A 72,089-nucleotide genomic window follows, 5' to 3' on the forward strand; every position below is an offset into this window, starting at 1 on the left:
CAAGCAGCCATATACTGCACTGATGAACACATTCCTGTCACTAGATCAAGGACGGAATTTTTATAGCCACACCATGCAATGTCACTGCAATATTATTGTACTAAAACAGATGTTTTAGTACAATAATACTAGGAATGTACTATATAATATGTTAGCAATTTGAAGCAATTTGGACATGTTTACAATAGGATCAAAAAATTATAAGATTCTTACTGTTCTGTTACTCAAATATAAATATCAGGCACCAGAACAATGTAATATAGACCAGGTAAGCTGCATGTCCATCTTTTTGGTAGTTTGAAAATGGCAAACTTGACGTGCAACAGGATGTAACATCCTTGCAGAAGATTCATTCTGTTCTGGTTCCACAAGACGTCATAACAGACCCTTGACAGTTTCAGCTGATGTTCATTTTGGAGAAAAATGAGCCTGAACTAGTGCAGGCACTCATTACATGCGGTTGAAATTAGAGCGCAAGCATTTGATGATGGAAAAGGTTTCAGCTCACTGAATGTCTTCATGCTTTTGAAGATAGGATATGATGTGAAGATACTTATGTGTCAGGGTCATTACCAAATAATTGGCCACTATTTGTACCGAGACAAAACAAAAAACAACCCCTCCTGCAAGGGTTCAGCTATCTAATTTGGTTTGAGGTAACGAGCAGGTTTGGGCCTTTTTATTGCATAGATAGGAGACATTCTGGTTGTTTCTTGCTGAGCTGTTGATGATCCAAAAGGGCTTGGCATAATGTTGTAGAAAGTACCATCCTTTAGATGAGACAAACTGACATTTTGACTCATTATGGTCATTAAAAAATAAACAGGCTATTATGCCCGTTGTCCTGGTAAAATTCATACTAAAAACATTTCTACATGGCCACCTAATCATCCCATAGATCTGCATGGCTACACAATCTCTTAAATTATCGACTGATACGTATTTATTCCCTTGGTTGTTACTAAAAATGAGAACTGAGTTCTCAGTTAACCCATTTGGTAAATTAAGGAACAATGAAAAAATACATATTTCATTATAAGTTTGATCTTTTGCAATTATTCTCAAGTCAAGCGAGTGGATGAATCATTATAAACATTGTACACATTGTCATTGACAATGTGCAACCTTTTAAGCCTAATATTATTATATAATTTTCACAGCTTTCACAACAATTTACACAGCACAGACTGTCAGGAGTAAAGTGAATAGAAACCCTGGGTGAAAATGTACTATATTCACAAAAGATGAATCCCCTGCTTGGCAGAGTACACTAAGATAATTAGAAGGAATTGTAAGCAGTCATCCGCTGGCAGATTTGCATGAAGCACACTGCATAGCCAGCTTCATTACAATTATTTATTCCAAAAAGGCATATATGCAAGAGTGAAATCTCTTATTTGTCCTTCATTGTTTCATCTAAGTAAAAAACAGAGCAAATCACATGCTGTACAGTGACTAGTGCAGTATCATAAGAAATAACAGCAAAAGTAGTGATAAGGGAACTACTTTGAGGTATTTTGGATTACAAAACTAGAGTTATGTACATTTGTCAACCAGCATTCCTGAAAAATGTGAAAAAGATACATGTTTTTGGTGTCTACTAGGCACAGAACTCAAGAACAGCCACACTAATAGCTTATTTTAGTCTGTCAAATATACATTCAATCAGTCAATCAATCAATACTTTTAGCTGATTTCACCGGGAGGTCTTTCTGTGCATGAGATAATAGTAATGAACATGAACATGTTATAATGTCGGAAATTTTGCTTTATGATGTAATACCAAAGGACAAAATAGAATCCAGTTTCACAGTGCCGTGAAAAAGTATTTACCCCTTTCCTGAAAAAAGGAGTAAACAAAAAACACATCTTTTAAATTATTATTTCATTTATTTAATGAAAAAGTTAAAGACCCATATCGCCCATGTGAAAAAGTAATTGCCCCCTTAAACTTAACTGGTCACACCACCTTTAGCAGCAATAACCAACCAAAGCAGCAACCAAATGCTTTCTAGTCTTTCATATCGCTGTGGAGTAATTTTAGCCTACTCTTATATGCAGAATTGCTTTAATTCAGACAAATTGGTAGGTTTTGAAGTATGAACTGCTCATTTCTGGTCCACGGCATCTCTATTGGGTTCAAGTCAGGACTTTGACTAGGCCACTCCAAAACTTAAATTTAGTTTCTTTTCAGCCATTCATATGAGGAATAGCTTTTGTGTTTTTGATCGTTTTGCTGCATAACCCAATTACGCCACAGCTTCAGCACACAGCCAGACAACCTGATATTCTTCTTAAGAATTTTCTGGCACAGAGCAAAATTCACGGTTCCTTCAATAATGGCAAGTCCAGGTCCTGAGGCACCAAGGCATCCCCACACCATCATACAACCTCCACGTTTGACAGTTGGTATGATGTCTTTACTGTGAAATGCTGTATTTTCTTTACACCAGACATAATGGGATCCATGTCATCCAAAAAGTTCCACTTTTGACAGTCCATAGAACATTGTACCAAAAGGCTTGGGGATCATCCAGGTGCTTTTGTGAAAATGTGAGATGAGCATTGATATTTCTTGTGGTAAGCACTGGTTTTCACCTTGCTACTCTCCCATGAATCCCATTTTTTGACCAGTCTGTTTCTTTTTCTAGTCAGGAACACTGATCATCGCTGAGGCTAGAGAGGCCTGCAGTTCTTTGGATGTACTTTTGGGATCTTTTGAGACTTTTGGGCAAGCCGGCCACTCCTGGGAAGATTGACCACTGTTACAACGGTTTTCCATTTGGAGATAAAAGCTCTCATTGTGGTCCAATGGAGTCCCAGAGCCTTGGAAATGGCTTTCCAGACAGATATATTTCAACAACTTTTTTCTCTCAACTCTTCTGAAATTTCCTTTGATTCTGGCATAGTTTCATTGTAGAAACTTTATGGTGACTACTTCACTCTGATGTCAAGATTCAATATGAGTGAGGTTTAGACTCAACAGGGCTGGCTGCAATCCAGCCTGGCTAATATTACATTTTGTCAAAAGATCTGAAACCATTCAGTGTGCAAATATGCAATAATAGAGGAAATCAGGAAGGGGGAAAATACTTTTTCATGGCATTGTATCTGGAACAAATCGTAACACATTCTTACTGGATTAACTAACCTGTAGTAAAGAAATGGCTACTTTGAATGTTGGGAACTTAATTCTGATGTGTATTGCATTAGACATGTATGCTATACTAAAATAATTTCTATAATCGCGCACATTCAAGTTTGAATATCACGTGTTTCAATAAACAATTGAAACACCTCCCCCTCTTTGCACTTGCGCTTCCCGGTCACGTCTCCTGTCTGTTTTGGCTCCACGATGGTGAAATGACCTTCCCGTGGAGATCAGAACAGCTGAGACCCTGACCACCTTAAAACGACGACTGAAGACTCACTTCTTCAGGCTGCACCCCTACCCGTCCCCCTCCTACCGCCCTGTAGTCTCTAATTGACTATGTAATCTTAGGGTTGTAGCTAGGTAAGCTGTTTATCTTAGTTGACTTAGTTATTGAACTTGTACCTACTCAACTATTGCTTGTTCTATTTGCGTAGACTGCTTTGTTGCTGTTTTTGTGTTAATCAGATTAACCTACAGGGTCCAAGTTAAACTACGTGGTCGTTCCCTGCATTTGGAACTGTACGTCTTTCTAGGGTTTTCAACACACTTGTTCCTGGTTTTGGTTATACACTTCGTTGTACGTCGCTCTGGATAAGAGCGTCTGTTAAATGCCTGTAATGCAATGTAATGTAAACATCTGGTGGTTGGAATTCATTTTCTTGAAGAATACGTTTTTTATGTATATGGTAATGGAATTCACTTTTCTAAGTTGAGTCAAAGTAGACATTTATAAAAAGCAGTAAGCAGTCCCCCATGCAAGACATTGTGGTTAAATATGACAGTGTGGAACTAAGACTCCAGGTCTGAAAGATACCTTAAACCTGATAAACCTGAGAAATAGCTCTACTCCATTCATAAGCTGGCGCTTCTAGTGTGCAGTTGCAGAGTGACAAACTTATTAAAATTCCTTGGCTGAAATGAGTTTGCTTACTAGGCAGCACAGTTATAATATATCAAAGGTTCCTGGCTCAATAGTATTTTGGTTCCTCCTAGTGGTAACAAGGGTACATTGAAAATATTTCAATGACTTTACAAAATTCCAGTAATTGATCTACTTATTGTTCTCACTGTATTGAAAACAAATAATGAAATAGAATTGAAGAGTTTTCTATTTGTTTTGTATATTCACCTAGAGGTTATCAATATTTACATTACTTATCATCTTAGTTTCAGATACAAACCTACATTGAAAACAAGTGGATGTCTTCCACTGTACTGTATATGTGTATCTGTGTGTAAATACTCCAGTCTGCAGTCTAAGTAGAATATTAAAAACATCTGTACGTATCCAATACATGTTTTAATCTACTTTTGATTTGTTTTGTATATTCACCTTGATTGTAATCTATGTCATGGTCCTGTGTTTCTGTCTGCGTTTTCCCTGTTGGGCCGCCAGATGGCGGCACTTCTGTTTTGTGTCCTGCTCCCCCTGTGTTAATTGTATGATTGTTTCCCATTGTTCAATCATTGTTTTCAATTGTCTCGTTTTCCCTTCCCTCTCTGTGGCCTGATTGTTCATGGTGCCCTCCTGTGTCTCGTCAGCGTGTGTTCTATTTAAGTTTCCCCCTCCCTTGACTCAGGTGCTGGATCCTTTTGGTTATGTGGTAAAGTCTGGTTGTTGTGCGCCCTGTTCATGTCCCTACTCCATGTGCTCCTGTGATGTCCTGGTTTCCTAGTGTTTTTGTATTTTCTTGATTTCCTTTGTTCCTGCGTTTGTAGTTTTCCTTTGTTGTAGAAGGTTGCCCTGCGAGGCTTTTTGTTCCCTGTTGTTCCCTTTGTGTCAAGTAAAGTCTTTTTGTTCTTCATTTGGAGTTTTGCATTTTTTTCCACCCTCTGCGTTTGGGTCCTACCCCCCACGCATCGCAACACTATATTTACATACATGACTGTATAGACACAGCAATAAATGCAGCGACCTGTAACTTAAATTATAAATGTATGACAATAATAGGCAAGGAGAGTAAGCTGGGCCAATAAATAACTTAATAAATACATCAGATGACAGCAATTTGACTATATTAACATTAATTAGAAACGTTCCATTAAGCATAACCTTTATTTCTGATCCAAAGTTGTACTAATAGCCATATAAACTAAATCTTGTTCATTCTCAGTCAACATGCAGACAGCATTCAATGTTGTCACAATGCTATAGTCAGACTATGTTTCCTTAAAAAGCTATTCAAGCATAAAAATGGAGGTAAAGAACTTAAATACAGAAATTCTAATCAGAGCATTTGCAGATATTTCTGTAAATACTCTGAGGTTCATGAATGGTGTAGCTCTAGAGATAAGGCAGAGGATAATGTCATTTCAGAGGAGGAGTGAGTGGTGGGCAGTGAGCTGTGCAAACAGGATAAATCTCTGGAGGAGCGAACTTCATCTATTACAATGACTGATGAGAACGCATGCTGTGGTGAATTAACAAGCTGAACTGTTTGGATTCTGTGCGGCTCAATTTATTTACAGTGTTTAATTCAGTGTGGGCTAGCGGGATAATTTAAGAATGAAAGAGAGAATGATAGAATAGAATGAAATTTTCATACGCTGTTGGGAATTTGTCTTTGCTTATTTCACAAGCATTCAACCCACCATCTACTGTGAAACCAAATAAAAAGGTCTTCTTAAATTCTCTGTAAAACCCAACTCTGAAAATTCCGTTCTGGGATTATGGGAAAGCTTTGGCAATTGTGTAAATGGTGTTCTTTCCTTTTAGGAGGCATTGAGGAATGTGTCATTTGTCACTGTTGTTGTTAAGAGCAATCTAGTTTTGTAATCTCTTGTAGGCTGTAGTATTAATCTTTATTGTGCAAAATGCTAAGAGGACAGATTTAGGCCTACATTTCCTGTTTCTAGTTAGCACTTATCCTGAAACCTGAGGGTGGAGGTTGAAATACGAAAGAAATTAAGGACACTTGCATTAGCAATCAAACATAATTTCTATTCTGAGTTAGCCTACAACAGATTGATTATGGAGTCTGTATTCCATATAAGATTAAATGCATTCAACAATGATTTGTTGAATCATTAGGTTAACAATGTACTATAGATCTCTTTATCTTCACACTGAAGGGTAGTTCACAGAAGTATGCTTCTTATCAGACCCCCAAAGGAAAACAGATCGTTTACTGCCACACTGGAGGCCCAGGTTCGTGTCTCGGCCAATGCTCCAACCCAACCACTGAGGATGCGCAAACCAGTACATTCACAGTGCCAGTCACAAGCCCGGATAAATGAGAGGGTTGCGTCAGGAAGGGCATCCGGCATAAAACATATGCCAAATCAAATATGCAGTTTGGATGATCCACTGTGGCGACCCCTAACGTGGTGGTGGGGTGCTGACTAAAGATAAGGGTCAGCACCCAGGCAGATACAAAGGTTAACCCGGTGTGATATGCTTACAGAGATAGAGCAAGCAATCAGGATCACTGATTTGGACTGATTGTCATTATAGTGTCTTTATTTGATGACTTGGTATTTTCCTTTGATCTTTTAGCATATAGCCTAAGTGGTATTGAGGTGGACAATGTGAGGGAATTATTTGCCCCTTCTCTGCTGAATTAAATGGCTGGGGTAAAAATGTAATCTCCGTGGGGCACCTGGAAAGAATGCACTAAAACTTATGTCTCTTCAATAAAGTTTAATACAACCTCCTTCCTTTGTTCACAGAGATAGTAGCCTATATGTGTGTGGTTCTATAAACATACAAAACAATGGCATAACATTAATCACAAATTTAACATAATAATTCTGCATTAACAGAATTACTATAAACGTACGTAAAGGGAATACTACATGCATGCCATTCACGGTGTAGGCATTTAAGTAACAGTGAGCTCCAATTTTATATAGCCTATGTGTATTACACACAAGCAACATGAAGCTCAGAAACTAACCAGTACAATGGATCACAATTATTAGCTAGCAGCGCTCTCATTTTAAGATAATTATCAGGGTAACCGACAACAATGAATAAACATAACAATACGTCCTCTTTGGTTAATTACACATCGGTTAATTACCTACGCAGCCAACACGTTAAACTGCGTATGCGGCTAACACGTGTACAACCAGCAATGAGCTCCTATCAATAATTAGCATTGCTACGACTTATCAGGGAATGACGAGTAAGCGCGAATTCAAATTTTAATCATTAGTCTGGAATAGAAGGAAACTCACATATCCATGCATGCACACGGGTCTGACTGACGCTGTGCAACATTTCGCCAAGAACAGCAATATTAATTATATTCAACAATGAAGCTAAACTTCGTTTAATGAACTTTTCCCGAACTCATTAAAATGCGTAAAATGCGTCTCATACGTCTAACGCAACAGCAAATAATAACCAATTAACAGACAAGGGGCGTGACAAACAAGGTGAATTAAAGTCAACATAAAAGCATTCTTAACAAACGGAAAGGTGCAATGGTTCGGGGAGACTCATCAACATGACAATGCAAGTGCGTATTACCAGTCCTCCTTGACTCTTACCAGGTTAAAGGCCTAATGCGTTATTTTGATGTCCACTGCAAACAAAACACCAACATTCAAGTATGCAAAACAAATGCTTTATTTAGTGACACCTATCAGACAGGAAGTGCTTAAAGCTGTAATAACAACTGTCAATGTCTCTGTTTTTGGCAGTATAATAACCATATAAACAAAGTATAAAATGACAACCTCATCCCCCAAGAAAGCTAAATGCATCTGAGTCACCACAGCTGAACATGAACAGATAGCTCCTCAGGAATATCGGACCAGATTTACTGCAGACAGTAAGACAGTTTGCTTTTATCACTAATTAGTTCTTGCCAGGACAGAAAACTCAATTTCGCTTCTGGTTATTTTAATTTTTAACGGGGGATGAGACTGACAGACTAATTGCGAGCTTCAGCCAACCCTTAATAATCTCCACTATTGATAGCGCTCACTTTGAGCTTCCAATAACTTCAGTGGCAGATTTGTACATACTCTAGTAGGTGAAATTCTGAATTGTCCCATCTAATTGAAACACCACAAAAGAAAAAAAAGTATTGTAAAAGCCTATCAGGAAAAATATTAAGGTTGACTGATGCTGCAAATCCCTTTTTCAGTACATCCAAGTTTCCGTACTATATGAATGAAGAAAAGGTCTGTCAGACGCATCTTTGAACATTAAATTGACAGATTTATAAACATGTCATTAACATACAGTGCAAACAACAGCATTACCTATTCATTAATTCAGTCTCATTTACTAGAACATACTGGCTGTGTAGGACACTCGATTTCAGAATTCTCAACATCAGTGATTTTATGTCAAATACATCACTGTGAATCCCACTTGGCTTAACCAAACTTTTATAGGCTTGTTTTCCAAGCCTATAAAAAAAAAAACATGGTGGACCAACCACTTTTAATAAATACAACCGTATCTTACACTGGGAAGGGGCATACGAAAGAAAATTTGGAGTGAGCTCAACAATTAGCATCTTCATATGTACCTTCTCTAAATTCTAACTGTAATGATCACATTACAGCAAGTGTACAATTAATCAATATATCATAGTTTCCTTTTTGGAATTCAGCAGAGTAAAAGACGCTGAAAACATACAGTATCACCCTTGAGATCCACTGTAACAACAGTCCTCTGACATTGTACTTTTGAGATAACATCCCAATTAGCTTCTTTCTGTTAAGATGCTTTTTTGTTGTGCATAAACCAGCTGCAAAAAATATTCAGTATACAAAAACCTCACAAGATTAATGCATGAACTTGTACTTGTATTAAGACTGCACCAATAGCTTGTTAGCAATAGAGGTTTGTCTCTATTCTTGCAGCAAGTGTGAAACAGAAGACAGATATGAAATTGCAAACTCTTCAATCAGATTGTCACACCTACAACTAGTTCTAGCAGGAGTTCCACATACTTCTCCAGTAAAATAACTTGTAGATGAATGTTCTGCTGTGCAGCAAGAAGGCCACAACCCATCACATTTTGCAGCTGTCTTTATGAATATCACTTGCCGAAGTGACAGGATATTAAACCTCTGATGAACATGAGGATGACTTCAATCAGGAGGGTAAAATGCTCATTCAAACATCTGAAAATGCTGTCGATCTTCGGGGCCCCCTGTGAGTAGCCCTGATGACACATGCCCATGCCTGCAGAACTGGCTAATTAAGTGCAGATTAAGACAGGAACGTATTTAAATCAAAACAAATGACATGAGTGAGAGATAGCCGGCTCTAAATCTGGAGGGCACAGTGACACTTAATAGACACTTGTGATTTGGGACACCTGGAATATTGCCTTTGCAGGGCACTGAAGCCTGGAATTTCTTCTGCATCTTTAAATCAGCATTTATGTTCATTCAATATGAAATTAACCCTTTGAGAGCCAGTGCAATTACCTCAACACCAACACATCACAGGGGGGATGCTGAGATGTGGCAGCAAGTGTTCCATTTAAAATGCAATGTTGTTTTGGAAAATGACAACAAATGGCCAAACTATACCTGTTCCACAAGGGATTAATCCTGTCTGTACACCTCCCTCCTGAGAGAATTTGAAAAGGAAACCTGAATGATTTTAGGAACTGTATCTATTCACTTGTAAGACATGCTTTGGTTGTCACTGTTAAAAAAGGTACATGTACATAAATAAATAAAAAAAACCAGTGCATAACTTTAAAAGTCTTTGTATTTACAGACGAGCATGTTTCAACACTGTCATTTGAATTCCAAGTCAATTTGATTTGAAAACTAAACATGGTTTTAAAACATAGTTTTACAGCCTGAATAATGCATACAGTGTGAAATAATACGTTATAATTGAAGTTACATTTGTACGGTACATCTACTCTGCCTTCATATTTGTGCAATTGCTATAGAACAATGTAAAGAAATTAACTACACTGCTTTACAACTTCAACACAGCTGTAAATAACTGGCCACATGTACAGAACATATAAGGTTCTGTATGATTCATTATCGATATGAAAATTCTACAGGTGGTGAACAAAAAATGTAAACACTAATCTAATCACTTGAGACTGCTGAGCCACCATCCTTTTGATGAAACCATTCTCATGCCAGGTTAAACTTTGCAGTCAACTGAACCATGGAGATCTGCCTGTTTTAGCTTGGACTGCAAATGAATGCATGGACTGCAATTAATGCACATGACTAGCATATGCAATTTCATCAACGGTTGTCATCTGCTGATAATTCCTTTTATCATGGAGTTTCATGTTGACATCACCTTAGACATCGTTGCCTGTGAAGCATCAACAAGTTAAGCTGTCCTGATCAATGGAAAAGTACTGAGGTCTCTTTGCATCTATTCTAGCTATAAGTATAGGCAATTGGGCTCATCCAACATGCGGTATGTACAGTATACTGGGAATTTGTCTGTTTATTTAATGGCACCTGTGTGGTAGCCCCTGTTCTCCCTCATTTAACCAGGTGTTTAAAGGTTTTATTCACTTCCAGTATGTAATGTATATTTAAATAACCCATTAACCTATAATTTAGCTCAATATTCTGTCCAATTACTGTGTAGAAAGTCAATTAATCATGACCATTTTGTCACTCTTTACCTATATGATTCTCTGTAATTCAATTCACACCGAATAAACACTGTTAATAAAGACATTTCATGTTTTACACCCAGATTAATCAAAATTCCTCTTGTAAAAATATATACAATTTCTTAATCATGTATTTTGACATGAACAGAGCCCTTAAATTTATGCTTAGCTATACCTGGTTTAGACAAGAGTTCAACAAACATTAAATTAACCAGAAATACATTCCTTACCACTTTTCAACTATAAGGCATTACCACAATTACCAAACAATAATGAAATGCTTACATCAATCCATTCCAACCCAGCAATAGCAGAAACCACTTTGTTGTCCCATCATACCTAATTAATGTTTAAAAAAAAATGTAATCATTGTACAAGGTCATTTTCTAATCCAATTTTTTAATGTTATGAAAGACTGACTGAGAAAGCAGAGCAATTATGCAGCTATCTACTTTAAAAATGCTTTGTGATTTACTTCACAATGATTGTTAGCAGTCTCTGCAATGGGGTGTTTATTTCTTCAACAGATCAATTAAATTAGTGACGACATTGATTAGGTACAATGCATTTATATTTGTAAACATCAAATGTATTTGGTCACTCTCAGTACAGGTCATGTAACAAATATTACCAAAACTTTAGCTGATACCCCGACCAACACATTGTGAACCCAACTAGCCGAAATGTTAGCAACAGCTTATTAAATGCATACTGTAAGATAAGCCAAAGACATACCTCTAAATAAAATGCATCCACACCAGAAACTAGGACATCATTGCTATAAATTCAGTTAGACCATCCATAAACTTCTACTAAACAACAGCTACTAGTGCTAGTGGTGCCTGATAGGGACTGAGCACTGCTGCATCTGCTAGGTGTGCGCACTACAACCGCCACTGTAACATATATGCAGCAGTAGACTATGGAGCGTAGCCACCTATAGAAACAGCCATACATTCAGTAGTATATAAACTTTTCCTAATTGTTACTGGAATAATAGTAAGCTATGAATATCATGACAACACACAGGTAGACTCAGTAAACTGAGAATAAGTGCATACTTTTAAGTATATAACATAATTTTGCAATCATAGTACATCACATATTTGTCAGTCCTCTGTTACTCTCGGAGTCATAATGAAGTGTTCTTAATATTTATTTTTATTTCCTATTGCTTTTAATATCTCTATCACTTCTATCACAATTTATAGCAACCGTTCTGTACAACATGTACAGGTGGGAGGAAATTTTAAAAATGATTTAACCGTTTAATTTATGGAGGTTTCTTCCCAATATTTTTCCTCTTTATTTAAGACCTTTAACTTAGTGAAATAAAACACAGAGATGGTATACCACTATACCAGACTATTGTGGGGAAAACAATATAACCAACCATTTTGACTAGTGGGAATCACACATGTTCAAGTTATTTCATTCAGCATTGTGGGCTGACTTTCAATTTAATGTTAAAGACAGTTCATTATTATTTTGAAACCGTTATTAAACAATTTTTGTTCATTTCAAAATAAAATAAAATAAAAAGTTGTCTATACAACAAATAAGGAACCCTCCCAAATATTGCTTACATTTAAAGCTAAATGACAGCGCCATATTACTGAATCCTGCTCCTGCTATCACAGAACAACTGAGACAAAGCAACTTCCTAGTGCAAACTTTTTGGACAAATGTTACACGATCTAATACATTACACGGTGGACTTCATTAAAGTAAATACCACCTTGAATTCAAAGTTCAGTCCTATCCATTTCATGAATTAATGTTTTCTTAAACAATGCTAATAAGTTTCCATTACTGAGATCACTTCACTATTTAGGTATGTTCTAGTTATAATCAAGCCTCACCTATCCATAAGACTCTTAACTGTATATTTATGCAGTGTTCATGCTAAGTCATCCTTCATTTCATGGTGGTGGCCAAACACACATTTTACCAACACCTGCTTTATTTAAGCTACTTTTTTAGCTACTATTTTTGGCGTAGTAATTTGGCTTATGAAGAGGAAACTCCAATACTCTACTACATGCCACCACTTCCTTTCTTTTGGAACAAATATCGTACAGACCAAGTGTATGGATTGCATTGCAAACAGCGCAAATCATCATATGGACAGTTAAAACAAAATCAATACAATTAGTAAAATAGGAGCATAATAAGTTATTTGTTCAGTTACCACATTCAGCTTTCTTATTGGTGAGTTCCCACACAGTCTGTTGTCCCTTACTGAGCTCAAAGCTGCAGTGCTCTCAGACTCCACAGTCAGCTGTCCTCTCGTGAAGTTTTCTGGACAGAATGAGACACGTGGAGACGGTTGCCACCGCAATGTGGAAGGCAAGTTGCCAACTGTTCCTCAGGCCATACAGAAAGACGTTGCATAGAATGATGAGGGTCAACAGGGTGAAGGACTTCAGCTTCTTTAATGATGTGTAGAACACATACAGGTAGCACTGCATAAATGTAAAAATACAGTTAATGCAGCATGAACAAAAACATTGACTTCTAGCAAATTATGTTATGATTTACTAAAAGTGAAACTAAAAATAAACTAAAACAAAAGCAAAAAACTTCAACACTGGAGAAAATGCTTTAAGTTACAACATTCACTAAAGGACTGATTTAGTAACACCTTTAGCACATGCTAAAATTTTTAGCACACATAAGACCAAAAACATGATCAATGATTGATCATGGTCTTTGTTTTGCACCAAGCATCGGTTGTGTTATTAGTTGTGCGTGCTAAAAGGTTTTAAACCTGCTAAAGGTCTTGGTAAATCAGACCCTAAATGTACATAGGCTTAAAACATGCAGTACGTTTCTTAGTTTGAATAGTGAGAATGCTAGCTCATGTTTTTTCCTCACCAAACTGTCATACATTTTGTGCTGTCATACTATACTTAGGATATAAACTTTACACTCAGACACAAAGCAAAAATAGCGATCTGTAATGGCTTTACTGAAACAATACATTTAGAAATGTATAAGTGTATGGAAAACATAAGTGTGCAAAGGTCCTTTACCTGACAAAGACAGCACACAAATGCTAAGAGAAATGCAATGACATTCCATATCCCCTCATAATCATCCTGTAAGCAAGAGAGAGATAAAAGTGCTTAATTCTTTTTTAAAAATAACAGACATTTTAAGTAGATGGATTCAACAAGAGCAATATGGGCTGAGAAATGTTGCAGATACTGCATGTGGTATACAGAGAACCTACACACAGTCAATGAGAGGCATCTATCTAAAGTTCTCTTCCTTGGATTAATGCAGAAGTCTTGTAGCTAAACCGAAATCAAGCAATGAACCCAGTATAACAAATGTGCACAACTTAAATGTCTTGCAGTAATGTCTGAGGGGTGAGAAAACTGATCACCATTACAAAATGCTATAATAACAAACAAACCGTTTTCCTGATTTCAAATCGTACGAAAAAGGGTAACACTGCTACCTAGTGGTTTCTTTTCATCACTGACAGAAGTATCAGATTTTATCTAATTTATATCTTTAGTATCCATAAAGTATACAGGATTTTAAATGAAATAGCAGTCTGACTTGCATATGTATAAAGCAGCTGTAAAGTTTAGAGTGAGTTAAATGCAAAGCAAAAAGCAAAGCAAAAAATGGCATTGCAGTCTTCCATCATCAGAGAGGGGAAAAAGAAACAATCATAGCTAGCAAAAAACATTTTTCTCTACACTACACAGATAACTTCCAAAAGTCTTTTAGCGTAAGTCACAAAACCATGGTACTCTAGATTCAAACATATCATTAGGCACTCATTACATTTCTTAGCAGAAGTCTATTCACTCACTTGTTTGCTCGTTGTTATAAACAACTAGTCAAATGCCTACCTTGTTTGCAAACAAAACGTCATTCAAAGGATGTTACTGAGAATGGGCAAGTTTTACTAATGCAGCCAGTGTATTTCGTGCTAATCTTGCTGGGAACCGAATTATAATTAAGACCTTCTCGTCATTGAGAAATTAGCGGTATTTTCAGCAACCTTCTGGGTAGAAGACAGTCAACAATGTGTGTAAGCAAAGGTTTCCTCTCTGATCACATAAAGTATTACAAATGGGTGTGAAAATGTGTTATACTTTTTAAAACATTGTTTGAAAAATGCTTTATTTAGATTTGTTCCATTGAATCATTGTTAGTCTTTTTGTTAATCTTTATAAATGGTGTGAATAATTTTAGAGAATGCAGTGTATTTTTTGGTGATCATCTTTTTGACCCAGGTGAGATTTTTTTTTAAAGAAAAATATTTCCCCATATCTGTAGGTAAAAATCTTAGAGGAAGAAAAATATACCCAATACATATTATTGTTATTGATACATAATTGAAATATAAACAATGCATTATTGATATTGCTGTATTGTTTTGTTGTTGTTGCTATGGACACTTGAAAAAAAAACCTGGGCAAAACATCACATGGGGCATCCGTTCTGACATCACAATGCTGCACCTGAGCACACTCAGTATAAATAAACCATGTTCCAAAGTGCCACAGCACAACCAACTCTCTCATAGGAGGCTGCATTTTAAATTTACTGTAAGGATCTTACAGTTTTGTGCTTCACAATGGCCTGTAGGTGCTTTCCCATCATCATCTTGATGAGTATTTTAGTTATTCTTCAATTCTGGCCTCTAGCCACTGAAACCTTGATGCCTCCAATGGTGCCCAGACAGTGGGCCAGCACTCCTCCCGTCCACAAGGACCCATTCACTAGCCTGGGCAAGCATCTCCTGAACCTCGATGGCGGACAAACCATGGATGACAACAGCCTTCAGAAACCTAGGGACAGTCACTCCAACCCCACCTTTGGAGCTTCTGCTGATGTGCTAGCATCCCAGAGAAGATACAGATGGAGACAGAGGAAGCTGAACATGGAAGGGGAGATGCGCAGAAGGGCAAGAAGAGACTGGCAGAGGTCTGATTTTTGGAGCACCTCTGCTTACGGCCAGAGTGAATGCCTGCTGAAATGTGTGGGGCTTCTGCTGCGGATCACTATTAATACACTACTAACAGACATGTGGTAACCCTGATGAAAGCCACGGCTCAGTGGATCCCAGGATATAACCATAAGGAAGAGACAGCTGTCCTCACGTAAAAACTTGTGCTATAGCTTTAACACAATGCTACTGTCATACTGATACTAGATTGGGGTACAGCGTATTTTAGTTTTATTTCAGGCATTAGATTACATAGATTTAAAAGCAATCGCCAGAAGAAGACCAGAAACATTACACATACAAGACAGAAATGTATTATGCCCTCATTGTATTATGACAAGAAATGTGCTAGAGAGTTTTGACATCCAGCCAAAAGCTGAACCCCTGAACAAAACTACTTTCAGACGTTCTGTTTCTTATTATCCTGAAAGCAAAGAAACAGATATACATTAGCCATTGTTCATGAATAATAAAATGACTTCATTCCAATTGAATGTCCATTGTATTGATTTCACATCATACTTTTCTGTGCATAGAAGGATCAAACCATTGCTAAATGATTGAGGTTAGTCACAAGGAACTGAATTTACACTAAAAACATGTTTTTTTTTTTTTTTAGATTTATAGCTCACAATTCAATTCACATCACCTGAATTAACTTCAGGAAGTAAAAACTATTCTGAGAAATTACAGTATTTAGAGTGTAAATAAAATATGACATTAAGAAACACCCCACATCACAAATATACCACTAATAAAAAAATGATAACAAAAGCAAGTAATACTGCCAGCTTAGAAGCATTCAATCAGGTCTTTGAACTGGGGAAAATACCACAATAGTGGTACCCCTTATTTTAAGGGCCACACTACATCCATAAAACTATATTTAACATAAAAGTGATCAGCGATAATACCATCTCAGATTTATTGAAGAAGTCAAAACTGAGTAAAGGTCACAGAAGAAAATAAAAAACATTGCCCATTACTTAGTATTGCTATAAACACATAAACTCAAATATAAATAATGTGTTACTGAGTTAGTGATGCTAATATTGTTTTGTTGTTATGGAAACATGAACTGGGGACACTTCGGCCTGACCCTTGTGACATCACAATGCTGCACCTGAGTTCAAATAAACTATGTGAATGTTCCAAAAGTGTTACAACTTGCTAGTTTTAGCAAGCTATGCTGGTTTTTTTCTCTGTAATTTAAATTTTTGTTCTCCTTATTGGGCTGTAAATATTTCCCATAATGATTCTGATGGGTGTGTCAGGGGCTCAGAACTATTGGTGTTCAGACAACAGCACTGGACCCAAACAGTGGACCGGTACTCTTTCTGTAACTGAGGACCACTCCCAAGCCTGAGAGAGCTTCTACTGATCCTCAGTGGTAGACAAACCGTGGAAGACAACAGCCTTCAGAAAACTGGAGACAGTCACACCAACCCAAGATTTGAAGCCCCTGCCAATATGCTGGAGTCTCAGAGAGGATACAAAGACAGAGGTAGCTGAACATGGAGGGGGGAACACAGAAGTGCTAGGGGAGAGTGACAGACAGAGACATCTGTGCGGTGAGTATCTGTGCCTGTAGGGGAAATGGGCTGCTGCTGAGGATCACTGGGTATACCTACAGGCATTCTACATGCCACTACATGGTTCTACAGGTACACTATTTTAGTGCTATGTTTTGATTTCACATGGTACTGTGCTATGCACAGAAAACCCAAATCAGTACAGAAGGATGAGCTCTGTTATGAGGAGCCGAATTTATTATGTTTCACATTGCGACACACTTACCCAGTTCATTCTCTACAATGAAGTCTGCATAATAATTCACACCAATTTCAATGGTGTGAGTAAAAGGTCTCGTTTAATAAATAACCACTTCAAAAAAGCTTTCCCATTTTTGTGCAATATGTAACACATTAAACATATTTGACTATTGAACCAAAAGGTTCAGTTTTGGCTGTTAAAACTCTTTCAAAATGCTTACATAAACATGAAAGAGAAATAAACTGAGCAGTATTGTCTAAACTTTCAAAGAAAGAGATACCATGCTATACTCCCTAACGCAAATGCATTTAATGCTAATTCACAGTTATGTTTCAGCTACCTGTGTTTTGTGTGACATTATGTATACAGCATTGGTTTTGTTTGGATTTAACCCCCGCCCCCCCCAAAGTGCTGACCTGGAAGGTGTACTCAATGAGGTGCACCCCTCGAATGAGGTTCAGAGCTGCACACATGATGTTGAGGACAAGGGAGAGGATCCCAGGGGCTGTCACAGGCTCTAATCTCTGATTTGGGCCTATAGAACCACCAGAAAGAAAACAATTAAAAGTTGTTCCACAAAAGGCTTATGTAAATTGTGACATTCTGTTTCGCTTTTGATGGATGTTAAACTTCCAGAGGCCAAATGCTTCTGCACATCTGGCTTCTGAAAGGTTCTGCTGTCTCAAGTGCAAACTTAGTACAATTAAAACCACTCATTAGCAAATTGTGGGAGTATATCTCACAAGATCCATACTCATCTAGATTTATCACATTACTGGGCACTTCTTCATCTGTAAACTGAAACAACAGTAAATAATGCTCCACTATATAAAAAACTATTTACATTCCCATGTCACTATATTGCTCATGTACTTACATATCCTGTGCCCACACCCTCACCCTAATATTTGCCTAAAAGTCACTGGGAGCATTGGTAAAGGGTGTGGACCCATTCCATTTCCTACACCTACACGTGCTACTATGTACACTTGTCTTTTCTAGTGACATATCTAGCAACATAACTATTACTCCACAATGGCACTGGGGGAGGTAGTTACGCAAAGTCTCACCAGATCCTGCCGCGGACTCTGCGTGTCCATTGGCTGTTCCATTGCAGAACTCCATGTCCTCCAAGTTGAGCACTGGTGGAGGCTTTGTCCTCAGCTCTTCCTGAAGCTTGGCCAAACTGCTCCCCAGGGAGGGACTCCCGTTCTGACTGTAATGATGCTTCACCTTCTGAATTATGCTGTCTATCAGCGGATCATTAAACATGGCAAACAGGAACATTATCAGGGATAACAAGTTCAGTCTGAGTTCTTAATTTTACCGTGTATTTTCATATCCAAGTAAATGAAAAGTACTTTAACAGTGAGACATGCAATAAAAATAAAGGACAGTACTCTGATTATTGTAATATAGTGTATCTCTTTGCTTTTTTGTATTTGGTGGCCTTGTAAAGTCTACAGAACAGTGTATATTTAGTTTAAAAACACAACCACCATACCCCGTCTTATCCTTGTGAGCAAATTCCAGCCAGTATCTACTGTTAGCTGATATCTTGTTCAAGAGTAATTACACTCAGTTTCAGCCTGTCTCTGCCTACTAGACAATTTTTTAAAAATGCTTCCTGGGTGGGTGGAGTAGGTGTGTCCATCTCATTCGCGAAAAGTATTCTCTATGCAAATTAATTTGTATGGCATAGCTCAAATTGGCTCATGAAACTTGGATCAAACTGTCAAACTAGGTATTGCAGATCAAATATGAATCAAGATTCAGAAAATTACATGGCCTATTTCTCACCTCAAATGTTTTCAGAAACATATGTTAGTGCACTGTTTAGGTGGAATATGAGAAAGTTGAATAGGCCATAAATATTTCTCTGATTTGAAAAAGTTGGGCCAAAACCAATCTAGCCAATCAGGTGCCAGCAGTGAACCGTCATACTAACAAGTAAACAAACAAATTTATGGGCAGAAACATTTTTCCAGCTGGATATCTTGATTTACATTTATATGACGTAGTAGTACCTCCAAAGAGGTACTCTGACATCACGGTTGGGGCAGGGCTAGAGTGGAATGCAGAAAGCATTTGCAAATGTTAGATGGCAGAACCAAGACGTTTTCTACCAGCTTGTTCTGCCAAATGATATTATTTCAGAAATGTTGAAATAACAGCATAGATTTAAATGTTTCATTCTAAAGTAGGCATACAAACACATGCCTACAGCTAACAGTGATCTAGGGTGTAATTACCCTTTAAGATCCGTGTGGAACTGCAGCATACTTATTTATCTGAAGATGAGGCCCAACTGGCTGAATGAGCATAATGCATCATTTGATGTGTGCGAAGATCTATATCTGTACGTGTACATATGATTTGTGCTAAACAAAGTGCAGAGCTAGAAACTGATGAAAAATACATCAAAGATGTTCTACAAAATCCCCAAACTCAACAAAGACCAGAAAGAGGTACTAGGGAGAATACGGTATAGTTACTATTTTTTTTTTCAGCTCCATTGAGATATACTTTATCACAACCGAGATAACTTGGTCTATTTATTGCTTTATGTTTGCTTACCAAATTCCAAAAATGGATATGGCCTATTTGCCAAAGAGACCGTGGTGCTGTCAAAGCATGCTGTGAACTCCCATCTGAGATCTTCCAGAAAGCAGAAGGCCATGGCAGTGGGGAGCCTACAGGAGCAAACGGCCATATACGAGACACCATCTGAGGAGATAAAGCTAAAAAAAGGGTATTTTGTAAACAAATTAGCTAATGTTGCTTGCATCCAGTATGCTGCTTATACAGGTTATTGTATATCTCACGTATTTTCTTTAAAAAATAGAAAGCTGAGAAAGCTTCAATTTCTCACTTTTGAAGATAAACTGATATTTAAAAAAAATACTGCCCATGATGTCATTTACGATTTCATTTTGTAATGTGCATTAATATATATCGGGTTATGATATACAACTTACTATATGTTAAGCTCACGGCCCTTAACTGTCCCTCTCGGTGGGAAAAGGGCCAGTGCTTTAGATATGGTCTTTAGCTGCTGCTTGCGCTCCTGCAACTCTTTGTTATGTTCAAAGTCTGTGGAAGCAGAGAGAGGGAGCCCATCCCTGACCCGAGCAACAAAGGCGAACAGGATCAGTGACATGATCCGCGGAGGCTCTGGGAGAGACGCAGCCTGCAGGTGGAGCAAATACACACAGTCAGTGTCACTTAGAACCGCGCTAGGAAATCAATGAGAATCAGTGCAAGATAAGAGGTAAATACACTACAGCACAGAAAAGCACCAACCACAAATGGATAGAAGGTGTTAGGATATAAGGTGTTACTTCTGCCACCTATATAAAACTGACTTCCCAATGTTTGATCTGCAGCACACTGTACAGTGAAGATACAACGGTGTTGTCATTCTAAAGGTCTTTGTGTCCCATTTCATACAAACAGCAGTTGTTACATTGACATGATTTAATCTTTTAGATTTACTTGCATTAAATTAAAAGGTTAAATGTCTGGTACTATTCAATTCCATTCATATCTACTCTGACACTACTGAGCACTGCCAACGCACAGAAAGAATGCTTGCAGTTTCAGAAATATTACCACTTCTAAAACAGAGACAACTGCAAAACAGCAAAAAGTTAACAGAAATATTTCCAAATTTGTTTTGATGTGATTTTTTTTTTTGCCTTCGGTCATCACAGCACACGTAAGAGAGGGATTATATAAACATATACGCCTTGCCTACATGTAAGAAATCTTGAGCTTCGAAGACAATAGTATTTGTCATTGCCTATGGATCTGATTTTTATTAGTGCCTATGAACCCCACTTCCTGTGTCTAAAACGCGGCAAATCGGAATGGATAAGGAAATGATAAAGGCTTCGAAAGTAAGCCAAGGCTGTTTGTGTTATTAACAATAACATAAAATGCAACAACGGAGCACGTGCAGCTATGTAGTAGCACAGATGGCGTATTCGTGTCAGGTCCAATTTCTGCATAAAGCTGTGATACCGTTAGTACTCTCAGAGCTTGTAAGCACTTTGACATATTAAGAAAATGACAACATATCGTTATCGACCATGTTCAGATTCAACAAGTAGCTTGTAACTAGGAAGGAACCTGACTGGCTGCATTGTTTACAAGCTGGTAGTTGCTGCAACCTAGCTTGTATCGCTGGAATACCGAGCAACCCATTTGAAAACAAGAAGATTGCTAGCTAGCTAGGTTAAACAGCGTAAAATACAATTTATTTTCTGTTTCTACAGACAGAGTGATTCGATCGAACTTACTAACGATAGCTCTACGTAACCAGTTTGATTGAGTATAACTAACGTTAGACTACAGATGAACAGCTTTGCTGGTCAGCTAACTTAACGCTAGCTAGCCAGCTATGGTGTGGGTACGTAGATTCTCATAGTGTGCAGAAATGTTTATTGTCCCTTACCTCATCACTTTTCGAACCATCATGTTTGCGATTACGGGAGGATAAAATAGTAAATCTAGTTCAAGGACAGAAATGCACTTATATATCCAGCGCATGCTGTGATTAAATCCTAGATAGCTAGCTAGCTAGGTAATCACAAAGGTAGCTACTAGCTAGCTAGTTGTCGCACCATTACGATTTGACAGCGCAAGCTGGGCTCTGACAGTTTGTTTCACACACAACTAAGAATTATGGGATTTTGCAATGCCTTCTTCCTTCTTCCGTAAACGATTCTTAAAGAGGCAGATTAGGCATGGGTTGTTCAGAATTTTGACGCTAGTGTTACGAGCATCATCGGCTCAGTACATTCATTCCTTGATTTTTCCAGTTTTGCAGTCGCCTAAGCTAATTGATGAAATGCAGACAAAATCACGTCAACGCAAGTAGGCCTTTGATACACTTCTGCACATGATGTGGCCATTTACCGAGCCATGGTCAGTTCTACTGTTACTGCACCTGCACACTAATGTATTTTTAAGTAAATCATTTTAGCGAAATACATTGAAATTGTTCGACAAGAAACGCATCTTAGATTTCTGAAAATACTGCAACAGTACTACGAATTATTTATCTGAAGGCCAGGTTTGTTGTTTTTGTTGCTCCATTGACCAGAAACATTGACATATGGTATTTTCAATAATTGTAGGCCACCTATAGTTTTTTTTAGGCCACGTGTAGTTTTTTAAAGCTTTATGTAGAGAAAACATTAGCTATATACATTTATTGAATAACAAACCAAAGTACAAACTTAAAAAAAATTCTGCCTACAACACAAAAAGATGCCTATTACTTAAAAATGATCTTAGACACAACTTTCCTTGACATAGCCTCCTTTAGCTTTAGCTACAATTAAATTAACTATTGGAAGTTTATCCAATCATTTTGCAAAGTTGTAGGTGGAGGGGTAATTAAACTGAGTGAAATCTATCTTAAATTAAAAAATAAAAAAATAATAAAAAACCTGAGGTAGCCTAATGCCTTTATCCTGCAGTGCACGTAGCAAGAAATATGGAAAAGAAGGAGTTAGGCTTAGATGTGCAGGGCCAAGTAAACATAGTGGCAAGAAGGTTATTCCCAGTGAGAAATTACAGAGAAGCTTAAGATTTCCAGGTGCAGTGTTCAGTACACACTCAGACGGTTACATTGATGGGCAGCAATGTTAATAGGTGAAGACCAGGAAGATCAAGAGGCAGAAGACAAATATCTTGCGTTGTATAGCAAGATAAACCATCGTAAACCTGCATCATAACTACAGGATAATTCAATGTAACTAGAAATAAACCATTTCCCCAGACTTCAGTGAAACGGCAACTACGATCTACTGGTGTAAAAGCATGTGTATCTGTGAAAAAGCCCTAGGCGCCTGACCCTGTTTATCCCTTGGCCAATCCAATTAATTGTTCAGTGGTTTACCTACACCCAGTCGCTGCCAACCTGAGTCTACACGTCAACCATTTCATAATATTTTAACTGTAAAAGAAAGCAGCCACTAAAATATCTGTCACAGCAACACATTTCTTCAGTCTCTTCAAATACCAGACTACTGTCTCAGTTATTTAACGAGCTTTCGCTTTTCAGTTATACCTCCAATTTCCCGACAGCCCACTGGCGGCAGAGTGCGACGTTCAGGCTGCTAGCAAGTAGCCAAGTACCATATTATCATTCCGAATGCAGCTAGCCTACTCAGATCAAAGGTATGATGCGTATTGTTGTATTTTATTGCTGAAACTGGGATATACGGTTTTTAACATTAGTACGCAAACGGACGAAATGGATTTCAGTTCAACTGTACACTCAGTGAAAACCGAAGGACAATTTATATGATAAGAATCGAGATAGCTAACATTTCTGTTGTCTGTATGCAGGTTGTGTATGGGTGTAGCTAGCAAACCAGCTACAAAACGTGCATGTAGCTAACTGAAAACGATGTGGTGTTTCATCTGATAACTATCTTCGGAACTCAGCTATGTAAAATTGACATCAAAGTTATGAACTATCTAGACATTGTATAACTAGTGGATATGTAAAAAATACCTCGTTAGCCAGCTAGCTAGGCATATCCCTTTGCTTTCACAATTAAGACGCGTTGTGTGACTGAACGCGGATTAACTAAATGGCTACCCACTTTCTTTAAACACGATGATAGACTACATACATTTATTTGCTTCCTCGTCTTAGCCAGCCAACGTTTCACGAGTAAAACCAAAATCTAAATTCACGTCCTTAAAATTGAGAGGTGATTGAACGTTAAGTAACATTGCAGATGCAGTTCTAGTTTGTCGATGTTGGTAATCTAAATTTGCACGACGTCGAAGTAAATATTAGCTAGTTGGTCTATTTGCTTAGTCGGACTTATCGTATAACTAACTACCATCTAGCTGAAAATTCGTAAATGTGCTTACACTATTTCGGTAGTACCAGCTATTAAGTTCATGTTGGGTAGCTATTAAAATTTTACTGTTGAAGTATGATTGCGATGCCTATGAATCATCGCTAGTGCAAACTTAAAAGATGGTTCTCTTGGGAGCTAACTTCGAGCACAGGTCGTGGCTGAAATGCTGTGCTACCTCGCAGTATATCGCTAAGATTTAACTTATCTATGCAAATACGTTTCTCCACTGGTTAATTGTTTGTTCGCATAGCTAGTGTGTTTGAAATTAAAAGTCTTCGAGGCAACTTGCTAGAACCTAGGAGATATGTTTCATCTGCACTCATGAACTTACAAGCTAATGACATCTCCAACGATTGGCTGCATAATGAATTGAACTAGTAATGTTAGATAATGAACCTGAGCAAACCTGGTTAATTTAGCTAAAAGAAAATTCATGCTCATTGCGCCAGTGGCACATATTATCTACATTTAATTACTTTAGATAAATTTGTACCACCGCTGAGAATTCCTGGTGATCATTAGCAAATAACTATGTAACCCACGCTTAAGTCTGAGACTAGGGCCCAGTGCGCACTCAAAATGGTTGCTTTTACAGACCGAACCACTTGAGATATAGAAGTAGCCTATTTGTTTGCATTGTATTTTAGCTCGTGAATAAAATGTTTTCCTTTGAACATTATTGAACTGTTAAGTCTGCATGTTGCATGGAAATTAACCGAATTACTTTGTCTTGAGGGAATTGTTTGGCAATGCACATCTGCACATCTTAGAATCCTAGTTTTATAAAGCACCCAGAAACTCAAGTTGAAGTAATCTTTATGGCTAATCCTTGACTGAGTACAATTTAATTCAAAGTTCAAAGGCTTGATCATGCTGAGCTATAGCAATATGCTTGAGTGTTGGTACAGAAGTTCCCTCGGGTTTCCGTGGTGATCCTACAATGAGACTTCTTTGGCTAATCCATCAAACATGTTTGGTGATGAGCCTTTATTGTGTAACAGGAATAATTCTCAAAAGCAGTGTTCCCATGGCCATGCATTTTGAACCGGTAGTCTGTTTTTATGCTTGTGGAGTTAACAGGAAAAATTGGGTGATGTAGGCCTAGTAGGTTTTCATGCATTCCAACCGACACAATTGCAGTACTGAGGGTATCATATCTTTACCCAGAGCATTAACCTTGCCTGGTCTGAGCCCTCTGCCAGACTTACAACAGAGTTTTTGTTTTTATTTTTTTAAATCATTGCTGACCATCACCAGTAATGAGCTGAATGGCACCAATAGAGGCATGACTCCCTGGTTTTGCACCACAGTATTGTTTTGCGTAGTTTGATTTTTTAGGTAAACCGTTAGGCCTACATAGATTGCAGATGATTTGTCTGAGCATGTTGAAATTCTTTGGTCAAGGTTTCTCACTGCCATGCAGATGAGTTTGCTAGTAAGGTTGTCTAGGCCTTCAGTATTTACTGCATGTATTAACACTATGGGAGGAAAATTCTTAATCCAATTAATTTAATCATTATAGCTTATAGGCTAATTAAAGTATGTCTGGATGAATGTTTGAGTGGAACTAGCTTGTATTTGTTCTGTAATTTGGTATTTATGAGTATTCTTGTAAAAGTCCTAAAAATAGAATTTTGTGTGGAAGCCGCCCCATCATTTTCCTTTTTAAACATGTATTCAAGAATAGATTGGATTTGCCATGTTGGACCGTCCACAGTTACTAATAAGTGCTCCTACTGTGTATATGAAAGAATGTCTTTTTAACTAAACCTGTTCTCACTTACTTGAATTTTAAAGTGGCTAAAATTTGTGGTAAACACTTAGCATATGCAGAGATCTAAGGAAAACTCATGATCAGGCTGTACATAGCACTGTCACCAGCTGTGCAGGCTGGCTTGTTAATTTTATTAGTCAGCTATCATATAGGATATCCCACTGACTTCTGTTTTCTATGTTGTGCTGAGTGCTTGCACATGCTAGACTGAGAAATCATCTTTTGTTTTGGAAAAAGAATCCTACCTTGCTCTAAGCTACAAACAGTAACTTCAGAAGAAGCTGAAATGCGAAAATGTAGGTTGACCAAATAGCGAGGTCATGGGGCTCCACAGTAAAGCACCGGTGAGATTTGCAGTGCTACACATAACTCTACTCCTTTCTGTGTGCCCCACGGGAAGACTGCCGATGATTTGCTGGTGACACAAGGGGCCAGAATAGGTTGCACTTCACATAGACTTTTCCTTCACTTTTTCTTTTTATTCTGATACAAAGGGTATGTATACACAAGAACAGTGACTGACTCAACACACACAATCTGGAGTTCAGACAAAAGAAAAACCTGTGAAGTAATAAGTGTAGTCTGAACACGTGGAAATGCACCAGGCTGTTTGAGGGAAAGGAAGTTTTAAAGACCAAACAAGTGTCTAGTTGTCACAGTATCAACACACAAATGTTGAAACAAGCTTTTTAGAGTTGAACTTTCTAATTCTAAAAAAATACGAGGCTTTATGGCCTGTATTCCTATGTACCCATGCTTGCCTTTTTCTTCTGTTCAGTAGAATAATGAGGTTCATTCTTACTCTTGCTTCCTTTAACCCCTTAAACCCTGCTTAAAATCCAGAGCTTTTTGTAAGAATACCCCCTGTCTTAAACAAACACTGTTATGTCCAAAACAATGTACAGTGCAGACATGGTTCAAAGCTTGAAATAAAGAGCACATTTGTACCAAAATGGCCAAGTTCCCGGATCCTTCAGGAGTCTCACTGGGTAAACATACAGAACATATTTATTCTGAAAAACAACAAAGAAATCCAAAAATCGTTTTGTGTTGTCTTTATTCTGTAGTGATACCATGTAGGCTACTTCTGATACTGGAAACAAACCAGATAGCCTATCTTTATCCAGCCATACCCCAGGATGTCTATAACACCAGGATCAAAGTTAGGAATTCATTGAACAAAGCAGTTAAATTTCACAAGCATTATACCAAAGGTGAGCCCAGGTATTCCCAAAACCTCTCCAAATGGCACTCTTCAAATTGGAACATTGGCAATATAGTTTTTTTCCCAGCCATCTTCCACTTCCAGAAGCTACTTCTATCATGGGTGGAACCCTCTGGAACCTCACAAACCATATTCCTCTTTTTGGCTAAGCCCTGTATTTCAGTCAAAAGGTGTCCTTTTGGAGAGCTTCTGTGCACAAAACCTATTAATATCACACAGACTAACTGTCAAACTATGTGGTTTTCCCTTTTTCCGCTCTCTGACCTCAGTATGTGTGCTCAACTGTCAGGGGAAGGGGATGGAGGTAGCCCTATATTTTGCATATGCAGTCAGTGGCTGTGTGAAATGACCCAAAGCCACTTGCACTGCCCAAGACAGTGAAAGGAAGTTTTACATACAGGTGCCCATTCTTGATGCACAATATAATAATAATAATAATAATAATAATAATTAGACAAACAGTTCTCAGCACCCCTTGTTATCAAAGGGTATGCAAGCATACTTCGATGAACAAAGTCCTTTTAAACAAAAGATGGTGCATGCACAAAGCTGTACCTTGTGCGTTTTGCAAAACCATCCTGCAAGTTGCTGGTTACGCAAGAGAATATCTCAGCAATTATTTCAGAGGAAAGGAACTTGTAAACTGATTTGGAAATGTGCGGAAATGATCTTCTGGAATATGTATGCAAATAGCTTGTCGGTTATTGGATTGAATAAAGCTCTTGCAGAAAGTGGATTCTTGCTAACCCATGGGATGTTTGTTGTAAAATGTACAATCATGCATTGATTTATTTACGAAGTGCAGTAATAACAATTTCATTAGCCTATGGTTTCTTGAATTGTGTACTGCATAACTAGCTTGCTAGTTAGCACGGCTGTAAATTAAGCTGTGTGTTTTAGATTACTGATTGGTCACAAACGGAGAAACAATGACTCCAAAGCTGATCTGTAGTCTTCGTCTTGTGTAGATATCATGTTGTCTCAGTAAATATGTAGGTCAGCTTAATATTGTATTAAATGGGGATTATTCATAAAAAATGGTTGGGGGCGGTTTATGTGAAGCAAGAAAGTTCATTCTAGCTGCCTGTAATCTGTGCGTACTCCATGCATATGGACTTTTTATTTCCTCATTTCTGTTATCTTACTTGAGCTTAGTGATTTTTTTTCCATCTGTCCAGATTCTACAAATGTACACTTTCACCACATCATAATTAAAGTTCAGCTGCTGCCTCTGACATTTGACTTCAGAGCAGTAGCATGACAATATTCAGGGGTGGGGTTGGGGGAGAGAAGGCGAGTCTGGTGTTGCGTCTTTGTCAGACGAGACATTTCCCTCGTTGGTTTTGAAATGCTGTCTCACTCTCCACTGGGCAACGGCACTAACTAGCAGGAGAAATGATTTGCCGAGTGACTAAGCACTGCATGAAGCTCTGCTCGTTTGAGACTGCGGATAAAGTTAATGCAGATCGCTAATTGATTTCTCACATCTTCAGGTAGCCCTGGACCTCTCTCACAATGGGAGTTAAAGATCGCCCTCAGTGCTACTTTGATGTGGAGCTCAATCGGGAGCCAGGTAGGACATGTTTCCCGCCTTTTGTAATTTCTAGCCAGGTTGAAAATGGAGTGAACTGAGTGTTGATTGACTTCTGTTCCAGCTTTTTTCAAATTCTTACAATGAAAGTCCTTTTAATGCTACATTGTTTGTGGGTGTACATGTGCATCTATTATATTTTGTGGTATGCACTACTTGTGCATTGCTTTTCCAGAGTGTAATATCACGAATGATTGTTTTTCTTAGCTAATTGTTTAATTAACAAGAGGATTTGAAAGGGGAAGAGTAGATATCACACAAATAGAATGGATGGTAATGTCACAGTCACATCAGTTGACTTTACAACCATGCATTGGTTCTCTTGCATAATGCCACTGAGTAATTTGTCACCGTACCAAAAGAAGAAAATCAAACGTGAAAGTTTTTAAGCTGTTGTGTTCTCAAAGCAGGAGAGAAAAAAGGAATGCAGGCCAGCCTGCTGTAGTAGCAGTGACAAAGACAGAGGCATTCTACCTAAAACTGGTCTGATATGCGTGACGGGCATGCTTGCTTTATTGTGCTGAAGTGACAGAAAGAAGTGTCAGACTTTAAATCAGAAACCAAAAATTCCTTTGGAAATTCATACTAGCAGGCGTGTTCCCTGACCTGCTTTGTAAAATAAGAATTTGTTTTTTTACAATTCTCCTAAAAAGGCCATTTTCCTGAGCTGCTAAAGTTTAACATTCTCCTAAAAAGGCTGTTTTACTGAGCTGCTAAAGTTGATTTGCCTCTCCTGCCACGCTCTTTCAAAAGAACTCATGCCAACATAGCTGGCAGTTTTATTTTGTTTTCAACAAAAACGGTCTTTCTTCCTACTAGCTTGCAGAGGCTTCGTTTGTCCTTCTGAATGTTCCATTCTGTCTGTCCCGTTGTCCTGCGTCTACCAGATTAGTGCCTCATGTAAAGGGTTAGACATCTCAATGGGAATTCTTGCACGCAATTAAATTAAAAATGACAACGACGTATCGAGAAGAAAATTGATTATATCAGCTATCGTATCACCCTCCCCATCTGCGATAGTACAGCGACAGTTAGTACCGTCATATTTTTGGAAGCGTGACAGCTGTTGATATGGAAATAAAACGAGGCTAAAGCTAGTGTTGTCGAAAGGACAGATGGATCAGATGGCATGGAGAGATTCATAAGCAGAAACCACCAGTGAAGGACATAATGTCAGTACCCAGAATAAAGAAGCGTTAGTCCTGCAGTGTTTTGGGTTAAGGCCCGATAAATGTTTTAAATGGTCGAACGGCTATTTTAAGGTAATAGTGTCAGTTATTATTTATTTTTCTCTTAAGAGATTGAAATAAACGTAGCATATCTAAAGAGATTTAATGTGATTACCTTCTCTCTCCTTTTGTTTTTAGTTGGACGCATTGTCTTTCAGCTTTTTTCAGATGTTTGTCCCAAGACAAGTAAAAATTTTCTTTGCTTGTGTACGGGTAAGTATATGAAGTAAGGTGTGCTGACTAGTTATTTTATTTACTAATATTTTGCTGGCAATAACTCAAAACTGAGCATGTCTTTGTGAGCAAATGTATTCAAGCTTGTTTAAAATCCTTCACTCAGACTTCCTTAAGGAAACCAACACAAACCCCCGTGCAGCAGTTTGGTGTAAATTATTTGATGACGGTTCAGTGAAATGACGAGCAGGCATCTATTCCTTACAAATATGACCCCAGACTAACCCCCCACTCTTCCCCCCCAACACCTCCCACCACCACCGCCGACATGCTTTTCCCAGCCCGTGCTGCAGGGCTGATGTAAATCTGCAGGAGGGATCAATACACCCCTCTCATCTTTCTCCATACCTGACAGAGGGAACGCCTGGCTGGCGAGGACAGACACAAGACCAGACCCAAGCTGCTATTCTCAGCTTCCTAATGGCTCCTGCTTGTCATCCCCCGCTCACCCCTCCCCCATCCCCAGCCTCTGCTTTGGGGACCCACCACCCATTTCCATGAAACCAAAAACCCACAAGTTGCTTGAGACTGCAAAGTTTAAAAAGCTGGCCATTAGCAACCCAAGCTGTCCATCTGCACTACCTTCTGTTCTGCCTTCAGCTAGAGAACAGCATGTCCCCTTCTGCTAGCATTGCGCTGTTCCACTGTCATCTCATAAATGTGCAAAATGAGTGCTTCCCTGCCTCTGTAGGTAACTTACGGCATGTCAACAGTTCAGGGGCTTTAGCTACAGGTGCCATTTGACTTAAAAAGATTAAAAAGGCTGCCTTCACCTCTAGGTGTCAAACAGTACTGTGATACTGTGAAGCACAACAGGAAGTTATAAGATGGCCGGTCATTTTTATTTATGCTTCTGTCTTGATTATGCCTTCAGTGGCTCCCTGTGCAACAATTAGGTTATTGTAATGGAAGCAGTTAACAGTCAGGCTCTACAATAGTCTGTTCTGTTTTGCTTAATTCAAGCCTGCACCTGCACCATTTCTTACAATGATTTTTCTTGTCTGCAGGTGAGAAAGGAACTGGGAAAGTCACTGGGAAAAAATTGTGTTTCAAAGGCTCCACGTTCCACCGCGTAGTAAAGAGCTTCATGATCCAGGGAGGGGATTTCACTGAAGGTAAGCCTGTTTGAAATCTCCCTTGGATAAATTTCATCACTCAGACAACCCCGTAAAGTAGGGCAACAACACAAGCATCAGTCTGTGCAGTGGTAGAGTTTCGGTATGTCAGACAGGAATGTTTCTGATATGTACTTGTTTATATATAGCCTTGTAGTGTTTCTAAACTCCCTCTCTGTAGACAGTTTTTGGTAACTGGAAACTTGCTGCAGCTTGCACTGAATGAAAGAAATGAATAAGAACTGAAATATAGTATATACACATGTCCATGGATGAGATGTGTTTCATTGGTTGGATTTTTATTTTGTTTTAATGGAAGTCTGGAATATGGTATGCACAAAAACAAAAATATGGACACAAGCATGTGGCATGTTTGCATTTGTCACATGACTGGTGAGTGGTCTGTGGAATTGATTTCAGAGAACAGTGCTGTGGTTGTATCTTCGGCCACACACACAGGGAATATCAATGTGCCCAAGACTTTCTCTCCTGAGGGGCAAATGCACATATGCAGTGAAGTGCAGATCTACACAGTGACTTGACTTTGCTCTTTGTAGGTAATGGAAGAGGAGGGGAGTCAATATATGGTGGCTACTTTGAAGGTAAGCCGCCGAGTCAAATGGCACAGCAACATCAGATGACTACTTGAAAGTGTTTTAAATTCCCTTAGTGTATAAATAATGTAGATCTGTGTGCTTCCATCTTATCTACTTACGCATGATCCTGTTGTTGCATGGAAGGTTAGTATACGCATGGTTTTGTTATATTTTATTTTTGTGTTATTTTCACCTTTTCTCTTTTTTTTTTGTCAGTTTGATGATTACGATTTTTTTAGCAGTTTTTTTTTGTGTTTTTTCTGACTCAGCATGGAGGTTAGGCAATTTTTTAAAACTTGAAATCTCCAATCTTCCTGCCTAAAATTTTCAACATATTCTTTTATTTATAGAGAGTGTGGTCTTATGCAAAATGAGAAGGTAAGAGATGTACACAGTAACACAATGCAAATTGTTTTTCTTCCACCCACCTTATCAAGAAAACGGGTTCAAACGTCTTCCATGGTCAATATGTGGATGGATATCTAAACTGATTGAAGACTTGGAGACATTTCTTTTCCAACCCCTTCCTCTTAGAATCATTAGCTCTGTGAATTCACCTGGGGACATAGGATCAGTTTTTGTTTTCATGTACTAAAGCCTGTGTGTGTTAGCTTGGTATCTGCTAAATACCTTACAGCTCATATCTATTCTAGTCAATAAATGGATGGATGACTGGTCAGTAAAAACTAATTATTGTACTTAAGTAGAGACTTCCTTGGATTTGAAAAGTTATGGGGCATTGTTCTCTTATACTGTGTGGCTGCATGAGCTGCAACAGTCTCCCAGTGCTCTATCATAAACAATTAACCCTTTCTTTCATGTGAACTTATTGCAGCTTGAAACCTGTTGCAAATTAGAATTTAACTATATCAGTCACCAGTCAGTGTTTAAAGTGGATTTCCCTACTAATGGATTGTCAGCAAGAAAAAGAGCTTCTTGTCGATCATTCACACAGAAACAGCTTTCACTGAAATTTCTACCCTAAATCAACTGACCAGTTGGAAATTGGCAGCTTTCCTAGCATTCTTAGATTTAACTTGTTAAAATGGTTTATAAAAGTCACTTCTGACTTGTGAAAGTGACAGGAGTCTTGTAATAGCACTACCCATCTACAGGAAATGAAGGCTGTAGCAGACCTCATTGCTGTATATGTGAGGTTGCTGGCACACAGTGCACATGGTGGTTGTAGAAATGGTGCCGGATGTCCGTTTTTTAGGGCTGGTGTTAAAGTGGAGGTGGCTTGCCGCCACCGCCACTCACTCTTGATCTTCTCACCACCACTTGTGACTGGCGGCTGAAGGAATCTCACTGGCCTTTTCTCTTTCTGGACAGATGAAAACTTTATTCTCAAACACGACAGAGCCTTCCTGCTGTCAATGGCCAACCGAGGCAAAGACACAAACGGCTCCCAGTTCTTCATGTGAGTACCATTCAATTCGGTGTCAAGCATTTGAATGTGGGGAAGCACCATTCACTTGAAAGTTTGCAAAAACGTTATAATTTTTAACGCTTGTCAGATTGTGTTGTGAACGCAGTTGCCTTCTACTTCACTATAAATAAATGAGTGCCCTGTTAGATGCAACCACAGGGCACTGTACAATATGTTAGTGGAAATACATAGGTTGCATATTGCATTTCAATCTTGCATTATCATTAGTTGCAATAACTGCAGCATGTTGACATGTAGTTGAGTATATTGGTTGCACACATGCTTAAGTCAGAAGGTTGAATAACTTGATGGTGCTTCCCTGAGTGTTTTTTTTTTTCTCTTTAATTGAACTTCTGGGATTTCTGGCAAACACATACATTACGTACATCATATTTTACTGAGAAACAGGACTCTAAAATTTCATTGAAGCTGTATCGAAAGATGGGTATTTGCATTTACTTGTGCTTTAGAAGTTAAATGCCTCCATCTGTTCTTTGTGATAACCCCCAGAAAGGATTCATAACAAATGACGTGCACAAGTGTATATATCTTTAAAACTCATTTCCACTGAGGAAATCTACATTTTGCCTATGTACAGTGAAGGGGGGATTCGCCTCAACCAACAAATGAAAAATAAACTCATTGAACTCAGTATTGCTAATCCTTAAAATGTTTGGTGAGGAGAAGATGTATGGTACACCAATTTCCTTATAGAATTCCATGTGGCATGTGAAATTTGTGAGTCCTCTGTTTCTCTTTAGATTTGATAAAAAATTTTTCCAACTTGAGGAGATTTGGCTAAGTCCTCCATTTCTGTGCTGTTCATTTCTAATGCTCTGCATAAACCTCTTTGTATTTGTGATATGCGGACAATTTCCAGATGCTTACTGCTTTTTTCCCTCTTGATGTATGTATATTAAACAAGAATAAACAAAGAAACTTGGAGTCCTTTTTTGCCAACAAATGTATTACAATTTTTCTCTTGCCGTTTTTGTGTAAAATTTACAGAAACTCTCTAGCATCCTGCTCTTCCAAGGTAAAGTGTCACTCTTAAGGCTGTGCTTCTCTCTCCTGTGTATTGATGATTTCTTAGTTGCCTCTCACCATCCTTCTCCCTTTTAAAGCAGAGTGCCATTTGAATTGGTGTGTATTTTTGAGAAAGACTTGAGGACTCAAAGTGCAAAGAACAAAGGAATTTAAGCCTAAACTACACCAGCTGTTCCAAAAAACTTAAAACACTACACAAAGCTAATATATCTGCTTACCTGCTTAAGTTGATTCTTTAATAATGCCAGACCCAAATATATTTTTGCACGACTGGTGAGCAGTGGACAACTTTGCTTTACTCTTTGGTAGACCTAGGTGGGTCATACGCAGGTGGCTTTTTTATTGAATGTGAAAATTTTATGATTCGTGTTTTGGCATTTAATGTTGAGGACACATTTTAATCCAGTCTGGAACAACACATTGACACATATTACCATATACCACAAATTTTAAATTTCGATACTTAAATAAATTTGCCATAAACATGTTCCATCTGCTCCCAAACATGAACCATGTGGAAAATGAAGTCTTTGCTTTTCAAAATATACTTTTTAATCACGCAATTCTGTGTAAATGAATGATGCAAAATTATGAATTTGAAAGTTATATTTGTATTAGTAGTTTTTGTATTTCACAAGTGCTTATTCTATCCATTTTCTTCTATTTCTCTATGACTCCGTGACTTTTCATCCATTTTGCTGAAATAACCTGGGTGCGTGAATATCCCGACAACAGCACGACAAAGATGGCACCTCATCTGGATGGGTATTTTTTCCTCTTCTGTCCATTTCAGTCACTGCATATTATTCAGTTTGTGTTTTTCTGTGACCTAGTGGAAATTACATGATATTTCAATGACAGGCCGGGGTTATGTCTAGGTAATGCCTCAGTGTCACTGATCTGCAGTAATTTCCAATTTTGTATTCACCGATTCATTGTATACACACAGTGTGTACCGTTTGATATGCTTGTGTGGGAGTCTATAAGGTGCCATGCCAGTAGACTGATAGCACTGACTTTAGACTGTCCAAAACAAGTGCCCTTCTGAAACCCCCCTCTTTTTGCCTGCTGCAGAGTTCACGTGGTCTTTGGTCTGGTCATCTCCGGGTTTGAGGTGGTAAAACGGATCGAGAGTCTGAAGACCGACTCCGCGAGCAGGCCCTACGCCGATGTCCGGGTGGTCGACTGCGGACAGTTGATAACGAAGTCAGCCAATGACGGTGAGCCTTTCCTCCACAAAGCAAAATGCCACGTCCTTTTCCCCACAGGCCGCGGTCACATTCTTCAGCATTTCCTACCTACATTTATCTGCAGTGAAGCAATTGTACTCCCTCGGGATAACACTGTTGCGGTTCAAAAATGCAGGCATGCATACATACATGCACACACATGCGTATAGTTAGGATTCCCTTTCATTCTGTTTCATTGCCCATTTTCTGTATGAGTGTATTTTTGTAGGAGGAACTGAGGGCACACTATCAGGTCGCGTAGCATGCTAGGCTCTTATTAATCACATTTCCTTTTCAGAACTGATAAATGTATTTTTCAGTGTATTGTTAATATAAGAGAGGCCACTGATATGGCAGTATATTGCTGTCCCAAAGGTGCTGCTATTATGTGAGCTTTCTCTAACCTTTCGTGTAGCTATATTTGTGTGCTGTCAACGGCACAATGCCGTTTTCTTTGACACAGTTTATATATAGGACTAAAGGCATTCAGCAGGCATACATTAGAACATGTCTTGGCTGTGACACGTCTGTTTTGAAATCACTGGCCTACAAATAACCATATGTTGCTCCCAGTGAGTCTTAACAGTGTGGGCATAATGTTGCTTTTTAGATATGTTTGTTTAGATTGACTTGTTCACTTGATCTTAATTGCAAATTTTAGGCGGGTATGTTCTGCAGAACAGATTGCAAGTGTGAGCCCAATAAACCGTAGTCCACTACGATGAATCATGCTGACTGCATGTTTGCCCTGTTGGTTTACATGCTTTTTTCTCATCACTTTACTCATGTCTGATGTATAATGCAGTCACTGTACCTCACAAGGTACATTGGGAAGAAAGAATCATTGGGAAATACTGGCTGTCCTAAGTACCATTGTCAAAATAAACAATGAGTTTTTATTGGTATTAGGAGCATGCTGTTAATTTAGCCTTTTTGCTCTTTCTCTTATAGTGCTCGAAGCCAAGAGGAAAAGAACATCGCATTCAACAGACTCCTCCCTCAGCTCCTCCGACTCTTCCTCACACTCCTCTTCCTCGGAGTCAGACAGCGAATCAGAGGAAAGGCGCAGGCGGCGCAGACGGAAGAGGCTGGTCAAGATGAAGCGCTCAAAGAAGAGAAGGAAAGAATTCAAAAAGAGGGAGGAGAGTAGAAACCAAAGTCAAAGGAGGTGAGTCTGTGCTTTCATTTGCTGAGTTTTATAAATACAGTGACTGAGTATGATTTGGTGTTGAGTCTGATATTTCTAGCCTATGCAGTAATGGGATATTTTTATCACTGCATTCCAGTCAACGGTGGATGTAAATACCATTATAAAATGTTGAAAATATAAATTCTTGTACATCTGCTAATGTGGACTGTTGATTTTGCTGGCTTTTTCTTTTGTTGCTTAAACAAGCAGTTTGGTTATAGTAGGCCCTGTTACCTCATACAAAAATCATTTGGATCTGGTTGTCATGTCACTGAATTATTAATATTTCATATTTAAAAAAATACTTTGCATAAGAAGTTGAATGCCTGTAATGGATCATGCCTTGTTGTTTCATATTTTCCTGCAGCTGTCCCGAGGAGGAGACTGGCGATGGGGATATGGACAAGGAACAGAGCAAGCGAGAGAAGCCTGTGGTTCGACCAGAGGAAATCCCACCCGTACCAGAGAATCGATTCCTGCTTAGGAGGGACATGCCTGCTCAGGAGGAGAATCCTGATACGTTAGTTGTGGTCTTCAGTTCAGTTTGAAGCGTGACAACCTTTTTGTTTTATTACATTTCTGCCCAGATTATAAGAGAACTAAGACTCATGAGAACTAAATTTTCATGAGAACTAAAACTATATACATATATGTAAAAACCTATTCGTTGAGCAAATTAGGCTGTCGATTCAGTTTCTATGCTTTTGTCAGTATTTCACAATGAAATTTCCATCAACACTGCAGTGCTTTTTCAAACTGCTAAATAAAAATAGCATTTGTGTTCCTCAGAACCCAGCAAGAGGCCTCATCGGTTCCAAATGACCTCAAGCCAGCAGTCACAAAATCTGGGCGGAAAATCAAAGGCCGTGGAACAATGGTATGTCCGTTCTCCTGGCTGAATGCAGTTTTTTGAGATAATTGTCTGATCATGGCAGTGTTGTTGCGTTGCATTTGGTCAGTTTAAACCAGGATCAGGATCAAATTATTTACTCACGACAATGCTTACAATGTGAGGAAAAAATGTCCCAGTGAGGAACCTTCTGTTGTTAAAGATCCATAATATATAGGCAAGTCTGCGATACAAAAACAAATATGAACTAAAACCCCTGCAAGTGTTTTCTGTCCCTCTTTGTCTTCTGTCTGCTTCTTTTCCTCAGTATAACTACCAGTCTCTCATTTCATATTGTTAGATTAAATTTTCATCCTACAAAAGCAAACATTTGGTGTTGACTTCCTTGAGTTTTGATTAAGGTAATCCAAATTGCAAAATTCAATGGCAGAATCTGTGGGTAGGGGCCATTATAGTTATTAGTGCACCACAGTTTTGTTGATTCCCGTTACAGAGATATCACACTCCACCTCGGTCTAAATCCCGCTCCGAGTCTGAAGAAGACAGAGGAAGCAGTGAAACTCCACCTCACTGGAAAGAGGAGATGCAGAAAACTAAGACGTACCAACCACCTAGCATAGAGAAATGGAGTAAAGGAGACAAGTATGCAACATTTCCTTCCACATCTGGAAAAACTTTTTATTTATTGTTTTTTGTGAAGAGTATCATCTGCCATTTGTATTGTACTCTTGCTTCAAGTGAATGTTTTACTCAATAACAAAAAGAAAACGCCTGTCTGAACAAAGACACAATTAGATTTGCAGCTGTTGTCTATAATTTTAATGCCAGAGATTTAAGTTCTGAATTTTTTTTATTAAACATGGGCAAGCATTTCCAATGCCAAAGTGAAATCCTATTTAATTTGCCTAGAGTCTGTACTGGTAGGTGATGTTCTTCTCACTGAGGGTGTAAAAATTTTGACTTAACAGATTGAATGACCATTATTCAAGCAGATGGGACAACAGAAGTGTCTCTCCGCGGTCCAGGTCCTGGTCGCAGGATTACTCCTCTGGCCACAGCTCCAGTCAGCACCACAGACTCAAGAAAGAGAAGAAGAAGAAGGCCAAGCACAAAAGGAAGAAGTCCAAAAAACACAAGCGACATAAGACATCCAAGGGAAAACCCAGAGAGTCCCCCCTCTCTGAGGGTGAGATGTCAGCCTCATCTGGCAGGAGATCAAAGCTGTCCAGCCACCCGGAGAGAAGGTCACGTTCCTCCTCTACCTCCAGACATTCCTCCAGGAAAGTGTGGTCAGGGTCTGAAAAGAAGTGCCGTTCTTCCCCTTCTACCAGAGACTCTCGGTCTTACACTAGGTCTAAAAGCCGATCCTATTCCCTAAGCCAATCAAGGTCACATGGAAGAACAAGATCTTCGTCAAGGTCACGTTCTCGGTCACGCTCTCGGTCACGATCTCGGTCGCGCTCTCGGTCACGATCTCGGTCACGTTCTCGGTCAAGGTCACAGTCACGGTCACGGTCAAGGGCCCGTAAGAGGAACATATCAAGATCCCCTAGACAGACTAAGCTGAGTGAGAGCATCAAACCAAAAGCAGAAGCCCCAGTGCAGGTGGTAGTTAAAGGTGAAAGCAAGCCAGTGCCTGCACCAGCTGCAGAGAGTGCTCCGGTATTGCCTTTGAGTGACAGTCCTCCGCCTTCCAGATGGAAACCTGGACAGAAGCCCTGGAAACCCTCCTATGTCCGTATCCAAGAAATAAAAGCAAAGGCAGTGCCTGCTGCCCTCCCTCAGCTGAGCCATGTAGTCAATAGTGCTTTGGAAAGTGAGCGAACATCCTTGAAGCACAACCAGCATGACAGCTCTGAGAGCGAGAGGAGCTATGACTCCAGGCGGTACAGCAACAAGGGTCGAAAACCTGCACGGCGGTCGCACAGTAGGTCCTCCAGAAGTAGATCCTACAGCAGGTCGTATAGTCGCTCCAGGTCGAGGTCACGATCCCCAGCCAAGTATGACAGTCGGTCTTCATCCTATAGCCGGTCCAACGATTCATACCGTGGAAACGAGGTCAAGAGGAAAACAAGCCTTGAAAAGAAAGGGAAGAAATACAGGACACACAGGAGGAGTCCTCACAGTCCAATTTTGGACACCCATTTGAAGAACAAGAATGCACATAAAGTGAAGCGGAATTACACCTCTCCGTCCTGTTCTGAATATGCTTCTGATAGCGAAAATAGCCCGATTGACAGAAACAGAGAGAGTGATACTGTGTCCAAGGGGCCACAAAGTAAATTTGACTCCTTGTCAGAAACTGGCAGCCTTCATACAACCAATCAAAAGAGTGACAAACTGAATAAGGCTTTATCATTGGAAGACCCCAACATTAAATCTGGATGGGACAGTGACAGTGACAAGTCCAGAAAAAAGACCAGCGTGAGTGACCAGTCAATTGAAAACCATAAACCTGAAGTGAAACCTGATGAGAAAGGTGGAGAAAAGAAATTCAGTCGATGGGACTCGGACAGTGATTTTGAGGGTGCAGCAAAAACATCTACAGCTGCAGATTCAAAACACTCATCTGGTAAAGAGGAAGGCGAGGCCAGTTCTGAGTCTGAGAGCGAGGGTCACGTGTCTTTGCACAGCAAGGCCAGCAAAGTCACAGGTGAGGCATCCTCCACAAATTCTGAGACTGACCTAAAGAAGACTTCTGAGAGCCCCCCTGGTTTTGAGGAAAGCCCTGATAAAGGCAAGGTGTGTGAACGGCAAAAGACGAAGAAGAAAGCCAAGAGAAAGCACAAGCACAAGAAGAAGACCTCCTCAAAAGCGAGATTGCATCGATCAAAGTCCAAGACCAAAGCCAAAAAGTCCAAGAAAAAACAACAGAAACCTAAGGAGACATTCCAGTGGAAACCGCCACTTGAAGAGGAGGAGGAGGAGGAAGCTCCAGTTCTAGAGCAGCGCATTAATCAGAAGCATCCTGCGGTTGTGAAGGAAAGCCCTTTAAAAACTATCAAAGGAATTACTCCTAAGTCCCAAGGTGTGGAATATGAAGTGAAAGCAGAGAAAACCCGCAAACCAGCCAAAGAAACTTGCACATTGCCAGCAGTACCTTGCCAGGTGGAAGAAATGCCTGAAACTACCAAAAAAGTGGAGAAATTCAAAGAACCGGTTATAAATCCAGCTCATTTGGAACACCCTGAAATGACCCACAGTAAAAGTGATGCTGGCAATTCTGAGTTACCAAAGATTTCAGGCCAGTCAGAACCCCCTGATGATTCTATGGAGATATGCACCCCTGAGCATGACATCCCTGAAGTGATCAGTGAATTGTCAAGTCCTTGCCTGGTCTCTGAACCATCACAGAATTCAACTCCATACATTGATCCCCTGAAGAATGCAGCAAAGGATGGCGGTTGTCTTCTCCCGCCTATTACTGAGGAGTGTCCTCCTGCTGCAGCTCCAATTTCAGTTCAGAATTGTGGGTCAGGGGAGGAAACCGCCACTAGCAAAGCTGCAGCAATGGTTGTGGACCCGAGATGGAAACCCCTGCGAGGGATCTCTGGTCTGCAGCCAGCGAACCCCAACTCTGTTGGTGCACAAAATCCAGATCATCAGGAGCAGAATGACGGTAAATCCCAGGGCCTCAGGATCGAGATTAAGACCAGAAGTAGAGTTCGGCCAGGGTCCCTGTTCGACGAGGTCCGCAAGACAGCCCGTCTCAACCAGAGGCCAAGAAACCAGGAAAGCTCCAGCGAGGACAGGTCCCCCTCTGCCTGCGACAAGGGCAAGTCTCGCAGCCGATCGAGGAGCAAATCCCACTCCGTCTCCACCCGGCGGTCAAGGTCCAGGACCAGGTCACACTCATCCAGCCGCTCCAGGTCCCGATCCAGAAGCTCCAGTTACTCCTACAGGTGGGTCTCATACAGGGACCGTTTCCCTATTTATCTGTGTTTGACAGTAAGACCTGGATTTAATCATTTTAATTTAACTTTGGGCCACAAAAAAGGGCAAGCGATTGAATGGAATGGCATAATTTTATTTTAATTTTGACAATTTATTTGAAGGCAATATTGCAGGGCTTTTCTTGAGCCGAACAAGAGTCGCTAAAGAACAAACATTTGTCAGCAAGCTCTTGTTGCATTTTGAGATGTCAAAATAGTGAGTGAATTTACCAACTGGACTAGATGGGGATATTGATGGGGGTGAAATGAAATGTTTATGTCACACACAGACACTTAACTGACGATATTCCTTCCAAATATCAGTTAATATGAGGGTGAGACGATCCAGTGTGCTGCTTCAGTCTGAAATTCTGCTTTACGTGCTGGCTGCTGCGATTTTCAATTTATAGGCCCATGCAGAGCCAATCGAAAAGTGCTTTACTGTGCCTGCAGTCCTGATTATCTATGGCCCTGTATACATATAACTTCCCTTTCCTACAATTGGCTCATATGAATGGGAGCTGTATTCGGAAGAGCTCCTTGTCACTTTAGGTTTAACTCAGCCTCACACTTCAGGTTTTGCATACCTGTCCTACTGGTCTGAAACATTGAGAAAAAAATGTGTACTATAAGGATATTCAAATTTTACTCAATGGTCAAATTATGTCTTATATATACTGTACTGTTTAATTTTATATTTCATATTTTCACTGTGTAAGTCCCAATAATTTTTAATTTTAGCAGGCATAAGTTTATTCTTTATCAGAGGGCCATTTTAAAACTATAATTATTGCACACAAATATACCTCAAGAACAAAATGAGATATTTTAAAATGCTCAGTCTCCTCCAGCCTTACGGATTGATTTTGTGTCGTATCTCTCTGCAGGAGCGACAGCCGGAGTCACAGTCGCAGAAGATACAGCAGGGGGCGCTCTCGCTCTCGCAGCAGCAGCTCCCAAAGTCACAGGTGAGCACAGCAGTGAAATGGACAAGAAGGAATAAACAGCACACAGAAAAGCTGTGGGATGACTCTGGCTGCTGGTTACAATTATTATTTTGTGATTGATTTAGATTGCCTGATCTAAAGTACTGGAACTGTGTTATGTAACTGCACAGGTCAGGCTACCACTTAAAAAACATTGAATTCAACAATGTTTTTATGCAAGTGTTTTGACCTTGAGACTGAAATGGAGGATGAACATCACAAGCGCACAATTTGATAATGATGCGAACGGCATTTAATATTGCACATTCAAACAGATGTACTGTACTTCTACTGATTACAACACTGAAATGCACTCTGTACATTGCATGTTTCAGTGTAGAATTGTTTTGTTCCTTCAGCCGGACGTACAGTAGAAGTAAATCCAGAAGCCGGTCATATGATCGTCGCAGAAGGTCCAGGTATGCATGTAAAGCACCATCTACAAGCAGGTTGTAACACCATGCATTGATTTGGACATTTTTCAGAGAATTAAAAAAAAACTAAAAAACTTGACTGAGGCAAATTGGACAGAACTGGAATATTGCTCCCTGACTTGACAGACAATATCATATTAAGTAATTGCGTTAAGTAGCTAGCAGTCAAAGTCGTAATGATGGTCAGTGCTTTTATATTAATTGCGTGATTAGGGCTTATGATTGAGTTGTAGTTTTTAAGAATATGTATTTAAAGGCAGTGCTACAGTTTTTATATTCATGTTGCTTTTTAATTCAGTGCAGCCTTTTGTCCCCCGTCAAACAGCGCAAGGATTTTCTGTTTTTAATGTCCTAATATGGGAACGTCTGTGTGTATGTTTGTGTGTGTGTGTGTCATTCAGATCGTACTCGTATGACAGCTACACCAGCCGCAGCCGGAGCAGAAGCAGCAGGAGGCGGAGAAGTGAGAGCTACAGGAGCTCAGACCGCAGGTCCAGGTACGAACGCAGCGTGCGGCGGCTCAAGCCCTGCAGTTAGCCTTCCCGTGTATTTCACCTGTAGCGCTGCTTCTGTACGATACTCCAGCTTAGATCCCAACTTACCAGAGGTCTGTCTAAGCCCTTTTCTTTATCTGCTGGTTGAATATCAAGCTATTTTAAGAATTCAGATTAGCAAACGCTAAGGGTCATATTCGCAACCTGATGTGCCTTTCTGGTCAGGGACTTATAGTAATTATGGGACCACTTCATGCACAAGGTTATCTGCATGTGGATGCAATACCCTGTTTTTCATGCTGTGGTCTGTTATTTTTTGGGTCCCCCCCCCCCCCCCCATTTGCTTTTCTCTAGGTCGTATCGCTCTTACAGTGCTAGCGACCGCAGCTACTCGAGACGACGCAGTCACAGCAGAAGCAGTAGGTACAGCTGAGAAGTGTCTGGGAGACGAGGGGTCCTTGCGCTTTAGCCTGCTTATGGGGCCCATGTAGTTGATGAGACCTTTAAGACATTTAAAATATTTCCTAATTTAATGTGCCTTTGCTTTGAGAAGGCAAGGTTATAATCTTTGTAAATACTTTTATGTACATCTAGATTTACAAATGGTTTTTATTTCCCATGTCCTTTAGTTCAGGTTACTTTTTTATTGAAAATGTTGAATGTACAGTAAAGGAAAGGATCAAATGGCATGTAACAGATGACACCAAAAGTGCATCATGCGAATCCCTGGTTTAGAACTCAATGCCTTAATCAGCTTCAACAAGCAGGGAAAGGGGAAAAAATGATGGTAATGAACTTCTGTAGTGTTAACACTAGATATTGGATATTACATGCTTTCATTTCTGCTTATTTTTCTTACAGTGCTGATTTTTCTTTTATGAATGTAAAATAAATGTCTGATGTGATGTCTGGATCTTGCTGTCACTTCTTTCTCGGTCTCGTTGGCAGGAACTGCTGTATAACACATTGCTTTTAAATTTAAACTCAATAAAAGCTTTTGCAGTTTTTAAATGTCTTTAAGTGGTACATGTCGAGGAATAGTCTTACTCAATTTATGACTTTCATAACGCCTGTTTTAAACTGTTACAATACAGGTGGCAGGTAAGTTTGTGCTTTTTGGTGCCTACTTCTTCTAACGTTAGTGTCATTCAGACTTTTTCATGGTGGGCATCTCCAGACCAGCCCTGCTGGCATTCTGCTCGTCCTCACTGGTGACCAAAAGGAAAAACTGCGCCCTCATGCCAACCTGAATCTGTTATTTTTCTGGGTCAGGGACACGCCAGGCCAATGACACTGTTCAAACGAATGCCCTCAGCAGGAACAGCCCAGGAGTCAGCTTCACTTAATCGCACATGGCAATGTTTACCTTGCGTTGCCATCATAGGTTTTTGTGTTTTTCATGTGCTATTATCATGTATGAAAACATTTAAACGCAAGCAAAGACTGTTAATATGGGTAGAATCTTGTCAAAGTGTTGTAACATGGCATTGGTCTTTATTGAATTTTTTAAATTTTTTGTGTAGTCATCTCGAATACATTGTTGGACAGTAACACACACTGTATAGTCATCTTCCTGTTTAAAGTAGTGCGGTTCTGCGCGGGCTGCAGACAAACTGCTTATTCCAGTACATGTTTTTGTACAAACATCTGAGCTAGCAGCCAGTGCAAACGACCAATAAAGAGGTCTACCACCCATGAATCTGGAGAGCTGCAGGGTCTTTTGTTTGGTTTCACGTTGACGCCCACAACCAATTCAGACCCAAGAAACCAGGCCAGGTGAATTAACTAATCAACAGCTATAATCGATCAATTAAGTGCAGAATAATACTGGCTGTCCAGGACCAGGGTCACAAACCCCAGCAGTATAGACAAAGTTGTCCATCTGGTCATTCTGGTGTGCCTGATTGAGTCAGTGATGGTCTGCATTCCTCACTCTTTATCATACGTAACTTAATGCAGGCTGCATAGGCCACATTTATTTTTCCCTGCACGATTCATTTTTAATTACTGAATCTGACTATATGCAAGGAAGACTATTCACATTGACTAAAAATATAATGGTATCCGGTGTCAAAAAAACATTTTCCAAACTTGGTAAACTTTAATTAGCTAATATTTTCATGCAGTTTAGCATAATGGTATCTTTTTTTTTTTTTTACCTGACAAAGATTGTACATCCTCAGGACCATCTGGTTAGTTCTGAGAATTCATAAAGGTGTGTGTGGTTTAAATTGGCACAGACAGTTTTTGCCTGAAATATATATATTTAATTACATAAGTTTGTGATGACCTACCTGGCTTTATATTTCCATATTGCAATAAAATCACTACATGGTTATATTTGTTTATAGGAAGCTGATGGATACACTACATCAAGTACATCACTTGAACAGATTTCCTTGAACTCCACCTGCCTTCACCCTAATTATGAATTATCTACGCACTTCAAGCAATCCATCAGACTTTATTTTTATAGCGCATCTCACAGAATTTGCAGTGTGCTTCAAAAACAATAAATGGATGATAAAAAAGTGGTCATTAACTCAATATCAGTAAAGCAATAGTGATGTAAATTATCCATGACAATAGTGACAATACATGATAATGATGCAAAATATAATATATGACCACATGGTGATACTGTGATACATTTCCTATGCTACAGGATTGTGTTGCTTGTCCTTTTGCAAATTATATATACACTCCTATACAAACATAAATCACTGCCTTTATATTACATTTAATGGCTTTTTTAAACTGAATTTAAACTTTCTGTGTACACTTTGTGTAATGTACCTGTCAAAATGGTTTAAAATTAATAGTTCATGTCTTGCCAGAATTTTATAATGAATCATTTTTTTGTAAGGATAAATTTGTTCTTGGTCTGGGACTTTGTTCACACAAATTAAAGACATTTTATTAATAACACCACAGCTTTCTACGGTAATAATGGGACTACAAACTGAACTGAAATATGTATTTCTTTTGGTTTAATTAGAAGGAGTAATATTAATTTTCTAGATTAAAGTGAATGAAATTGGAACAAAAAGAATTATTAATGATTCTGTCTAATTCCTCTTCCACATTTCCTTTGTACAAGAACAAGCAAAAAGAAAGAAAAAAAAAAGATAAGTGAAATTAAATTATTGATAAAGTTCAAAACTAATTGAGTTTTTTTTTTTTTTTTTTTGCTTATTCTTTGATGGCATACTCATGCAACCAAGTGAACCTCTGGTAATTTTTTCTTTGGAATTATCAGTGGATGTCTACTTCTGGAACTGATTCATTTAAAACTGTTCTGTTGGACAGGTACTGTAATGTATAGCTATTTAGCAACCATGTTTGCAGTGTTGCTTATCTTAGTACAACCTAAAAGCTAATATGCATGCAAACATTAGAAAGAACCAGACATCCTGTGATACAAGGACCTGTCAAACAGAAGGTTCCTGAAAGATTGTTTTAAATTCACTGGAAAAAAAACATCAATCATTATTTAGGAGTTAAATCCTAAATAAGTCCAATCGGGTTTCTCCTGTAACTGGGTGTGGTAGGTTGAAAGTATAGCAAGGTCATCAGCAAAGTCTAGATGTTGAAGTGGTGGAAACAAAGACTCCATGAACATCAATACCTCCAAAACTCAAGCACTCAGCACTTATGTGCATCAATAACACCTCGTTGATGGTAAACCTTGCAATCATGTTGAGGATTTCACATGCCAATGGGTTATCAGTAAAGACAATGGTGTACAAAAAGACATCAGAGCAAAACTTGGTAAAGCTGGGGTGCTTTTGCTTGACTTAAGACCCATCTGAAAGTATAACAAGTTCATTTTAAGGATCAAGATTGGTCTATATTGCAACACTGTCAAATCTGTCTTGTTGAATGGCTCAGAGTGCTGGCATGTCATTAAGATTGACCTGGCAAAGAGAGAAGCTTTCCATAACAAATACCTCAGGTTTATTTACCATATCTTCTGGCCCAGCACAATATGAAACAACATGAAAACTGTCTTCCGGAGTGTAATTAGTGAGATCAAGTGTTGATGGATTTGCTGGCAGGGGCACGTTCTAAGGATGGAGCAACACAGAATCCTAAGATTGCCCTCCCTTGAAGGGGAAAGCCAGGAAGACTAGCGGCAATATGGGGACGAACAGTTGAAATCAAACTGGTTGAGATGGGTCTCACATGGGGTAAAAGTACAATACCGTACATTGCCAAAGATAAGAATAAGTGGAAAAGACTTGTGTTCTTATGTACCACTCAGGACAAAGAGGATACATTTTAAAAATTATTTATCAATTGTGAATGCAATTTTTAAACACTGCAAAAACTATTTGACACAACACATTTGTTTTCAAAAGATTTAATTGAGCAAGTAAACAAATTATGTTCACTTCACCTGCCCCCCTTTTTGGAGTTTTGAAGTTTGAATAGCACCTGTGTATTGTTAACTTTATCTGGGAAGAGGCTCGTCACTATAATCAATTGATGAAAAATTACAACTGTCTACAAAGCTGGTCAAGTAGCGTCAGTAAAGTCAGTAACTTCAGCAACAGGCATTTAAAAATTAGCTGTAGTTAATTTTACATTTTCATGGGTCGGCAGCTGTATAATCCTAAAAACTCTAACTATGTTTTGATTAGAATGGGTACATTTATAGCTATACAGACAACGCTTGAACATGCATAAGTGCACACCATGTCACATTAATTCTTTTTAAATGTGTGTCATTTACACTCTTTTTGGAAAATACTTCATCTGTCAATGAAAGCTTAGATTTTTTCAAAAAAGAACGATAGATAATGGCCAAAAATGTGGAAATGCTTGGGTAAATGAGGGACAGAAGGTAATTGACAGAAAATACTTTCATGCAAGTTTGGTCCCTGAGTTAATTTAGCAATTAACATTCCAGCATGCACTGGGCTGTGTACAAAAAGGCTGGGCAAGCTTGGTTGCCTATATTATGGCTAGTATGGTCTGAACATGAGACATCAGTGACTTTGAAAGAGGGGTGATTGTTAGGGCATGCTTTGTAGGAGCTTCACTGGTGAAGAAGAAGCTTAAATTGTAGATTTTTTATGAGGAACAATGAGGAGCTTTCAGCATTGAATTCTGAAGTGATCACATCAACAGGAAAACTGTTTCTGTAACTATGTGCTCCTGGATTGTGATGTCTGTACATTAGTTTTGGGTGCAGATGGGGTCAGATGAATCGGGAATTGTCCTTCAACATGTTCTTGACAGATTAGTAGGTTTGTTGCACATGCCTAAAGAAGCCTACAGGCCTGAGTGTTTAGTTCCAGCAGAGAAGGGTTCTGGGTTATATTTTCCGGGAATGGTTTGGATGCACTCATTCACTTAGAACGGGGGTGTCAAACCAGAGTCCTGGAGGAACAGTGTCTGCTTGTTTTCTGTGTTTTTAACAAGTGATTCAGTCACTGATTGGCCAAAGAGTCAAGACTTAATTGGCTGTTGATGGAAAGACAACCACAAATACCTGCAGACACTGCAGCCATCCGGGACTGGAGTTTGACACCCTGGCCTTAGAAGGCAATGTTGGTGCTAATCAGTGCCTCCTGATTCTAAAGGATCACTTTCATTCCATGGTGCAGCATTTATTTCCTGCTGGGATGTGTCTTCCAGGATGATAATTCCCCAATCCACAGAACACATGCAGTCACCCAATGGTTTGATGAGCCTGACAATAATGTTTTAGATATACTATGACCTTCTGTCACCAGACCTAAAGTTCAGGTGGCACATGGCGGTTCAAAGCTGTATTAAATTAGTTCATATTGGTGCTTCCAACTTTTCAACCATGACCTGTAAATGCAGCCTTCATAAGTGAGTTTTCCTTTTCACTTACAAATTCTTTGAAGATAGTTGAAACTATTCCCTCCTCCTTTTACCGCTCTCAATTAGTCACCCATTTTGCCCCAAGAAATACCGCTGTTTCATCTGTACCCATGCAAGGAGCTGTGCATTCATAGATTGTTCAAAAGTACAAGAAAATTCCAGACATAGTAATCTTATCTGGAAAATCTAAAGCCCATGCATTCTCCAAATAAGCCCACTTTTTCCATTTGAATAAAATCATATTATAGAAATACAATAATTTATATATTTCTATAGACCTAAGGCAACATGAATGGCATTTCTCTTTATTGACATACTGTAAACATGTAGCAATGAAATTCTGTTATAGACATTTTCTTTTGTCTAATTTTGTTATGTATACATTAGAAATGTTGGTAACTGAATAGCAAATGTATATAAACACTTCAACTCAAAGTAAAAGTCAATCAAAAAAGGTGCTGTTAATTACAGTTTACGAATAGGCTTTTGCATAATTACAGAAATAATTATATAGTAGACCGATGTAATAAGAAAATAGTAAAGCTCAAACTCATGCTCAATTTTTCGGGTGTCTTTAAACACGATACGCACATATACATGCACTGATTAATTATATTTCAGAGGTATTTCATCAGCATTTAATCTGACATGTTCACATCGCTGTGGAGTGTGGACTCTGTGACCTTGCCCATGTCTCGTAGCCTGTCTAATGACAGCCGGGAGTAACGAAGCGTGTTCTGGAATGCTCCGAAGTACGGACATGTGAGGCTAACAAAGCGCGGATGCTTTTGCTTTCAGCGGTAATTTACAGGACTTGAAAAACAGAAAAATTCGAAGTGCACTTGCTTAAAAGTCAAGCAGCATATACAGTCCCTGTCGCTTTAAAAAACCCAGACAAAACGCCCATATGATCCCTGAGCTCCAATCACCAGTTCCTTCTGCAAAGGCAGTCTCTGCATTTTTGTCTTTCTGAATGCTAACATGGCGAAAAAAGACTGATATGAAGAAATAAAAAAAAGCTGAAGAAATGTGAAAACAGAGAATTAAACACTTTCATGGCGAACAAAAGTCCGATACGAAAGGAGGGGAATCGGGACTCCTTTGCCCCAGAAAATCTTGGATCAAAATGGTACAGTAGAGCGTTGCAATTGTCTGTTTATTTTCTTTTTCCTTTTGATCTCTTGCAAATTTGAGCTAGTTAGCTAGGCCGTTGAAACTTACCTGAAAATTGCTTAAGGATGCTTCTGCACGGATATGTTTCTTGTCAAGTGTTTTGGATAATTCTGTGTATGTGGGCGTTAGTGAGTTTATCGAATAGTTAAAGTTAGAACTTGCATTGAGCGTTAGTGGGAAAGTAGACAACATATTGGATCAATTACAAGAATGCATTAGTAACAACAACTGCATTTTTGCAAAGAAAGAGTTAAATTCCATCATATTAAGATGCCTCCGCAAGGACCAGGTCGTGACTGGTGCTTTTTTTGGATATTGGTGCGCAAGTGAAACTCATCGTTTTCCATGAGATTTCAAGGAGTAACTGGCTTTGGAATATTTTAGTTGGCAAGTTTCTTGGAGCAGAGTAATCGTGTAGATTAGCGTTTTATGAGAAGCCTTTAGTGAGATCATCGGTATTAAAATATGTAGGTTTAATTGAAAATAAGATAATAAAATGTTAGCTACCCCGTGTCACACATTGTACAGTCCTCTAAACATTCGCGTGACCTCCGTTGCATTTGCAGAATTTGTGTGGCTTGACATTAACTGTTCAGGTAACGGTTTTAGGGAAAGTTATCTGTAAAGATTTGTGCAAGCCGTAGTTCAATTATTTCCATGTGTTTTTATTGATTGTCTTTATGGTTTGGACCGAAAAGTAAGGAGGTCATTGTTGTTGGTAGGGTATAGATATTGCTAATTTATATCATTGTGTGAATGTTGTCTGCACATATGCTTTTATTTATTAGAGAGTGGAAATAAATTTTCTTTCCAGTATTGTCCATGTTTAAGTGTTGTTTGGCTTCCGCTGTTTACAAAGAATATATTTTATAATCAACTGAATTAATGGAGATTTCATGCATAAATAAACTCATATAGTGATTGTTATTTGGAGATGTAAAAAAAGAGGTTTAATTTTACTGAAACTTAATCAGATGAACATTGCTTTATGTAGTATCCCCAATGTGTAGTGGATTGAAAAATATGACAGACTGACCCTTTTCTGGTATATGTTAATTTATGATGAATGGCAGGTAGCCTAGTTGGTAAGGCTGTAGGCTACTATTTAATTCCATCAGTAACTTCATTATTAAGGGATATTTTCTGAAAGGAATTATGCTAAAAGTGTGTTTAATGTACATTTGGCTACATTGATTCTGAACGGGCATTATCTGAATACTGTAAGTGGGGGAAGATAGAAGGTGTTTTCTGTAATGTGTACGTTGATCAATACATGCAAACTAGGCTACATCTTTTCTGCTCCATACAGTAAAACTCTCCAAGACAGTTGGTCCCAGGTTCTCCACGGTGTTGAGGTTAAGTCTCTGCCAGGTTATTCATTGTTGAGTAGTCGGCTTATTTGCATTGATGGCTGTGTGTTGGCTTTGATTCAACAATTACAATTTTCATCTGGGCAGTGTTCTTTGCCTTGGAGCTTTACGAATTGAGTTTTGCCCGTCCCATCGACCAGTCTTTTTAATCAATCTGTCCGTCTCCATGGTCTCTATTGTTGAATAGCCGTCTGGTTTCTGAAGCATCAACTGTCCTTTCTCACCAGCTGTCTTAAACAGATTTAAAGTTTCCAATGATCTGCATGCAAGTTCTGAAGTTAATCTGAAGAAACTTTTAAAAATATACGATTGATTATGTGTATAATTCTGTAACCGATTTAATGACAAAGTCTGGGTTCAAAGTGCTCTTGAACCCAGAGTTGATGTTGTTGTTTCAAAACAAAATCATTGCTATTTGCACCTGCTTCATGACATGTGACAGATCAAATTGTCTCTCTTGCGTTCTTTTGTGACATAGGCCTACATTACATTTATTTTCAACATATGAAAAAGAAGCAGTTTAAATTCTGCGTGTACAGGCAATTGCCTTCGTCTCTCCAAATAGCCCTTAAGCAAAATGCAGAAGCCTCCTCATTTAGAATTCTTATCAGGTGACACTGTGTTTGGCAACAAAACAATTAATAGTATGATAATGTCTGTCCCATTAAAGGAATCCTTGTTCTGTGCATGTACTTCAGAAATTGTGCATGTTTTTATCCTTCATTATTGATCCTTTCATTGTTGAAGTCAAAACCCTTCTTGAGTTGAAGTAAATGTGCTTATTGGGAAGAAAGTTAATTTCCTGATATTTTTTTTGTTCTAATGAGTCATTTGAGTGCCTGGTCCTCCATTTGTTCTGGGGGAGGAGGAGGGGGTGGTAGACACGTAGACGCAGGGGTCATTCGGGGATATTTCATTAAGCAGCATTTGAAGCTGGGTGGCGCAGTGGAATAATCCGATAGCCCTTTCACATCTGGAGGCTTGGGTTAATATCTAGGTCATTTCACAAGTCAAATCAGCTTGGTGGCCACGGTTTAGCTTCCAGTAGGTAAAAATATACTTTTTTTTGTAATATGTTTTTACTGCTTGTCTCTTTTTGTCACTGAAGGCATTAAAGCATATGACTTTGATGATGGATAATCTGTTATTATTTTTGGGTTTGCCCCCTCTCTGAATGCTTGAAGAGTTCTTGAATAATACAAATAGGCCTATACTGTATCCTATTTAATTTTATTCATAATGTTTATTTGAATTTATTTGCATGACTGTCGTAGAGTGGTGATAATAATATGGTCCAGCTCAGTTGGTAAATATACAAATACTTTTGCAGATTGTCGGCATTGTAAATAAATAAATAAATAAATAAAAAAATAAATAAAAAAACTGAATTTGCCTCTCTGTTTTGCCATATTTGGGCTTAAGGTGTTGATGAAAGGCTCACATGATCAGTTGTGTACTGTCAATGTTTCATGGCTATGTCACTAATAAACTTTATTAAAAACAACTATATAATAGATATATAAATTTATAAATTAATATAGTTTTCTCATGCCTTTTTGGGGTACACAGTTTCCTATGGCACCAATGAATCGAAGGTGCATAGCAGGAGAAAAAGGAGTAGCCTACCTTTCGCACGCAACTTGTGTAATTAAGATCTGATGCATTTAATTTAGCAAACAAGGAACTTCAAGAAAAGTGAAAATGAGGAATGCTCTTCAAAGACTTGTTTCTTTAAGTACTGAAGTCCAAGTTCCATAGAATACAACGTATTAGCCTCTTTTCTGGCATAGTTCATCAGGGCTCTAAACTGATGGTGAGACTGATGTGGTTTTGTCAAGATTAAAAGATGTTGACACTGACTGCAGGTACACATCCAAATTATGCCAGTGGTGGTGCCAGCCCAGGATCCTGTTATGGTCATCAATAAAATATGAGTGCCAACTGCTACTCAGTTGAATATTCAATTATCAGTGTACCCAGAATTCAGAAAAGCATTAAAGTTGGTAAGATCTTTTCCTTTTTTCAGGGACCAAGTTCAAAGGGTGTGAAGGCTTGTAGGCACACTGTTGGTATTGTTAAATAGTGGAATAGAAGCTTACAACAGAGTTTGTTTGAATTTAAATGTTGACAAAATCCATAGTGAGGAGGAAGCTGAATTTTTTTGTTTCACTTCTAAGATCCCAATAATTTACCGCTCACTTCTGGTGTTGCACAAGTTGTTTAAATTTTTTATCTATTTATTTATTTTTGTTAATGCACATTATTGATAAATAATAAAGCAAACTGCTAACCTGTAGCCTAAATTCTACATTAGAATTTCTTTGTAAGAAGCCCATTCTATCCAAATTTGAAATAGACTTGCATTACTGTATTGATTGATGACGTTTAATCCAATTTGTTACAAGGTTCTGAGAAAACAAGGACTAACAATGTATACAGATGCATATTGTATTGTATGTAATTATTGCAGAGGATCCTTTTTCAGTTTTATTTTCTTTGTGTTTCAATGTTAACATTGTTGAAACTTTCCCTGTTGGGTTTAAAGACCACATCCTTTTTCTCGGATGCAAATGCATTTGGCAAACAGTTAAAAGCATCCATGTGAAAATTATTTTTACACATCAATAGTGCAAACACACACCATACAATGCTAAGGTGGGCACAGTCTTCCTCTGCATTAGTTAAAGGTTCAGTGAAGTTCTAACTGGACTGAACAATTAGGATGCTTTCCACAGTCCCTGTTCATAAACTACATGCATCCATATTGTCCCTGTTTATTCATGCATGTATTCCGACCAACTGCTGTTAATACGACTTATTCTCTTAGAAGGGTAGTAATTCTCTGTTTGCACCAAAATGTGTAGAATGCTAATATTTTTGCTAATCGATTTGCAATTGAACCATGTACCATCAAAATAGGGCCCACAAAGTTCACAAATATACTGTATGTGGTGCATGTAGTGTGTACAGACTACACATGACAGTGTGTTTGTCAGACATATGGAAACATTTTTTTGAATTTCAGTCTTTTCACAGTGGAGGTTGCCTGCTATATTACATGGAAATTGTATTGTATTCAATTATGCTGCATGACGTAGGAAGTTATATGGGAGATGCTCAGTTCTTGGGCATGAGTTCAATGGGTTGGCTCATTCACACCAAGGTGTTGATGGTATATTAATGAAGTTCCGTAGTCCGAAGTGAACTGGATCAGTAAACTGATTGGATCAAATAATTTGCATGTATGCCATAAAAAACTAAACAATCCACCGCTTCCCTGTGTGATTAATAAAGTTAATCAGTAGTATTCTTGTCTGATTTTGTGCAGTGATGTAGATCATGTATTCAATTCCGATAGGATTAGGCTATAAGTGTGCAATTCTGCCAATAAATAATTTAAGACTTTTAGTTGTGTACAAACAAGTACACAACTTCTTGTTGAACCGTTTGGCTGCTAGTGTGTGCTTTCATGTTTATGTAGGAACAGGAAAACTCAAATAGTTTTAAATTATATGTTTCAGCACATATCAGTCATATAAATTGTATAGAATTTGTGAAATGGAAGCAATAATTCTCTGACCCACTTGGCTCCATCAACTTTGGTATGTTGTAGGCAGAAAGAGTTTAATCATAACTGCACAGTTAACTGCAGCAAACCCACTGTCAAATTTGATGCCTTGCTGTCCTCAAATGCTGAAGGAGGGGTCACTTCAGTTCTTCTGACAAGTGCAAACATTCAGGCTATGAGTGCCAAACTCTAGCAGGCTTGACTGTCATGAACCAGTCCTTCATCTGAGAAAGCATGAATGCCCTGATGCAAGGCCTAATTCTTGGTACGCAGGCAGGGGTATACATACCACAAGGTTGTCTTCTCTATCTTCTTTGCTTATTGTACTGTTGTAGTGCTGCTTTGTATTTTACTCCTTTGTTAGACAGGGACATTAACTGTTAATGTGAACTTCAGAATTTCAGCATTGCCGTGAGCACAGTGTGCAGTAGATTAGGTTTTTGTGCTGTTGAGTACCATGTCCAGGGGGAGCACTGGTATGCGGTGACATACCCAGCGCCCTGGCATCGAATTCTGGTTTTGCCAGTGCTGACCATGGCCGTCAACTTCAAAGGGCAGTGGATGATTTCCCATGGCATCGCCTAGGATTTGAGGGTCACTGACGACAGGCTCATTGCGCCAAAACAGCACCTCTCCTAGGTTGGGTGCCTGCAGTCTGCCTGCATCGACTGCACACTGACCACCAAATTCAATTGCTAGCTACTTCTTTCACCAGTGGTGATTCTAGCTGAGCTGTGTGGTCAGTGAGCCAGACAGACCTCAGGCTCCCAGAGGAGGAGCTAGTGAATTGTATTCTCTGTCAACTGAATAAAATGAAAACAATTTTTAAAAAATTGGATGTAGGCTAAGGGAAACGAGTGGGGAATCGGTAAGGGAAATGATACTGCAAACCAACCAGTAACTCCAGCCCCTCTCTACCTGTTCAAATCTAACTGAAAACTGGCTAGTCTTTTAAGGGCACTGGACACTGGGAAGCTTTGACCAATGAGCTGCAGACATTTAGTCAGTAGTCTGAAATCAAAAGTCCAAATTACGTACCCCCAACAGAGAGTTAAAACTCCACCCAGAGTACCTTCAAAAATGATAAAGGAAAAATATCAAAGCAAAATAACAAAGTTGTGTCCCAATGGAAGGATTGGTAGTCCATCGGAATCAAACAAAAATACGGTCAAATACGCATCAAACGAAAAAGTCAATGAAACAATCACTATGCACAAACCGCCAAGCTTGAGTTTGACTGCTTTTTCAAACAGAGTAACTGGAGACAGAAATGACCAATCAGATGACAAACAGGAAGAATGAAACACGCAACAAAGACAAATGTAAACAAAAGTTACTACATGGGTGGTTGACAAAAACGCACCTTAATTTTGACATGTTTGATCTGATCCATTTTACAATCTACATACACCTCCGACTACTGTAGTCTATACTGTAGTCTTTGGTTTCTATCTTGTATCTAGATACTTCATTTCTTTATGGGATCTTATGCATGGATAGTGGGTTAGTTGGCTAATGCTTGGTTTCCCTCTCTGTCCAAATGTATGTTGAGAGCTAGTTATGCCCACTTCCCAGGACTTCTAAACCATTGAGGAGTGGATGGTGGTTTCTTAGGCGTGATCTAATCTCTGTTGGGCTTTCTCATCCCCTCTGTCAAGTAGAGCTATGCTGTGGTGTTTTCTATGGACAAAGATTTGCTGATGGTGGTAGGAGCTTGCCTGTATGTGAACCACAAATAAATCATATATGATGCGTGATCAAATCTTCATTTAGCTTCCTCATCCCCTCTGTCAAGCTGAGCTATACTGTGGTGTTTGCTATAGACAAAGATTTGCTGATGTCAGGTGGTAGGAGGTTGCCTGTATGTGAACCACAAATAAATCATATATGTATGATTAGTTTAACTGGTCAAAGATTTGCTGATGGTGGTAGGAGCTTGCCTGTATGTGAACCACAAATAAATCATATATGTATGATTAGTTTAACTGGCACGCCACACATCTTTCAGACAATCAGCATTATTAGCAAACATTTGCCAAGGCCATCCTGTTGAAGACAAATTTGGAATAACCACATTCCTTGATATTTATTTTTTGAGGGGTGCTTAACCCTGCTTAGACTCACTCAGATGCAAGGGTATGGTCTGGATATAGAAATAATTAATGGCAACAATGCATGCTCTTACAGGAAATGATATAGATATAAATTATATAGATATAATCAAACAAAACCCAATAAAAACAGGAAGTAATTCCCAGTCTAATTCATATAAATCATATCCATTTAATTTAGGAGAATTAATTACAGAAACACTGCTTTTGATGACATATTTTGCAGTGTAGTTGGTCCTCTCTTGCTTTTGAATGGCAGAATCCGCACTGGTGCCGTGCATCCCAAAGGTGAGGCAGCTGTTCATTCACCCCAATGTCACAAAGGTCAAAGCCACTGAGTGTGTAATCATTTTAAGAACTTAATTGGAAAGTAGAACATTAATTAAATTCTCTGTGATTAATTATTTATGACTGTTCAGGTCCTAATCTACAACTCCCCTCTGTAGTAATTTCATGTAACGTTTCTGTTTGAGCTCCTCCTTATAATTGTTTGATCTTAGACCAGGTAATACCAATGTCGACAATATAACTTGAGCATTTAAAATTGTGCTCTGCCATAATGGTTTCAATTTTGGCTCCTTAATATTAGTATATGTGTGTAGTATTGAAAAAACAATGACCAGACTGAATACATATATATATAGGCTATTTATGTATGATGGGGACATCTGTAGCATAGTTGATAATTTTCAGAATTATATGCTGTATGGGTGAGCCCTGTATGGTATCAAAATGCCAGCCCTCAATATTGTTGCATCTGAAAACTGTTAATCAGCTATGATGTATTTCTGAGAAATGCAAACATTGGGGGCTTTGGCACCACAGAGTGGTTGTTTTCCAGTAACTGAAGAAATGTGGCACATCTAGTCCTTGGTTTTGTATTGTCAAAAAATGAAATGCCTACTATAATTAATGAATTATAGCAGTGCAGTGTTATATTTTTCAATATAAGCTTTATTATATTGAATATATTGAGGAATGGGTGGGCCGAGGTTAGGGTTGAATTTTTTTTTTTTGCTCTATTCTGTTTGGTGATGACTCAGTAAATGCTTTGGGCCAATACAAACCATTGAGTCATTTCTAATGGGTCCAGCTTTAGGTGTCCGTGTTCTATAACACTGATACCTTTGTATGCATGTATGTATGTCAATTAGCCTACCTTTTTTACTTACCTATAAGGTGACCAACTGAAAAGAATTTGCTAAAAAGTGCCTCATTTAATGCAGATATTGAATGAGATTTATTTTAATTGGCCTGCATTAGACCATGTGATTCAAACCCTATGGGTTGAGCAGAGGTAAAAATCCAGGGGTCAGAAAGTAAAAGTCCAGCCATGTATTTCTTCCACCATGAACTCAGCCAGCTAATTTAACTAATTAGTTTGACTTCCTGGCTGTAGAATTGTGCTGATTAGCATATCTGGGTGATTAGAACAAAATACTGGGGAGGATTTTTACTTTCTGAATCTGGATTTTCTAGTGGAATTAACATTGAGCAAATACAGTGACATTGGAAAATTAGTGACTGTGGTTGGCAGGCCTGCAGGGAAACACACAATTGGCTCTGGCGTCGCCCAGGGATGGGAGGATTTCAGCTAGCCGGGATGACAGCGTCTCATTGGAAAAAGCAATGATGATAATAATAATAATAATAATAATAATAATAATAATAGCAGTAGTAGTAGTAGTAAAGTGTTTTATCTGACATTAGCGGGTTAGCCCTCTGGGACAGCCATAGTTTAAAGTGGCGTTTGCCCTTGAATGAATCTGCCTGAATATCATTTTTAAGAGACCTTTCTTTTCAGTTATCCAGTTCCTATGGGCTGTACTCTCCTAAACATTTATTAATAGTGCTACATGAACTATTCAGATCCTTGTGTGCCTTGGTATTACCCATAATACTTAAGTGTTGCAGTGAAAGAAATAGTGGAGCGAGGCCTCCTGATGCAAGTTTAGGAGGTTCCAGTGGGGAGAGAGGTGGTCACAACCTCTCCACTGACCTTTTGGTTCAATTAATTCCTTCAAAATCTTGTAAGATTATATGTAAGCCTTAGCCATGAGTAACAAATAGAAAATTATTTATATATGCTGATTTAGTTGAATAAAGTTTTATTCCCAGGCATACAAGTCTTTAAATAATGAGAAAAGCACTTTAAAGTATGATATTTTCAGATATACCTACAAATTTAGACCTACAAGTTTAGGGTTGAACGTAAATGTTTTTCAACATAGAGATGAACGCCAATGTTGAGTTGCTTCGCTGTTATTCAACAATGGTAATATCATTTTCAGATAATAGAATTGTATACGATAATTTCTTGTGTGTAGGTTTTTGATATGTGATATCAAAGCACAATTTTTGTTTTTCTCAGTTATTAAATAGCATGGCTTGAAATGTATTGTTTGAATCAAGCACTGCATATTTTGCATGCACTTACCATACAAATATTATTAATCAACCAAATCTTCCTCTATACTTCTCATGAAGTCACTTTGGCTGAGCTGGGATTAAAATTCTAAAGCCTGTAGTCTACTAAAACGAATATAGTCTTCCCAGTGTTTAAACTTAAAGCTTCCGGCACAATTTGGGTGCTTTAATGCGGATTTAAGAATATAAGCACTATACCAGATGCAAGAGTGTTTTCAGGGATTTTACCCAAACAGAATCATTCTAGTAGCTTTCCCAAGCCATGTGAATCAGAGCATATTGAATCTCAAGCTGACAGCGGTTGTCAGTTGAAAATTTGGAATTGTTGCCTGTTTTTTTTTTTTTTTTTCAGTTCATTGTGTACCAGACTTTCTGAGCTGTTTCACGACAGTACCTTTGCCAGTGAAGGCTGGTGTTACATTTTGACACTGTCTCCTGAGAGCCATAGCTTCTTTTTGGCAGAGCGGTATTGAACCGAGATGTTCTGTGAGATCAGAAACTATTGAGCAATGCAGCATTGATTGCCATGGTCCTGGAGTCGCTCTGCATGAGTGTGCTAAACCATGTGGTTTCTTCCAGACCTTGACTCCTTGTCCCTCCACATGATGAGAAATCGTAGATGAATTCAGGTTCCTCGCTACCTGGCCGTGATTGCGGCTGCCTAACATGATTCCGCTGTTTTTATACGTTTATTTTTATATACTGTCCCTGGGCACTGACCATGAATTCTGGCATTCACATCACACATCAAGACCCATGCGCATCTGTTTGCTCAATTTGGAACATTTTCCCATGTATTTTCCTTTGGACCATTCATGGTTGGAATGTGAATCCATTATGGCATTTGGGTTGATGCGAGATATGCAGAGGAGATGCCAGCTCTGCCCGCTCCCTGTGGATTAGGACTGCTGACTCAGCACATGCACATACGCTTAACGGCCGGCCAGTCAGGCTCTGTGCTGCTGGTCACCCTGAACTCGGAGATCGCCTCTGATAACTCTACCGCCCCAGCGAGCTTCCAGAGCTGGACACATTTTTACGTTTTTTAAAGATGCTTGTTCTTGAGAACTTCTGAACAGTTGCCAGTTCCTTCAAATTGGCAAGACTTATTACTAGGAGAATCTGTGTTTTCTCTTAGGGAAGATGGCAAATTCTGTTTTCCCTGTTGAAAAGACCAGCTGAGATGGTTTGATGGTTTAAGTGTTTTCGGCACTTCTAGTTGGTCATGGCTGGTCTGTGGCTGGTCAAAGCTGGTCTCTGGCTGGACAAAGCTGGTCAAAGCTGATCAGGCTGGTAGAGTGGTAACTGGTGGTCTACTGGTGTACTAGCTGACTATATAAGCTGGTGTACAGCTGGTTGACCTGCTAAAAGTATCAAAAACACAGCTTAAACCAGCTTGATCAGCTTAGGCTGGTTTAGGCTGGAAATTTCAGCAGGGGTGGCAGACTACAGATTGATGAAATAATGCTTTATTGTATTTCAATTTGCTGACATGGAGCTGAATTTGGAGCTGGGGGAGATGAAATGCATAACAATACATGTCCTCTGCAAAGTTCACTGCATGACATCTACTTGAGTACTGTGGCACCAGTTTAGCCTTAAATAGCGCATTGTTTAGTGTAGTATGACAAGCAGGTGAGGCAGAACCCCCCCCACCCCCCCACCCCGTCCTTTTCTTAGAAGAAAGATAGATAGTTTATTTTGTCCTCAAGGAGGAAATTCTTTTTCACTGTAGGTGCTTACATAACACAACAGGTAAGAAATACAGAAAAATATGGAATTATACAAAATACAGGATTTAAGGAACACTTATTTACAGGGGGTCACACAACTGAGACAAAGGCATGACTACATTCTACACACCCCAGACTGGGTTTCTTTTAGTTATTTTTCTCAGAAGAAAGGGGTTGTTTTCCATTTTCTGTTTTTATGTTATGTTCAACATAGGCTTACCTGTGGATAGTGTATTTTAATGATAATTTTGTCACTGGTGTGTTTTTTATATGCATAGAGTGGTGACTCAGAGGGTGCAGAAAATAATATTGTAAGATGTTATATGAACAAGTACAGTCATAAACAATAAACGCAAGAAAAATAACTAAAATGGTGGTGATAAAGAAGGGACGCTGCCATCGGGCTGAATCCTGAAACAGACTTCTGTTCATTTGGAAAACAGGGTATTTATTGTGTTGAATGCACTTACAAGGGAAGTGGTTATGATAATGAAATGCTTCTAAGAGAAAATGTCAAAAGAGAACCATCTGAATTAACAGCCTTGACCAGCTACAGCACAAGTAACAGGCTCAGTTCAGTTTATAAGCCTGTTTAAAAAATGTTTGGTTTGACCTAGCTTTTATCTAACACATGCAAACAACTGTGCAAATGTTCAGCCAAACACAATCATTCTTTGGGGTTACCTCAAACCAAAACCACCCCACATAAACTGTGCTATTGATAGTCACATCTCACAAAGCCAGTAGTGTTTCTCGTTTCAGTTTCTCGTAAACAAAAAGTGAATGCTGCCTCAGGTTGGATGTGCTTTATTTAAATCAGACAAAAGCTTTTGTGAAGTATAGTTCATATAGTTAGTATAGTTTCAAAGCGATACCAATCCTGATTTCATCCTTCCCTGATGGCAGCTAGCCCAGGACATTACCCTTTAAGTAACTACTTAGTTTTATTTCTGACCAAGTACGTTATAACAACAGTTGCAGGCCAGCTTTGCTTGATTACACGAACGTGTTCATGAACTACTAGTTATGTACAGAAATTGAAAGTTTGTCACTGGAGTCATTTTTGCTTTATTTCAATGCATGTGGAATTCTGAGGAAATATAGTTTTTTGAATCTTTTAAGTTAAAGTAGCTAGGTAATACAAGTTCACTTTGTATCAGACCTTGCTGAAAATTCCATCATAAACCAGCCTAAGCTAGTGAAGCCAGTTTAAGCTGCGTTTTCGACACTGTTAGCTGGTTGACCAACTGTTAGTCATCTCACAAATCTATATATATAGTCAGGTAGTCCACCTTTGTCCAGCTTTGTCAAGATAGAGACCTGCTTTGACCTGCCACAGACTACCTATGACCAGCTAGAGGTGTCGAAAACATATCTTAAAACCATCTTTAACCAGCTTAGAATCCCAGCAGGTCTTAGCTGGAATTTTCAGCAGGTGAGTATATTGATTGCACCCTATAATGCTTTGAAAAATTGTTAAAGAAAGAAATACGTGACATAGGCCTATGTGTTTTTGGAGGACTTCATCCTTTCGATGACTCCATGTAGACACCATGTCCTGGTTGTATTACCATAAATGTAAATGCAAATTTGTTGCATTAATCTTTTTCTTCTAGTGGGCCTTAGTGCCGAAGTTCACACATTGAGCCATTCAAATTTAGCATCAGAGAATAAAAACTGACATTTCCTTTGTCTCGTCTTCTGTAACTGTAATCTAAGATGGGGCCTTCAATTTATTCTCCTCATAAAACCTGCCTTTAATTTCACCTCCTTATAAAATGTGCCCTCTTAGGATAATAAATGGCACAAAGAGGAAAGGAAATAAATAAAAAGTATGCACACATCAGTTACCTATACAGGGATTAATAAGGCCCCCTAAAGGAGAGAAAAGGCTATTATTAAATATTAATTCTTGTGAATTTTATCTCGTAGTCTTTGCCATTGAGGAGTCCCCCGTGCTTTCTATGCTCGACAGAGAGTACCTTTCCACTTAACCCAAGGTGTGCCCCCTACTTCTCTAAATCTGTGGGACAGGTGAGTTACACAGAATTCAATATCTCCTTGAAGAACATAATCCACCAGGGCATTGTTATCGCTTCAACAATAAACCACACTTAAGTGATACTTCAAAAAGGTGAGAGCTACAATCACAGACGTTGTAAAATTAGAAATATGATATTGCTAATCTTAAAATCACAAATGCAGCTCACGGTTACTGTGGCTGCATTTATTTTTCTGTCACACATTACCTTTACTCATCTGGATAAGTATGAATAAACAGTTCTGCTGACATCCAGCCCTTAAACTTTTCTTTCTTTCTTTTTGACAGCAAAGAACATTGCCTGGTCCCTGGACAGTGCAGACATATTTTATGAAGTAAAATATATTTACAATTATTGCCATTGTTTTTGAAGTTTTGGAGCTCTGGTAACTAATTTCAAAATATAGTGGTTTTTGTAGAGATTAAATACATTTACTATGATAGATTTATATAGTTTTTTCCCTTAATAGACATTTTTCCTTCACGTGGTCCGCAATTTTAGTTTAATTTTAGGTTCAGCACATTGGCATAGAGTAGGCATTATGCTTTGCCAAATCAGTGCAGTTGCTTTTCGAGATATTTATTGTTAGTAGTTACTATACTTATAGGATATATGGAATATAGTTATGGTAGTTATAGTTATGTATATAGATACTGTATATAGTTATAAGGATATAGGTCTATATAAGGTATATGCACATACTCCATTTTCCAAAGCAGCCACAGAAGCTAACACAACGTGGTTAGGTTGCAGTGAAGCTTGGCGATAGATAAGAGTGGCAAATTATTTCTGGACCAGATTAATTGGCAATTACGCTTCAGGTGTGGTCAAGGTGATGGTTCTGATGTATTACAGCAGTAACTCTTGTTTGCTGTGGATCATGTTGCATCATAGTTTCAGGGATCTGAATACAACAGTCTGGTGGGTGTCAGTTGGTGGAGGTGGCATGTTTTATTCATGCAGGTGTGGGCATTCTTCCAGTTATCTTACCTGTCTTTTTGGGCTGATCCATCAGTGCTAATGATCAGGGAGAGGGAAGGAGTGTCTTTATTTATTTCATACCTTGCTGTGACAGAGCGCTGTTTTGATGTGACAGGAGAAGGAGAAAAGGGGGACTTTTTGGTGATGGATGTCAGGCAACACCGATCAGTTCATAAGTTCATTTGGGGAATCTATGGTGCAGACCTCTGACAGGGGGGACTAAAGCTTGTACAAATATGAAGGTTGGCCTTTTCTCAAAAAACTAAATTAGTCTAGAAGCTTAGTTAGAAAGAAAACACTTCATAATGGCAGCAGAATGAAATAGTGAAGAATCTGATGATTTCAAATCTACTACTAGAGTAATATGAGCTTTATTTTCTGAAATGCCTGTTCGATTGTCCATTAAAGGGACGCCTTCTTCTAAAAGATGTGTCTCATTTTAGCTACGATGTGCTATCCATTACTGTCACCTCTCACTCAAACTAAAGACAGTAAAATGTGTCAGGATGCTGCACTTGGAGCACTGATGGGCTGCTAGGCCAATAACTTAAAAGTGTCATATGGGCCAAACAAATTGAGTTCCTGATCCAAGGGGCCCTTGAACCTATTTGTCCCTTTCCTCCATTAGAAGATAAAGTGTTGGTGTTCCTTTAATATGACTGTAACTGCGCACAGCATTAACTTTCAAAACTTTAAAGGCTGCAGGGACTGTTCAGAATAGCAATGACACTGCAGCTAACCTGATGCAGGCTATAGTGTATCCATCCTGACTGAGCCTGTTTATGGTGTAGAAAAAATGCAAAGAAATCTTTGTTTTTGCTTTTTAGAAGCTGTGAGTATGCCATTGCATTCTGATTAAGAAGCTTTTTTGTTCAGGTGGGTTTTGCTGCTTTCTAAGACACTGTGTGGATTAATCAATTTCTTGGAAATTAGCAAATAACTGAGTCCATGTTTGAGAAATTTGGTGTGCTAGCTAAAAACCAAATAGAACAAATATTAAGGAATGTCTGCAAGGTTTGCTTTGCATATAATTACTTTAAATACATAATCATGTCGGTGTATTTTCTAGTCTAATTGCAGGACCAAACTGTTCTGCAATCTCTGAAATGCAAACTGTTGTAGTAGCTACAGTACATGGAGTTAGAGTTCCTGAATTCAGTGGAATACAGTTGAATGACATTTATTGAGATTGAAGATACGGGGGTGTGGTATCAACATTTAATGTGATTGAACCTGACAGAATTACAAATATGGTTTTCTGCACAAATGCATACACCGCAAGGTTTTTCTGCTGTGATACTTGTGGTTAAAGACACATCCACAGTAATGCTCCTATTTCTAATTTGCATGTGATTAATGCAATGCATAAATGCAAACATCCCCTCTATACAATAAAAAATGAGCACCTGGCCAAGTCTGCTCTTAAGCAGATGGAGTGTGAAAAACACTTAAATTAGGCCTATCTGGAGTATACACTGTAAATGTGACTCCTTTATTACTGATGGTTGATTTTCAGGATAATTAGTCATTTTAAATAAAATGAAAACAATTATGAATAAAGTGATCATATTGTTATGCAGTCTTAAAATGGCTTTTATTATCACAGTACACCCTGTACACTTTTCCAACGTTTACTTCTCTCCTCTGCCGACAAGAGGTCGGTTGTCTTTTTTTCCAAGCCATGTGCCAATTATCAGAATTGCACCACCTCAGTCATGTATGTTGATAAAATAATGAACACTAATTAAGCTGATGACAGATGTTTACATGCAACATTTGTGTTAGATTTAATCTGTCAAAGACATTCTTTTTTACTTTGCGTCTTTGACATTCCATCTATGTTCACTTTTTTTTCCTTTCACTCTCCCAATATTATTTCAACTAAGCCTAATTGTTTTTATAAATGTTAAAATTAGCCTCTCAAATGTATAATTTGTGACTTGACTGCTATTTGAGTGCCTACATTGACCCTTGGAGGATAAAAAATTAAATACAACTTGCCCTGTAGTATTTGTGCGTAGGTTTCATGTTAATGTTTATGTGATGAACTGATATATTTTAGATTTTGTGTATGATTTCATGTAGTCGATGTGGCAGAAGGACTGCGGAATTCTTATATGTTTTGTTTTATGCCATCCATCTCTTCAAATGGCAAAATAGAAATAAATATAATGTTTATTTAGACACCTATCAGATAAAAGGTCTAACTTGAAGAGTGTATTATTAATATTGTTTGGGAAGAAGGGCCCTGTCTTTGGGCTTGATCTTTGCAATGCAATCTTTTTCCAGTCCTTTACATTAGAGAGCAGGTTAATGCATTGTTGGTTCCCAAGTTCCCATCACATTGCTTTCAGCAGTCTCACCATGTCACAGTCATTCATCAGTGTTTTCTAGAAGGAAGGCACAGTAACACCATCCATCTCATCCATTATGCCTAGGCAGGCAATTATTCTATGCCCATGTTCACACAGGTAATGAACCTGGCCTAGGGGCTTGTGAGCTAACTCTGACATCGTAAATGTAACTTGAGCGATTTCTCTTTGTCCATTTTCACCCTTATTTCTTGGAATAGATTCAGGAAAGATACAAATGAACAATTCGCATTTGTATCATTAGACATTTTTTTACATTTTATTAAAAAAAAGTTTAGTTTTTGCTTTTTAAAATAGCCTTAAATTTGACTCGCCCCATTCTGTCTCCTCTCGCCTGGTTCACAAATATTTCTTGCTTTCCATGCTGTCTTTTTTTTTTTTACCTTCAGCAAATCAAGCCTGATGGCCCATCCAATCAATATGTGCTTGCAATCAGATCCCAAATATAACTGACATACAGACAGTGGCACATAAATTGTCACTGTCTGCATGTCATGTTTTATGTGGCCACATAGACAATCTGTTATGAGGAAACATTAAACATTGATGAATATGTTCAGGTGAGAGAAATGAGTGAAAGTTTTCATTTCTAGCAATGCTTTACAGCTGTGTATTGACAATTTTGTCACCACTCATTGAAAATCAACACTCGCTATCATTGAGTGACAAAGAGAGATCATTTTTCTTTTTGGTACGGTGCTGTACCTGCTGTTAGACAGGGGAATTATTTTTATGCATCACTCAACTTTTAAAGGGAAATAAAAAAATGACTTTGGGGACTTCATACCTCTGAGTTTTATGCATATGGCCCACAGTGTAAAATGTAGGCCACTAGTGCATCTTTGTGATAGTGTAATGTCTTGTACTGTATGTCTTGTTTCCTGCAGACTATTTCTTATTCATGTCATTCTTGCGTTAGATAGGCCTATATCCATGAGACCTGTTTTGTACTTTTGTACGAAGTTTATGTTTTAAATGCTGGGATTATAGGAGCAGTTGCACAAATAGCTCTGTTCAGTTATAACTTACAGTTGCAGAACATGGCTGACTGGAATGCTCCCATTTGTGGTTGGATAGAATTCTGTCAAGGCACTGTGACAGCATTAAATTATAAAGTAGTGGCAGCACTGAGACAAGATGTAATCATTGCTGTGGTTCTTTGACAGTGCAACATTACCACATCAAGGTGAAATGAGGACATGGTACAACGTGACCTTGCCGCTGTGTAAGAATCTGCCTGTCATTGTACTGATACATCTCTAACAATTTTTTTATTAATTGACATTAGGGTCCCTTGGTTGTTGCTCCCAGACTTTACATCTCTGTCTGATGCAATTAAACGTTGGTTTTATCACTGTTGCTAATGTGCAGTGCTGTCATGCAAAAAGAGACCTGTTCTGCATGTGTTTAAATATTCCTCTCAAAGAAAAACGAAAATACAAGTGACCTTGAGAGTTGAGAGCCACAAAAAAAAAAAAGTAGTGGTAATACAATACCACTCTTACTTTTCTATGTCCTCACAGGACCTTCCAACAAATAGTGCTTTTCTAAATGGGACTGTACTGTACGTGGCTTCATTTTAGAGAATATGTTCTCTGCTTGGCAGCTCACTGGGATTGGTTGCTAAGTATTAAAGCTTTCTCTCAAAAGTCTAAAACATTACCTGATAAATGTGTGCATATGTTTTTTCTTTTGTATTTGGTTGCTATTGTGTGGCAGAATGTATTGTAGTTATGGCTCTTGGGCTCCAAAATCTCTGAAATGCTGAAAGCTGTCAGGTTTTGTAAACACATGCAGATGTGCAGTTACAGACGGTGCTCGGAGTCTTCCTGTGGTAAAACCCGGCCTTACAGCTTTTTATCACCTCTGTGCCAGTGGCATTGACACACACACATTAGGTACTGTGTGTCTATTTCATGCCTCTCTCCTCAAGGTCAGCACTTGGGGTACATTGTGATGAAAAGGAGGGGGGGGGAGGAAAGGGGGAGGGACACTGAGACAGACCTGCTGTATACTCTTTTCCTCTCTGCAGGCAGTTTCTCTCTCTCTCTTTCTCTCCCTCCCTCCCTCCCCTTCTGAGAGACTGCCTCGTTTAACCTTGGTGAATCTGATGGCTGCGTCTGCTGTCTGCAGGATGCACGGGGAGTTCTTGCTGCAGAGCCGCAACTTCGACTGAGAAGCAGATGGGTTTGTCACAGCACCGTTCAGACCACGCCCTTGTGGGAATTGAAATTCCTCAAAATTCACCTGTGATTCCTGCTCCTATCACGAGGTGTAAAGGAAGAGTTCAGCATGGCCACTGTGCGAAAGTTGCTGGTTCCCTCCCCTGGAAATAGAGAAGGTGATGAGGATAATGGGGTCCTTTCCTTAGGCATGTATTAAAAGTGTTCAAATTCACAATCTTCATGCAAATACGTATTTGCGCAGCTGTCATTGTTCATGAAAGATTAATTTCCCATGCATCAAACTATATTGCGATAGCAGTATCCTCCCGCGAGTGTTTAAACTGCCACATTTCTAAAATAAAAATGAAAAAATGGAACCATTATTTTTGCCATTAGACTACTATACTGGGATTTTTATGCTTTTAAGGGTCCCAAGACTGTTTACCAATCAGTTGTTTACCTTAGTTCTCCATTTATTGTTATATGCCTATGTAATTGTATAAATCTGAGAGTGAAAAATTGTGAAGTGACTCCCAAGGGAAATGTTATAGATGGCATAGATCAGGAAGGTACAGGACAGCCAAAAGGCTGGTATAAAATTCCTGATGCAGTAAGTACTCAGAGAGTAGCCTCTGGTGCATTTCAACTCGGAAGCATGTGATCCCATTAACACTGTTTTAGAGCTATGTTGGGAGATGCCCTTGGTAATAAACAGAAAACGATGTGCCCAATTTGCAGTATTTGATATACCTCTTTGCCTTAAGGACCTCATTTAGCTCATAGCTCCTTTCACTGAGGCTTATCTCACCCCAAAGACCCTGTGCTGCGAGTGTGGTGAGTTTCCCTCTGCAGCTGAGAGATCTGTAATTATTCCACGGCTCCTCAGCTGCAGGGTCGAGGAGGTCGTTAAAGGTAAGCTGAAGTTAGGCAACTGTGTCCAGCAGAAACGCCAACTGGCCAAACTGAGCTCCCTGTGGCTTAATCCAAGTTTTTTGCTCATGAATATAAGCTGACTCTCTTGTTGGTTGTTAATTGTCTTTGATAGACTTAGTTTTGTGAAATGGAAGATGCTGATAAGTCATGCCTTAAGAATACAGTTGCACCGCAGAGATTCAAGTCTTCAGGAACTCAAAAATGTTGGTAACTTTTGAAAGTAAAGTCAAAATTCCCCAATCATAATTTGAATCCTTTATTGTATTGCATTACTCTACCCTTATTTTAAACAGGCTCTGACTTTGTAGCTCTGATTCTTTTAGTTAATAACAAAATCAAACAAGCTATTTCTTATTCTTATTGAAATTCTTTTTCCTATATTGGCTTTTTGAAAGACACAGCATAATGAAGTGCATAATAAGTTATCTGCAGTTGACAAAAAAAGTTAGTGTGACAGAAGATTTTAAGTATTGATCAATATGTTTGTTTGGTTGACCAGTCAGTCTGTAACTGAGGTGGTACTCCAAATCAGTTTTAAAGGGAGAGACATGTGACCCTTCATCCCTTCCCCATATGTTACCATCTCTGCTGTCCCCCTGTCTGAGTAAAGAAAAAATATAAAAGAAGGATGGCCTGTCCACTCTCATTTGTATCTCAATCTGGAATGTCCCAACAGTTTGCGTCCGTGTTCCATGCATGAATTGAGACATCTGTGGTTCTCCTTCAAAACACGTGGCGTCCAACAGCTACTTCTTTTTGTGTCGCAGACCACATCTAAGCACGCACAAAGCAGCCTCGCAGGAAGACCTTTCATATAAGGCCTTAACATGCAGTCTTATGTGTACCCTTTTCTACCGGTGGGGGTCGCTCAAGAACGATGAAATGCGGATACCTTCCCGACTGAACCCTCCTATACACTGGGGAGTGCTGGCGCCAGTTGTACCCTCTGAACACCGTGGGCACTAGCATGGTCTGGATTCAATACGAGGCCATGAGCCTCATCCAGCATTTAACCGAATGAGGCATCCAGCAGCCCCAGAGATGCTATTATTAGATAAAAAAAGTCAAATATTTCTACTCCATGCAAACTCTAATGCACAAAATTTTAGCGTTCATGATTTATAACTCACGTATCTACCAAAGACATAGGTCATTGCCGCTTGTGTCTTGACAGCAGCAAACCAAAAGAATTGTTACCTCGAATGCACTATGGCCGTGATTGATTTGACATCACGTAAATGTTATTTTGATTAAACTGTGATGAACATGGGTTTTTCATTAGAGTGAGTACAGAAAAGGCATGAGGATTGCAATTCTGGTCTCCTTGTCTGGCTGTGAGAGTAGAGTGAAGGGCAATTGGATGGCAGCGTAAAAACAGTTTGCCACATCAGGAAGTGAATATTTTTAAGCACAAAATGTATTTAATTTCTCATATGTATGCTGTATGGAAACTGACTTTAAACATTTCAAATTATTCCTGTTCCATAAAAACGCACAAATAAAGGTTTTGTCCAAGCCACTGCTGGACTTTTTTGTGGATCACTGCTTGCTGTGCACGTGCATGGCAGAGTATTTTGGCCCGTCCCCGACCCAGTGATGGAGATACTGGGTGACACCATGTGTCTGATCTGGTTGTGGTGTCGG

General features: G+C 38.8%; 3 protein-coding genes across 9 annotated transcripts in view; 2 read left to right on the top strand and 1 right to left on the bottom strand.

Annotated features, from left to right (window-relative positions):
• Nucleotides 1-7,709: 7,709 nt before the first annotated feature.
• Nucleotides 7,710-22,237, bottom strand: sec22c (SEC22 homolog C, vesicle trafficking protein). 2 transcript variants are annotated; one of them, XR_010329457.1, is made up of 8 exons: nucleotides 21,930-22,237; nucleotides 20,452-20,663; nucleotides 20,051-20,214; nucleotides 18,544-18,723; nucleotides 17,890-18,008; nucleotides 13,764-13,829; nucleotides 10,321-13,193; nucleotides 7,710-10,280 (listed from the first exon to the last, which is right to left on the bottom strand). XR_010329457.1 is itself a non-coding variant. In XM_064331021.1 (7 exons), exons 2-7 carry the CDS (start codon nucleotides 20,631-20,633, stop codon nucleotides 12,993-12,995), a joined length of 912 nt encoding a protein of 303 aa, XP_064187091.1. In that variant the 5' UTR covers nucleotides 20,634-20,663; nucleotides 21,930-22,237; the 3' UTR covers nucleotides 7,710-12,992. The 2 variants fall into 2 exon arrangements, 1 of the variants encoding a protein (XP_064187091.1); XM_064331021.1 differs by having other exon boundaries at nucleotides 7,710-13,193.
• Nucleotides 22,238-23,515: 1,278 nt separating this feature from the next.
• On the top strand, nucleotides 23,516-44,619 carry nktr (natural killer cell triggering receptor). 4 transcript variants are annotated; one of them, XM_064331022.1, is made up of 17 exons: nucleotides 23,516-23,662; nucleotides 28,853-28,932; nucleotides 30,318-30,392; nucleotides 31,421-31,528; nucleotides 32,086-32,130; nucleotides 33,457-33,544; nucleotides 35,336-35,365; nucleotides 35,675-35,820; nucleotides 36,781-36,997; nucleotides 37,386-37,538; nucleotides 37,808-37,895; nucleotides 38,362-38,510; nucleotides 38,837-41,770; nucleotides 42,688-42,768; nucleotides 43,146-43,205; nucleotides 43,622-43,717; nucleotides 44,069-44,619. In XM_064331022.1, the coding sequence occupies exons 2-17, from the start codon at nucleotides 28,875-28,877 to the stop codon at nucleotides 44,145-44,147; spliced, it is 4,407 nt and encodes a 1,468-aa protein (XP_064187092.1). In that variant the 5' UTR covers nucleotides 23,516-23,662; nucleotides 28,853-28,874; the 3' UTR covers nucleotides 44,148-44,619. The 4 variants fall into 4 exon arrangements, with proteins under 4 accessions (XP_064187092.1, XP_064187093.1, XP_064187095.1 ...); XM_064331023.1 differs by having other exon boundaries at nucleotides 38,861-41,770; XM_064331025.1 differs by lacking the exons at nucleotides 23,516-23,662; nucleotides 28,853-28,932; nucleotides 30,318-30,392 and adding an exon at nucleotides 34,562-34,589 and having other exon boundaries at nucleotides 31,424-31,528; nucleotides 32,086-33,544.
• A 5,695-nt stretch (nucleotides 44,620-50,314) lies between these two features.
• The window catches only part of zbtb47b (zinc finger and BTB domain containing 47b), a 46,701-nt gene continuing 24,926 nt past the window's right edge, over nucleotides 50,315-72,089 (top strand). The window contains exons 1-5 of one of the 3 annotated variants that reach the window (XM_064331027.1): nucleotides 50,315-50,699; nucleotides 63,885-63,986; nucleotides 64,282-64,328; nucleotides 65,803-65,851; nucleotides 69,481-69,688. Coding sequence is in view for 1 of the 3 variants with exons in the window: in XM_064331026.1 (XP_064187096.1) it covers nucleotides 50,697-50,699 (3 nt within the window). In the remaining 2 variants the exon portion in view is untranslated. The remainder of the gene's footprint in view (nucleotides 50,700-63,884; nucleotides 63,987-64,281; nucleotides 64,329-65,802; nucleotides 65,852-69,480; nucleotides 69,689-72,089) is intronic. The other 2 variants (XM_064331028.1, XM_064331026.1) reach the window with 2 other exon arrangements.

Source organism: Anguilla rostrata, chromosome 4, assembly GCF_018555375.3.
Source record: "Anguilla rostrata isolate EN2019 chromosome 4, ASM1855537v3, whole genome shotgun sequence".
Classification (NCBI taxonomy): domain Eukaryota; kingdom Metazoa; phylum Chordata; class Actinopteri; order Anguilliformes; family Anguillidae; genus Anguilla; species Anguilla rostrata.

Bases quoted from the DNA above. Each gene is read 5' to 3' on its own strand.
- sec22c (XM_064331021.1), bottom strand. From the start codon at position 20,633: ATGTCACTGATCCTGTTCGCCTTTGTTGCTCGGGTCAGGGATGGGCTC. The intron at 20,215-20,451 runs GTAAGTTGTATA...CCCTTTTTTTAG, and splicing joins GGCCGTGAGCTTAACATATA to CTTTATCTCCTCAGATGGTG. The intron at 18,009-18,543 runs GTGAGACTTTGC...GTGGTTCTATAG, and splicing joins AGAGTCCGCGGCAGGATCTG to GCCCAAATCAGAGATTAGAG.
- nktr (XM_064331022.1), top strand. From the start codon at position 28,875: ATGGGAGTTAAAGATCGCCCTCAGTGCTACTTTGATGTGGAGCTCAAT. The intron at 30,393-31,420 runs GTAAGTATATGA...TCTTGTCTGCAG, and splicing joins TTTTCTTTGCTTGTGTACGG to GTGAGAAAGGAACTGGGAAA. The intron at 43,206-43,621 runs GTATGCATGTAA...TGTGTCATTCAG, and splicing joins GATCGTCGCAGAAGGTCCAG to ATCGTACTCGTATGACAGCT.